Source organism: Eschrichtius robustus, chromosome 2, assembly GCF_028021215.1.
Source record: "Eschrichtius robustus isolate mEscRob2 chromosome 2, mEscRob2.pri, whole genome shotgun sequence".
Classification (NCBI taxonomy): domain Eukaryota; kingdom Metazoa; phylum Chordata; class Mammalia; order Artiodactyla; family Eschrichtiidae; genus Eschrichtius; species Eschrichtius robustus.
The window spans coordinates 94,601,156-94,673,244 of NC_090825.1; the positions used below are offsets into that span (position 1 = coordinate 94,601,156).

The following is a 72,089-nucleotide window of genomic DNA, read 5'->3' on the forward strand; positions in this document are numbered from 1 at the left end:
CTTCCTCCACGCCAACAGCTAGAGCTCACACACCCCCTGCAGATCAGGGCGCTCCTCTCAATGTTCAGTGCCTGGACGGGAACTGTCCTGCACACGGAAACAAGGCCCAGCATCTCGCTTCCTCTTTGTTTAAAAATCTATTCCTTACAAGCTACAATGGTTCCAAGAACAAGGTTGTGGGTAATTACATTTTCCCTCTGCCCCATCCCATGTTGCAGAGTCAATGTGTGTAGGCCACAACAATAGTTCTAGTAGGATAGAACTGGTATGGTAGTTATGTGTGAGGTACTATGTGAGTACCTCGTAAGTATTATTTCATCTACTCCTCAAAATAACCCTACCAGGGAGGCATTATTATCTTCATTTTTGGATGAGAACACTGAGACCCAGGAAGATTATGTGTCTTGTGTAACATCACAATTTATAGAGGACGCAGGTGGGATTCAAACCCCAATGTTCACTGCAGGACTATTTACAATAGCCAAGACATGGAAGCAACCTAAATGCTCATCGACAGAGGAATGGATAAAGAAGATGTGGTACATACATACAATGGAATACTACTCAGCCATAAAAAAGAATGAAATAATGCCATTTGCAGCAACATGGATAGGCCTAGATATTATCATATTAAGTAAGCCGGACAGAGAAAGATAAATATCATATAATATCGGTTATATGTGGAATCTAAAAAAAAACAAAACAAAAAAAGATACAAGTGAACTTATTTCCAAAACAGAAAAAAAAATCATAGACATAGAAAACAAACTTATGGTTTGTTTTCAAACAGGAAAGGGGAATGGGGGGAGGGATAAATTAGGAGGTTGGGATTAACATATACACACTACTATATATAAAATAACCAACAAGGACCTATGGTATAGCACAGGGAACTCTACTCAATATTCTGTAGTAACCAATATGGGAAAAGAATCTGAAAAAGAATGGATATATGTATATATATAACAATCACTTTGCTGTACACCTGAAACTAACACATTGTAAATCAACTATACTTCAATATAAAATTTAAAAAATTTTAAAAAGATATCTGTAAAGATGAAAATGTAAATACTCAAATACCATAGAACTGAGAATAGAGATACACGGTGAACATCAAAGAAAAAAAAACCAGGGTGTCTGACTCCACAACAGTGTGAGGGAGGGGGGAGGTGATGGGAGTAGTCCACCTGGATGCAGGTGGAGAGAATTTAAAAATAATAATAAAACCAATTAGAAGTCAGATGGCTTTTTATTATCACCATAAGCAATTTTCAACAATGCAGTGAAGAAATATTTTTCCTCACTTGGGTGAACCACTCCCACTGTCTTATTAGGCTGGATGCTTCAATATCTGTGCCTAACATTGGTGCAGCCATAGTACAACTCTAAGGAAAGCCCAGCTGGGACACTGAGGATGGCAGAGCAAAGAGACGGAAAGAGCATATGGGTTTTAAAAAAATTACTGTGGTAAAATATACATAAAATTTACCATTTTAACCATACAATTCAGGGGCATTAAGTACATTTGCAATGTCATACAACCACCACCACTACCCTTTTCCAGAACTTTTTCATCATCCCAAACAGAAACTTTGTACCCATGAAACATGACTCCCTATTCTTCCCTCCCCCCAGCCCCTGGTCACCTCTCTTTTTTTTTCTCTATGAATTTGCCTACTCTAGGTAACTCATATAAATGGAACCATACAATATGTGTCATTTTGTGTGTCTTTTTTCACTTAGCATTGTGTTTTCAAGGTTCATCCACGTTATAGCATGTAACAGAATTTTATTTCTTTTTAAGGTGGCACAACATTCCACTGTATATAAGAACTGTTGTTTTTTTTATAATTAATTAATTTATTTATTTTGGCTGTGTTGGGTCTTCGTTTCTGTGCGAGGGCTTTCTCTAGTTGCGGCAAGCGGGGGCCACTCTTCATCGCCGCGGCCTCTCCTGTTGCGGGGCACACGCTCCAGAAGCGCAGGCTCAGTAATTGCGGCTCACGGGCCTAGTTGCTCCGCGGCATGTGGGATCCTCCCAGACCAGGGCTCGAACCCGTGTCCCCTGCATTGGCAGGCAGACTCTCAACCACTGCGCCACGAGGGAAGCCCAAGAACTGGGTTTTTAATGACACCTTTGAGATACCATACCTTAGGGGACCTCTTGTTAGGTTAGATAGTAAGTTTTCCTTATAGTGCAAAAGTCACATGGCATTGGCTTTTCTGTTTCTTACAGCTGAAAGAATCCTGACACACAAGGCACAACTCAGGTTCTTCCGTGAAGCTCCAGGGTGGGCAATGAGACCCGCAGACAATCAAAATGGATGCTCTTCAGCATGTGGCAATATTTTACAGAATTTCCCTGTAAGTCTGAATCTATACACGTGTACATGCGTATACACACACTCACACGACCAGGGCCACACCTTTACCTCCTCTCATCCTCAGTTTAGCTATTCTGATAATCCCTTATTACGACAGTTAATTTCAGCATAGACAGTTACTCAGTACTTAACATTTTTATTCATCATAAAAATATATATATGTAACTCCAAATCGAGTGAGACATTGCGCCTGGTGCTCTGTGGAGGAGTATAGATTGATGCCTCTTTTCAAAACACTTTTCTACAATCTTCACTGGACTTGGAAATAATCAAGCTTATTAGTCAAAGGTAAAAAATAAAAACACTTATTTAAAAATTACCATCCAGCATTAAGTGCTCCAACTTTGGCAGGCAGGCAGGGCGGGTGGTTAATGTTTTATTTGTATATGAAATTGGAGATACAGGCAGCAGTGTGGCAAAAAAAAAAAAATGAATGCTTATCATTAGAACTGAAAAAAAAAGTGAGTAGTACGCTAATATGATAGAAGGGAACTTTAAGTCACCACACAATGAGAAGAATCTCATCTTTGATAAGTACTAGTAGTGGGGGAGGTTTGACTTATTTGCAGGATTATGAAACGTGTTGATTCATGACTATGAAGAGGCGGACTGTAGAAAGCTGTGAGCAGACCCTAGTGTTAGAAAGGGATATGGAGAAGTGGGAATAAAGAGAAAGAAAAACAGGTCAGAATGTTTTTGCTCAAGGGTCCCTAGAAAAAATTTTTAAAATTAAAAAAAAAATCTGAGTAAGCATGTACTGTAATATTTTTCTGTGACTATAGAAGTGTAATGGGAAGCATTAGAAATCAATTACACTGTAAAAATATACAATAGCCTTTCTTTGTGAGCATATATATGAAGCCTCCTGCATCTATTATATTATAAAATCACGTTACACAATTCTACCTTTTTTTTTGCTTGTTCCCTTTTCTGGTTCCTAGTTATTCACATTCTGGGAGAGGACAAAGGCCTTTACAGATTCATCAATCCAATCCTTTCTTTTCACAGATAAAGGAGGGTAAATAGCTTGCCCACGGTCCCATTCATCCTCAGTGAAAGAGACTGGGCTAAAACCACCAGGTCTCCTGATCCCCATCTGCTGCTTTTCTCATTACAACGTGACCTGATTCACACTCCGCCTCGTCCCTGGTCTGTATCTGATGGTTCTCCCTCAACCTCAGCTGGGGCAGAAGGGTTGTGAAAGACAGGACCCGGTCCTCTTGGGGCCTCTGGTTTGCTATGAGTGTGGGGCACTAGAAGAGGATGCCAGAAAACGCATCTCCCACTTCCATCCCAAGTCTGAAAGTGACCTACAACACACACACACACACACACACACACACACACACACACACAGAGTCAGGCTCTGTGATCACCTAGCTGAGAAATATTTCCTTGATAGGACTTTGTGTGAGAGAGGAATGTTTAACAGCTGCCATAGGAGAGGTTATTGATTTTAAAGGAGAACATCTGGCCAAGGATACATACACCTTTCAGAAGCTCCTGGTCACACACAATGACCAACAATGGAGAGCTTCCAGCTCCAGGGGTCATGTCAACACCAGGCACGAAGTCCCTGACCACAATACCATCAAATGGGTCACTAATCAGTGGTGGGAACTGCCTCCAAATATACAAATTCCAGCAGAAAGGAAACACATTTGACTGGATTCTCTTAAAGAGCCCTACCATTCTCACATCTATTTTGGGTTTCATATTTATCAGCACTCAACATTCTAAATGTTCTAGTCTGGCTATCCCTATTTCTGGGTGACAACACCGGGAACGCTTTATTGCAACATTCATGAGAGGTGCCTCGAAAGTGAGGGTGGTCGGATCTCTCGAGGCCATTTTTTTCTGCGGTTCCTTTGAGAACAAAATCAAAGTGTTATTGTATTTTTTAAATGTCTATCATAGAAGGTTTTGATCAAGTTCAATACGAGGAATATGAATTTAAAATATCCCTTGTTGTAATCATGAACTAGGAAAACTATGAGAGGAAACAGAGTTCTTGAAACTTTGACAATTTCAAGTTTATGGAAACATCGAAAAGTACCACAATTCTATAGACTGTCCTGCAGAAATTTATCTTTCTTGGGCTCCATAAGTTTCTGTAAGAGTAAGATTCTCTTTCATCTAAACTTTTCCTAGAAATCTGCTTTCTCAAGTGAAGATAAATCATTTGTTTCACAAAACAAGAGCCTGCTGTGTGTTGTGCGTTCCATCTCAGGCAATAAATTGCCTTTGTACCGTATTTCTGGTCTCTTTCCATATAGCTTGCTGTATCCTATACACAGAATCCTGAAAAATCCTTTCCACTTGTGTAGGAAAGCCACGACTTTCTTCCTCCAGGGCGTTGATGGTTCGCAGAGCAAAGGGAGTCCTTTCTCGGGGCAGTGGGTTGTTCAGGGGCCGCATGGGGATGACGGAATTGTACTTGTGCTGCCGGTTAACAGAGTTCATGAGGGACGTATAGAACTGGAACTTACACCAGGTATCTCTTAAAAAGTTTTCGGTCAATAATAAGATTGTCCAGGCAGACCCATTGACAGCATCATCCAAATTCTGTAAATGCTGCCTGCCACATGGCATCTCAGCAAAGATTATTCCAGGTTTGATGCCGAAGTCATTTTCCAGCAGATTCTGGACTCGGAGGGCTTCGTCTGTGTCTTCTTCAGCATGCAGTATCACAAATTTGAGGAACACCTCTTCTTCTTCTTCCTCTTCTGGCATCTCCTCCACTCCCTTGGCTCCCTCCTGCTCCCCTGTTGGCATCTCCGCTGTATTACTATGAGCAGCAGCATTACTCAGGGAGATTTCTTCAGATTTCTTGGAATCTGACTTGTGATGTCTTTGACTCATATCCACACTGTGGCTTCTACCCCAAGAGAGAGAAAGAGGGCAGGGATCCGTTTTAGACTTTCCGATACCCATTATAAAGATCCAAATCAGAATAGGAAAGCTTTATTTCTCAGCATTTCAGTTCATTCTAAAAGGAGAAATAACAAAGCAGAATACCGTAAACTTAATCAAAACATTAAAAATGGAAAATTTCATTCACCCCGAAAACCTCAAAAAGATTATAATATAAAGTTCTCTAAGAAAGAATTGCCAAACAGATCACTGGGAAATGAAATCACTGGTCTTTTTTGAGCTTCACAAGGGCTACCACAGGTAGTCAAGGGTAAGTTAAACAGAGGGTCCAGTTTAATATAACAGGAGATATGTGGAAATTTTAAATGGTATTATAATCACACTATAAACCTCCAAATTAAAATAAATTACTTTGGTATTTTAGAGAAAAGGTACCATATCAACTCTACCCATATGGAGTTTAAATCCAACTTCTCCATAACCAAATTACTGTGTAAGCTAGAAACACGAAAACCTAAAGAAACAGAATATTCCAACATTAAATACAAAATTTATTTTTGTATCAAACACAAATACAAAACAGAATACAGATATCCTAAAGATGGCTAGCAGGCAGCTCTACTGACTCAGAAGAGAAGATCTGAAATGTCAAACGACTTGTTGCCCAGAATTCACGGGTTCAGAGCTTTTTTGTTTGTCTAGGATCAGGCCGTGTTGTAGTGGGGCTGGTGGAGAAACTATAATAAGGATTGTGAAAAGTAAGGAATATCTCTTCCAGCTAATCTTGGGAATACTTACGAAAACATTTATTCACCTAGGGAGAAATTAACATCTTGGTTTGGAAGTGAAATCTGGAAACAAAGCCTTGTGATTTTCTCCAGTGAAATTAACAAATAATCATTGTAGTCTATACTCCTTCTTTTATTTTAAAAATCCTAAATTCAGAGTGGAAGAATTAGATCAGCTGTGAAAGAAAGGTACTCCATGTGAATCTAATTTAAATAAATCTTCAGATAATGTCGGCAGTGTTGTTAATATAACCCCCAAACAGGCAGTTTCAAGGGGGGGGGGTTCTTTTTTATCAAAAGACAGAAAATTTAGAATAATTATAAATTCCATGTTTTCAAACTATGGGCCCATAGGCTATATTCTAAAGCATTTTTATTTATTGTTCATTGGCAAAGACCAGAGTTCAAGAAGAAATTAGAATTTTATTCATTATGACCTAAGTAACATAGCTACATATGCCAAAATATGTCAGGTTTAGAAGCAACCATTCAGCAAAAATGGTGAAAAACTGTTATGGGAAGAAAAAACAAGGAAAAACAGAGGGAATTTTTTTCTAATGTATATAAGGAGTGAAAGGGTTTGCTACTGCCTGTGAATAGTGAAGGAATTGCTGGCTATTGCCTGTCATTTATTCTGTCTGTACTTCAGGTTCTGATCCACAGTATACTGTGCCAGCCACCAAGTGGTAGTCTAAGGCATGACAACCCTCCAATGCTATTGATATCCCAATTAATAAACCTAAATGAACTCAGACTCTCTTCACTGGTTAGGATTAACTGCTGACTTTTTTATTGTATCATTAAAAAAGTTTTACTATGCAGAATTGCGAAAGAAGGTTCCCCTGAATTAAAAAAAAAACTATCCAGAGAAATCTATTAAAGTGTCAATTAAAATGATCTTCACTTATTCGTTGAGATAGGTTTGTTAAACCAACTTCATTATCTTAATCACCAGCTGCTGCAGATGAGTGCATGTGAAGTAATATAAAAGATTTTCACTAAAAAGTGTTGAAAACTTCTAAGGTAAAATGGTGTGTTGAGTCCAAACACAGAATCTTTTGAGATAAATAAAAATAAACAACAAAAGAATTACATTATGAAGAAAAATTACAATTTTATGTCTCATTTTTCTTAAACACTGGTCAGCAAAAAACAGCAAAATACTCCAGAAATCTATGATGTGCTGTTCCAACTTCCAAGCACTCCTGCCCACCCCCACCCGAAGCAGACCAGCGAGGAGAAAATTAGTGACAATGTCTGAAAACTTCACCATAACCTTCTAATTTGGAGAGGAGAGTCAGGAGCTAGCCAAGGGGAAAAGATGTGGGAAGCTTTGCGCTGGAGATCTGCCTTTCCCACCACCACATGAGTCAGAGATGGGGAAGTGGTCCAGATTCTTCACAGGGGTTCTCAAGGCTGGAAGGAAGGGGGAGAACCTGTGTTCACCCGGAGCCAATTAACTCCATCAACAAAGAGAACAGAAGGAAGGCGGGAAACGCAGAAGGAAATAGGGGAGGGGAGAAGGCTGGCACGGAGAATCCTGCGAAGCCTCTTCCGTGCTCTCCTCCTCCATCAGGGACAGTTAGCATCAGGGTTAAAACACTGAGGTTTCAGCTCCTTCCCCTCAGCTAAGCGGGAGGAGAGTGAAGGTGGCTGCAGGGGAGAGGCACACAGGACCACTGTTCACAGGAATACAAACGTGTGTGTGTGTGTGTGTGTGTGTGTGTGTGTGGACATTTCTTTATTTACTTTTTTAGAAGGGTAAACTTTGAAAATATTTATATGGAAAAGCCGCACTCCCATCCTTGTCTTCCCCATCCATCCTGTTGCCCCCATGGCCTCTTACTGGTGACCGCTTTTATTAGTTTTTCCTATATCCTTCCAATATTTCCTCATGAATACATATATTTTTTCTTTCCTTTTTTTAAAAAAAAGTATTATTGTATATATACACATACACTGCCAAACAGCAGTAGGTAGGTAGGTAGATAGACAGATAGATAGTAGATGGCTTTTTCCCTTAGTAATATAACCTCAGAGCCTTCCATAGCAGCACCCGGAGAACCTCCTCTTATTTACATAATCTTCTACATGTGAATGTACCATAACTGTCCCGTTCTTCAATACGTGATTTGTTTCCAGTCTGCTACTATCATGAACAATGTGGCAATGAATAACTTTGTACAAAGGTCATTTATGTGCAAGGTCATCTGCAGAAAAATTGCCCCAAACAGGATTTCTGTATCAAAGGACAAATGCATTTGTCATAGTGATAGATTTGGCCAAATCGCTCTCTGTAAGAACCTTTTTTGGTTTTGTTTTGCTTTTCACTTGACAGAATGACACCTCCACCTCCATCCTTTGTCCCAGAAAAGATCTAAGACCAAAACTACCAATTACTATTGACCACAGCCCAACTGAGCTAATCACATCCCTTCAGGGCAACAGAAATGTGGAAAGATACAACCCATCAGGATGGAGCCCTTAAACCGAAGTTCTGAAGGGAAGATCAACAGGTCCAGGATAAGAAGGAAAGACAGTCCAGAATGTATTCACTTTATATCTAGGCAAACGAAGGTGCCAAAGGAATCCCCCCACATTCAATAGGAGTAAGATGAAAAGAACAGCATGGCATATATGCACACTGGGCAAGTGTGCACAGATGTTACAGGAAATAAGAAAGAAGATAAAGAAGAATCAGAGCATGCAAGAGACAAATAAAAAATTCCATTCTCATTAAGACTACATGCTCTGGAATCAGACTGCCTGTATGTAAATCCCAGCCCTACTATAAAAAAAACTGCAAGACTTTGTACAAATTACTGTACGTATATCTCTGTGCTTTGATTTCATCATGTGTAAAATGGTGATAATTATAATACCTACCTTTAAGGTTTTTACAAAGATCAAATGGCTTAGAAGAGTGCTCCATAAATGTTAGCAGTTAATATTGTTATTACATACATAACAAAGAAGCCAAAGAAAACTTTACGGTTTTACTTTAGTAGCAATAAGAGAAGGCAGAACTAAGCTGTGTGCCTAACAGGGGGGTGAGTGGATGTGGCAGAGGACACCTGCAGAAGTTCCCTTTGACTGTTTCATTGTTCTCAGTAAAAGAGGAAGCAAAACCCCTTCCTTAGGACTGCCCCAAACCTCAATCTCATTTTGTAGTATAAATGATACAGGATGGAGCCCATTGGGGTGAGATTACCGTGTCCACAAGGTTATTATTCTTCCTCAGCCCTACCCAATGCTGATTAGTGTCTGTGTGTACTCTTGCTCCCAGCAGAAGACTTCCGTGGCTGGAAGACAGTCAGGGCAGCACCCGTTGGGTCCTATCCCAGGACAGCCCCTCTCCATGCAGAAATTTCCCAGGAGGTTCTCAGGGTGGTTACAGCCATCAGCCCTCTCTCCCCTGTCCCAAACTAAAAAGTGAAACATCAGTGTGAATTTCTCTTTCATACAAAGTTTACTTTCCTCACCAAGACCTTTGTGAGAGTCAACTGTATGTGTCAGCTGGGCTAGGCTATGGTGCCTAGTTGTTTGGCCAAAGACCAGTCCAGATGTCGTTCTGAAGGTATTTTTTAGGTGAGACTGACATTTAAAGCAGTAGACTTTAACTGTAAAAATAATGAATCACTATGCTGTATACCTGAAACTAATATAATACTGTATTAATCAACTATATTTCTATTTTAAAAAATAAATAAAGCAGTAGACTTTGAGTAAAGATTACCCTCCATAGTGTGGGTGGAACTTACTCAATAAGTGAAGGCCAGAGCAATACTGAGGTTCCTCAAAGAAGAAGGAATCCTGCCTTGGGACGGCAACATAGAAATTCCACCTGAGTTTCCAGCCTTCAGACTCAAGACTGCAAAGTCATCTCCAGCCTGTTTCTAGCCCTGCAGATTTGGGACTTGCCAGCCTCGCCAGTCACATGAGCCAATTCCTTAAAATGAATCTCCCACCCTCCCTCCTCTCTCTCTATAAAATCTATTGGTCCTGTATCTCTGAAAAACCCAAATGCAACCCTCCTTAAAAGTCTGTTGCCCTAGAATTAAGAGTTACTGTTTCCGTTAGATAGCCCCAACCACCAGAGAGCAGACAGCAGAAGCAAGAAAAACTACAATCCTGCAGCCTGTGGACCAAAAACCACAGTTACAGAAAGATAGAGAAGATGAAAAGGCAGAGGGCTAGGTACCAGATGAAAGAACAAGAAAAAACCCCAGAAAAACAACTAAATGAAGTGGAGATAGGCAACCTTCCAGAAAAAGAATTCAGAATAATGATAGTGAAGATGATTCAGGACCTCGGAATAAGAATGGAGGCAAAGATTGAGAAGATGCAAGAAATGATTAACAAAGACCTAGAAGAATTAAAGAACCAACAAACAGAGATGACCAATACAATAACTGAAATGAAAACTACACTAGAAGGAATCAATAGCAGAATAACTGAGGCAGAAGAACGGATAAGTGACCTGGAAGACAGAATGGTGGAATTCACTGCTGCGGAACAGACTAAAGGAAAAAGAATGAAAAGAAATGAAGACAGCCTAAGAGACCTCTGGGACAACATTAAATGCAACAACATTCGCATTATAGGGGTCCCAGAAGGAGAAGAGAGAGACAAAGGACCAGAGAAAATATTTGAAGAGATTATAGTCGAAAACTTCCCTAACATGGGAAAGGAAATAGCCACCCAAGTCCAGGAAGCGCAGAGAGTCCCATACAGAATAAACCCAAAGGGAAACACGCCGAGACACATAGTAATCAAAGTGGCAAAAATTAAAGACAAAGAAAAATTATTGAAAGCAGCAAGGGAAAAACGACAAATAACATACAAGGGAACTCCCATAAGGTTAACAGCTGATTTCTCAGCAGAAACTCTGCAAGCCAGAAGGGAGTGGCATGATATGCTTAAAGTGATGAAAGGGAAGAACCTACAACCAAGATTACTCTACCCAGCAAGGATCTCATTTAGATTTGATGGAGAAATCAAAAGCTTTACAGACAAGCAAAAGCTAAGAGAATTCAGCACCACCAAACCAGCTCTACAACAAATGCTAAAGGAACTTCTCTAAGTGGGAAACACAGGAGAAGAAAAGGACCTACAAAAACAAACCCAAAACAATTAAGAAAATGGTCATAGGAACATACATATCGATAATTACCTTAAACGTGAATGGATTAAATGCCCCAACCAAAAGACATAGACTGGCTGAATGGATACAAAAACAAGACCCATATATATGCTGTCTACAAGAGACCCACTTTAGACCTAGGGACACATACAGACTGAAAGTGAGGGGATGGAGAAAGATATTCCATGCAAATGGAAATCAAAAGAAAGCGGGAGTAGCTAAACTCATATCAGATAAAACAGACTTTAAAATAAAGAATGTTACAAGAGACAAGGAAGGACACTACATAATGATCCAGGGATCAATCCAAGAAGAAGATATAACAATTATAAATATATATGCACCCAACATAGGAGCACCTCAATACATAAGGCAACTGCTAACAGCTCTAAAAGAGGAAATTGACAGTAACACAATAATAGTGGGGGACTTTAACACCTCACTTACACCAATGGACAGATCATCCAAAATGAAAATAAATAAAGAAACAGAAGCTTTAAATGACACAAAAGACCAGATAGATTTAATTGATATATATAGGACATTCCATCCAAAAACAGCAGATTACACGTTCTTCTCAAGTGCGCACGGAACATTCTCCAGGATAGATCACATCTTGGGTCACAAATCAAGCCTCAGTAAATTTAAGAAAATTGAAATCATATCAAGCATCTTTTCTGACCACAACGCTATTAGATTAGAAATGAATTACAGAGGAAAAAACGTAAAAAAGACAAACACATGGAGGCTAAACAATACGTTACTAAATAACCAAGACATCACTGAAGAAATCAAAGAGGAAATAAAAAAATACCTAGAGACAAATGACCATGAAAACACGACGACCCAAAACCTATGGGATGCAGCAAAAGCAGTTCTAAGAGGGAAGTTTATAGCTATACAAGCCTACCTCAAGAAACAAGAAAAATCTCAAGTAAACAATCTAACCTTACACCTAAAGAAACTAGAGAAAGAAGAACAAACAAAACCCAAAGTTAGCAGAAGGAAAGAAATCATAAAGATCAGAGCAGAAATAAATGAAATAGAAACAAAGAAAACAATAGCAAAGATCAATAAAACTAAAAGTTGGTTCTTTGAGAAGATAAACAAAATTGATAAGCCATTAGCCAGACTCATCAAGAAAAAGAGGGAGAGGACTCAAATCAATAAAATCAGAAATGAAAAAGGAGAAGTTACAACAGACACCGCAGAAATACAAAGCATCCTAAGAGACTACTACAAGCAACTTTATGCCAATAAAATGGACAACCTGGAAGAAATGGACAAATTCTTAGAAAGGTATAACCTTCCAAGACTGAACCAGGAAGAAACAGAAAATATGAACAGACCAATCACAAGTAATGAAATTGAAACTGTGATTAAAAATCTTCCAACAAACAGAAGTCCAGGACCAGATGGCTTCACAGGTGAATTCTATCAAACATTTAGAGAAGAGCTAACACCCATCCTTCTCAAACTCTTCCAAAAAATTGCAGAGGAAGGAACACTCCCAAACTCATTCTATGAGGCCACCATCAGCCGGATACCAAAACCAGACAAAGACACTACAAAAAAGTAAAATTACAGACCAATATCACTGATGAATATAGATGCAAAAATCCTCAACAAAATACTAGCAAACAGAATCCAACAACACATTAAAAGGATCATACACCACGATCAAGTGGGATTTATCCCAGGGATGCAAGGATTCTTCAATATACGCAAATCAATCAACGTGATACACCATATTAACAAATTGAAGAATAAAAACCATATGATCATCTCAATAGATGCAGAAAAAGCTTTTGACAAAATTCAACACCCATTTCTGATAAAAACTCTCCAGAAAGTGGGCATAGAGGGAACCTACCTCAACATAATAAAGGCCATATATGACAAACCCACAGCAAACATCATTCTCAATGGTGAAAAACTGAAAGCATTTCCTCTAAGATCAGGAACGAGACAAGGATGTCCACTCTCACCACTATTATTCAACATAGTTCTGGAAGTCCTAGCCACGGCAATCAGAGAAGAAAAAGAAATAAAAGGAATACAAATTGGAAAAGAAGAAGTAAAACTGTCACTGTTTGCGGATGACATGATACTATACATAGAGAATCCTAAAACTGCCATCAGAAAACTGCTAGAGCTAATCAATGAATATGGTAAAGTTGCAGGATACAAAATTAATGCACAGAAATCTCTTGCATTCCTATACACTAATGATGAAAAATCTGAAAGAGAAATTAAGGAAACACTCCCATTTACCATTGCAACAAAAAGAATAAAATACCTAGGAATAAACCTACCTAGGGAGACAAAAGACCTGTATGCAGAAAACTGTAAGACACTGATGGAAGAAATTAAAAGATGATACCAACAGATGGAGAGATATACCATGTTCTTGGATTGGAAGAATCAACATTGTGAAAATGAGTACACTACCCAAAGCAATCTACAGATTCAATGCAATCCCTATCAAATTATCAATGGCATTTTTTATGGAGCTAGAACAAATCATCTTAAAATTTGTATGGAGACACAAAAGACCCCGAATAGCCAAAGCAGTCTTGAGGCAAAAAAATGGAGCTGGAGGAATCAGACTCCCTGACTTCAGACTATACTACAAAGCTACAGTAATCAAGACAATATGGTACTGGCACAAAAACAGAAACATAGATCAATGGAACAAGATAGAAAGCCCAGAGATTAACCCACGCACCCATGGTCAACTAATCTATGACAAAGGAGGCAAAGATAGACAATGGAGAAAAGACAGTCTCTTCAATAAGTGGTGCTGGGAAAACTGGACAGCTACATGTAAAAGAATGAAATTAGAATACTCCCTAACACCATACACAAAAATAAACTCAAAATGGATTCGAGACCTAAATGTAAGACTGGACACTATAAAACTCTTAGAGGAAAACATAGGAAGAACACTCTTTGACATAAATCACAGCAAGATCTTTTTTGATCCACCTCCTAGAGTAATGGAAATAAAAACAAAAATAAACAAGTGGGACCTAATGAAACTTCAAAGCTTTTGCACAGCAAAGGAAACCATAAACAAGACGAAAAGACAACCCTCAGAATGGGAGAAAATATTTGCAAATGAATCAACGGACAAAGGATTAATCTCCAAAATATATAAACAGCTCATTCAGCTCAATATTAAAGAAACAAACACCCCAATCCAAAAATGGGCAGAAGACCTAAATAGACATTTCTCCAAAGAAGACATCCAGACGGCCACGAAGCACATGAAAAGATGCTCAACATCACTAATTATTAGAGAAACGCAAGTCAGAACTACAATGAGGTATCACCTCACCCCTGTTAGAATGGGCATCATCAGAAAATCTACAAACAACAAATGCTGGAGAGGGTGTGGAGAAAAGGGAACCCTCTTGCACTGTTGGTGGGAATGTAAATTGATACAGCCACTATGGAGAACAATATGGAGGTTCCTTAAAAAACTAAAAATAGAATTACCATATGACCCAGCAATCCCACTACTGGGCATATACCCAGAGAAAACCGTAATTCAAAAAGACACATGCACCCGAATGTTCATTGCAGCACTATTTACAATAGCCAGGTCATGGAAGCAACCTAAATGCCCATCAACAGACGAATGGATAAAGAAGTTGTGGTACATATATACAGTGGAATATTACTCAGCCATAAAAAGGAACGAAATTGAGTCATTTGTTGAGACGTGGATGGATCTAGAGACTGTCATACAGAGTGAAGTAAGTCAGAAAGAGAAAAACAAATATCGTATATTAATGTATGTATGTGGAACCTAGAAAAATGGTACAGATGAGCCAGTTTGCAGGGCAGAAGTTGAGACACAGATGTAGAGAATGGACATATGGACACCACGGGGGGAAAAGTGCGGTGGGGTGGGGATGGTGGTGTGCTGAATTGGGCGATTGGGATTGACATGTATACACTGATGTGTATAAAATCGATGCCTAATAAGAACCTGCAGTATAAAAAAACAAACAAAACAACTAATACTAAACTTTCATTGGGTTATTTGTATGGAAGTATGTTAATATAAATGTTTCAGACATTACATGAAATTTCTAAAAATCTTATATTTGTATGTGTATGGAAATATGTATGGAAATATGTTAATATAAATGTTTCAGACATTACATGAAATTTCTAAAAATCTTATATGTTCTGGTATAATGTTATATGTAATAATCCTAGTTATTACTTAAAATGTATATCTCAGAAATAACTAATTTTCTTGTCAACTGCATTATTATGAACTTTCATCAAATCTTTAACCGTGGTCATTTTTAAGTCTTTTGTCATTTACAGACAGTTCTGGGTGTACTCTGATGATTTTGCAAATATGTTCCTATAAAAGGGTTTCATCTTCAAGAAATTCATGGAAAAGACTCTGACAAGTACAGGTTTCTGGTAACTGACTGTACTGCTGAACTGAATGAATAAGCATTTTCAGAACTCTAATGAAAAACTGATGAACTCATAAAAGTGCTAACAAAAGATCAAGATAAAAAAAAAAATTAATTACATGGGACTGAGTGAACTGATGAGGATAAGTATAATTTGTGTGACTTTCTGTCTGAATTAAAAAAAAAAAATCCTACAAGGACTCAGAGGCAAAGAATATACAAATCAATTTTCACTGCAAAGTAAAGGAGCTGTTACAGTGGAGGATTACTGGACTGAATGTCAATATTATGACATAGTATGAGTGTGTTTCATGTTTGGTAATTGCAATCATTGTTGCTTTTGTTGTGGTCATCCATGTACAATGCTTGGTGTCAGTCTATTTATCTCTTGTAAAAATAAAAAAATTAAAAAAAAAAGAAATGAAAGGCATTTAAAAAAAAAAAAAAAAAAAAGAGTTACTGTTTCCATTTAAAAAAAATTTTGACCACTTGGGAAGAGAGGCTCCCAAAAAGCAGTAAGTAAAACAATGACCAGTAATAATTTGATAATAAAATACATATGCATAAACCATTTTCAACCTGTCCATGTGTTTACCACAGAAAAAGCTTATGCGTTTAAATCACTGCCTCTGAAATGTAACACATTTAACAAACATTTAGGCATCTAGTTCTTGGATCCTTTAGCCCCGGAGAACTTTTTCCTATCTGAATAGCACCATCTTGTGGGAAATACATACAAAATTAATAGTTTCTTTGCTTAATTCAATTAATAAATAGGTTTTGTCATTATTAATAAGGGTTGTTGAAAACTTACTCTGCACCAAGACCTGCTGGGTTTTAGGGATGTGGACCCAGGACAAGCAGATAATTAGGACTCATTGCACTGGTGCTTCATTCAAATAACAGGTGCTACCAGAGCACTCAGGATGGACACGCAGTGGGGAGCACTGCATCAGTAAGACCGAGAGGCGGACGGTTTCCAGGCAGTGGGAGCACCATTTGCAAAAAAAAAACACTGAAGCACCAGAGGGCACAGTGTATTAGGATCATTTTGCTGTTACAATAACCTAGATGAGAAAGCAGAGCCCTGAACTAAGGAAGTTATGGTGGAGATGAAGATATGTAGGAGGTGCCAGGGGTTGGGAGGGTGACGGAGAAGGAAGAATCAAGTATGCTTCCCAAGTCTATGCCTTGTTACATTCGCTGAGTCGTTTGCTGAGACAAGCAGGGTGGGGGTTGGATGTAGTTGACCATTTCATCCAGTTTGGGACACAGGGAGCTTAGGGTGCCTGTGACCTGGAACAGGAGCTGTCCAATGGGTACTTACACATGTAGGTCCGAGGCTGAGGAGAGTATCTCGATGGGAGGTAAAAGCTTGACACTAGCTCAAATCTGTGAGTAACTGAAAACAAGTAGAAAGAAAAGAGAAGGAAGAGAGCTGAAGACAGAATCAATGCCTGAGGGGCACCTGGAGGAGGGGGGGGGCCATAAAGGAGAGGGAGGAGTGGCACCTGGGCAGCAGGAAAATCAGGCAAAGAATCCGGAAGCCAAGGCAAGAGAGTACCTCGAGCAGTGGTCAGCGTCCAAGGCATTGAGCCCCTTGAGGTTCTCCGGAGCAGTTCCAGGGGATGGTGGGAGTCACCAGTATGCTCAAGAGTCTAGAGGATGAGGATGAGGGGGCGGGGGAGGGGGAAAGCTTAGCTAAGAAGGAAAGAAGCCAACAGCTACAAACGAACATAGGGTGGGGAGAGGATTTCATGAAGAGAGGAGAAACTCAGAATGCTTGGAAACGGAGGGAACTGGCTAGTAGAGAGAAAGGATGAAAAATATGGATGGGAGCTTCTTAGAGCCGAGCTGTTCTCCTCTTGGTCATTGGGCAGCTCTCTCTCCTACTCCCCCTTTCCCTGGGAGAGGAGAGAGGCCACCTAACTCCTGAGGGTGCTAGGTCCCGGGCTAATGTCTGTGATGAATACTGCAGATGATGCGGTGACCTACAGGACTTTGGGTTTTAGCTTCTTGGGAGAAGGTGAGTGTGCACTTTGCTTTTTTTTTTATCAGGGATGGCTGCATTATATTGGAAGAGAGCACATTTCTTGCTGTCATCGTCTGGAGGTTTAGGTATGGAAAGAAGGGAAGGTACGGATGTTAAGTAGCCAAAGGGGAGTTCTGTAACAGATCCTGCAGATTTGCTCATGCAAAACTTATTCCAACTTCCTTTTAGTGAGCCTTCCTGTACTTCCTGTACCACAAGTACTAAAAGCTCTATTTCCTAGACTTCCTTGAAGCTAGGGTTCTGGATGTAATTTAAGTTCTGTCAATCAGATGTACTTACTAGTCTGAGTTAAATATGAAGGGAGGCAGAGCATGAGGCAGTGACTTCGCTGGTTAAGACTCTAGCAGGGTTGGTGTGATTCAGAGCTGGCAGCTTGCTGATCTGGCAGGAGGTTTCGTGGTTGTGGCAAAAGCTCCAGCTCCGGACTTCCCTGGTGGCGCAGTGGTTAAGAATCCGCCTGCCAATGCAGGGGACACGGGTTCAAGGCCTGGTCCGGGAAGATCCCACATGCCGCGGAGCAACTGAGCCTGTGCGCCACAACTACTGAGCCTGCACTCTAGAGACCGCGCACCACAACTACTGAGCCCACATGCCACAACTACTGAAGCCCGTGCTCCGCAACAGGAGAAGCCACCGCAATGAGAAGCCCGCGCACCGCAACGAAGAGTAGCCCCCGCTTCCCGCAACTAGAGAAAGCCCGCACACAGCAAGGAAGACCCAACACAGCCAAAAATAAATAAATAAATAAATTTTTAAAAAGCTCCAGCGCCACTAGACCAGTTCGGTAGGTGGTGGTCTGAGGTATTCCTAGAAACTCAATCTGGACTCTAGCTCTTCAACTTACCCAATGATACTGTACATTTTGTAATATCCTCTAATGTACACGTTTCTGCTTAAACTAGCTATAGTAGACTCTGTTCTCTGCAACAAAACTATGATTGATACAACATCCAAATCCAGGCCAGGGAACTACAGCAGGTCAGCAGCAAAACATGGTCTGCCACCTGTTTTTATAAGTAAAGTTTTACTGGAAGACAGCCATGCCCATTCATTTCTGTATTGCCTATGGCAAATTTCATGCTACAGAGGCAGAACTGAATAGTTCCAACAGGAGCCGTGTGGCCTGTATCACCCATTGTATTCATTGTCAGGACCCAACAGAATAGACCTGAGCCAGCCAGACAAGGAACATGTAGACTTTTCTTTCAGGCTTCTTCACACTGGAAATATTTTATTAAAATAAAATCCCAACTAGGGTGATCAATATCTTCAGGAATAGGATGGGTAGAATTTGAATCCACCTGTTCTTTACTGAAATAACACTATCGAGAGTCAGCTGTCATTTATTTATTTTCTTCTTTTGGGGCTTGCACAGAATCCATAAGGATAGCAAAGGCCCAGTATAAAGGAAAGGATTAATTATCAAATATTACCCATTGATACTTACAGTCTAACTAAGCTAGTGCCTGTATTTTTCATTTTAGGTACCAAAGCTTGCATTAGAAATGTTAGGGATCTGTAGGAGTCTAAAACCCTATATCTTCCCTTCATGGCTCTAGTCACACTACAATTAATTACATGTTTGAGTATCTGCTTAGTTTCTCATCTTTCCCATTAGACTGTAAACTCTATCAGAGTAACACCAAATCTGTCTTGCTTGTCACTGTATCTCCAGAGTCTTGCACATAGACAGCATTCAACAATACCTTCTGAATGAATGAATGAATTAGACAATTCCAAATATAAGACCTAACACAGTTTTTCAAGTTGAGAGATAGCTGAACAGATAGCTCTTTATCATCCCTAGCATATAAATTATTGACTCAATCAGAATAGGGACCAGCCTATCCAAATGTATGGATTTTTTAATGAGAAATTACGTTACATTTTTAAAAACGGTGTGAATATAAATATGGTACATTCATTTCAAGATACAGCTCAAGGGTCATATTTGGCTGAATGCATTTCCTTTGATCTCCAGGTTGAGTTAAGTACTCCTCCTCCAGCTGCCCATAATATCCTGCTCATATTTCTTATAATATGTATCGCACAGCACTTTTAACCTGTCTTCCTTGCTGGCCTGGGAGGTAGCTTCCACCTCATTTTCCCAGACTTCTCTACCATGGAAAATGGCGCCATCATTTGCCCAGTTACAACAGCCAGAAACCTCAGGCATCACTGACACTTTCCCCTTCCATTCCTACACTTTCACTTCCAAGCTGTCAGCAAGCCAACCTGCAAAACCCATCTCAAAATGTTCCACTTCCCTCCCCACTGCATTTTCACTCTAGATCAACATCTCTCCCCTAGTCTACTACACTGCTCCTTCCTAATCGGTCTCCTATAGCCACTCTTGGTCAGTCTAATCCATTCTCCACTCAGCAGCCACAACGATCTTTTTTAAGTACATACAACTGATCAAATTACTACCATTTACACCCCTGCAATGGGTTCCTACTGCTCTTAGAATCAAAATTTCTTAATATGGCAAGGATGCCCTGCAGGATCCGGCTCCTTCAGCTCCAAGCTTATCTCGTGCTTCTCTTCCCTCTGCTCCCCCAGTTCCCTACATGTGTGTCTTTTTTTTGTTTCTCAAACTTGCTCAGCTTTCTCCTGTCACAGGATCTATGGAAACATTTTATTGCAATTCTGAAGTATGAGTTACATGACTATATTTCCTTATTAGAGAACTTGTACATAGTATCATAGGCTAGCCAACATTCTATTGGAGGTACACAATCAAAATGTTCAAAAAGTAGGGAATGGCAACAGAAACTATGTCGTATTATTCATATGATTGAACCCTATTAAATCATCAAAATGTTTACAAATGTTACGAATTATTTTAACGACATGAGAAAATGCTTCCATAACAATAAGTGAAAAAAATAGACTATAAAATAAAATATACTGTAAAACTTTGTAAAAACAAACTATAGAGAAAATAGATTGGAATGAAGTATACCAAAAAGTTAACATTGGTTAGCTGTGTATGGTAGATGTGTGAATGTACATGTATCTATATCTATACACCCTTTTCCTACAATGATAATGTAATCTGGAAAAAAAAAGATTTCTTAGTAAATACATTATTCTCTAGATTTTGTTTTTAAATAGAGGTCACATTCACTTAATGCCTCAAATAGTATATACTTTATGTGCCATATCTGCACATTTTGGATGGGTTGAGCTCACCTCCAGGTTTAACTCTGTTTGATCTCCTGTTTTTGTTTTTTTTTATCTATATGCAAATTTTCCAATAGTCTGGATTTGCTAACTCTAAACCCAACAGGGGTCCTCCAATATCTTACTTAATTACACATACTAGAAGGCAGACTATTCATCTCCACAATACCTAAAACAGGTCCTTGAGCAAGTAAATGTTTAATTAATTTTTAAAAAATTGCTTCTATCAGGTAGAAAAACAAAAATACACAAACTGGTCTTCCCCTGAGCACTGTCTTTTTCATCTGTGGAGCCTGTCTCTTTTCTCAGCTGTTAGGAAGGTCCAGGTCGATGAGTGCTGTCTAATCAACATACAGAAGCTTGGGGCGGGAGATTTGACCATGATTTCACTCATGGCTTTCCTCTAACCCTCCTACTCTTTGTTCCATATTCCAAATCCCTTTCTTTTAAAATTTTATTTAATCTTCTATTGTATATGTTTATTCAAGCATCTGAAATCCCAACTCTGAAATGAGAAAAAAATTTTTTTCTGTTCTTTTAAAAGAGAGGAAGGTATTGGGTTGGCCAAAAAGTTCATTCAGGTTTTTCTGTAAACTTTTTGGCCAGCCTAATAGTACCTATTCTACTGGTAACATCACAGAACTAGTTCCTTGGGATTAAAATAAGAAATAAACATTATGTAAATTAAACGGTCTTTTATTTCCCAACAGCTTTTCGTGAAGATGAAAATATTGCTTTTCATTTCCATTCCCACATATTTTAAAAAGAGAACTGAATCTTGCTATGATTCTTGTTATTCTGACACTGGCTCAGTCACTACACAACTTAAAGACGTGTATAATATTCTCTGAACAAGTGCCTTCATTTTTCTTCTTCCCATTAAAACTACCTGTTACTGGTACCACTCAACAAGGTTCTGAATCAGAGACTACTGCTTCCCACTGAAGCAAAGGAATTGAAAAAAAAATATTGCATATTCTTTCCAGTAAACAGAGTATTTCCCTTTCATTTTCTACATTTAGGAATGAGAACTAGCCTTAAAGGGCAAACCTTCTCCAAACCAGGAACAACATTTTATAAAAGGGCAAACCTGTACATCTTATCAAAGTGAGACTCAAGAGAAAGCTGCTTGTGCACTTTCAATATTAGAGAGTCCTAGCAACCAACAAGGATTTAACGGTGCCATAAGCTTCGTGGAATATTAGAGAACAGCGTTCAGTATCTAACAGCCACCAACCCAGAGGATCAGTGACAAGATGTTACCAGGACTAAGGCAGTAACCCCTGAGACAGTATCTGAACAGGGGAGTGAGGAAAGTGAAGGTGTACAGCCTGCCATGGCCTAGCAGAGGCCTGCTGCAGGCAAGGAGAACAGCAGCAAGATCAGAGCCACTCCAGCTGAGGGCGGGGCGGGGTGGGGGCAGGGCGGGGACGGGGACGGGGACGGGGACGGGTGGGAAGCAGAGGATAAGACCAGGGAAGCAGTCAGGGGTGAGATGACACAGGGCTTTGAGCCGTTGTAAGAATTTGGTTTTTATGATTCTGATGAGAAGCCACCAGAAGGTTTTGAAGGGAAGTGAAAGTTCTGATTAGATATTTCTAAAAAACCACTGCTGTTTGGAGAAACACTATAGAGAAGCAAGGGTAGAAGCTGGAAGACCAAATCAGAGTCTTCACAGTTGTCCAGTAAAAGAGAATTGTGGTTTGTGTTAGAGAGGGCACATAATATGTGGTCGAACTTGAGCTATCTTTTCAAGGTAGAGTCAACAGTTTGCTGGATGCTTGGATGTGGGGTCAGAGCTGAAAAGAGGAGTCGATGACGATCCCTAGAGTTTCAGCCTCATTGAATGGCAGTAACGTTTCCTGTGATAAGGAAGGTAAGTGAGGGGCAAACAGAAGAGGACTGTGTGGGTGTGTATCAGTAATTCTGTTTGGACACACTACATTTAAATGCTGATCAGACTTCCCAGTGGAGATGTTGAGCAAATAGCTAGACACATGCGTCTAGAGCTCAGGACAGAAGTAAAACTAGAAAGAAAAATTTGGAAGTCATCAGCTTATAGATGTTATTTATAGTCATGAAATATGGCTTGCGATAGAAATTGCCTTGGGAGAAAGTTATGGCTCAAAAGAGAATATGGCCAAGAACCAAGCACTGTGGCAGTCTAACAGTGGTTGAGAAAAGAAGGAAAAGCCTGGAGACACAGAAAGAGTGACCAGTGAGGTGGAAGGAAATGCAGAAGAAGGTGGTGGTGACCTGGAAGCCAAATGCAGAAAAAATATCAAGGAGGAGGGAGCGAACAACTGTGTCATAGGAGGTGGAAATGTACACAGACACTGGATTTCACAAGTGACATGGGGGTGATGGAGACAAAAAGCCTGAGATGAGAGTGTGGAGGAGGAAACAGGAGGAGCAGAAATAAAGGCTTGGAGGCAAGTCTTTCAAAGACCTTTTTCTCGTTCTCTTTCTTTTCTTTCTTTCTTTTGTCTTTTTAAGTAAAAGGGAGCAAAGAAATGGGTGGGACCTAGGAGGAGACATTTGGTCTAGCGGGGATTATTTAAAGGCAAGTGATTTATCAGCAGGTACTTGTTAAACGAATAAATTTAAAAATACCACAGGGAGCCAATGATTCAACAGATGAGGTGCAAAACATCCAACATACAGCTGGACATCTGAATAACATTTACTTTGTTTCAGGAGAATGTAAGGCATTATTCTATATATGCCCATCTACTTTCTGATTTCAGTGAGACATAAAATGAAATTGCTTATCTCTATAACCAACGCACTATTTAAGATTATTTTTAAAGACTTTTAAAACCAAAGTTTACTGCCATGAAAAACTGGAGAGGTCCTAACTAACAAAATTCTGAAAACAAGCTCACAGCTGCCAGCCCAAATTATTTCTATCCAAATTAGCTTTGGGACAAGATCCCAAATCAGCAAACCAAAACCAAAACTTTCAGCACTGGCTCAAGTGTGCCTGGCGGAGGCTCCCACAGAACCTTTAAGCCCTCTGAGACGCTGGGCTCTTTGCTTAGGGTTCTGAGGTTTCTCTAAAAGATAGGTTTCCTAGTCAACATGAAACTTACAAGACAGGCAGAGAGTTGCGGGGTCCTCCCTTCAGAGCGAGGCAACTCTGCTGGAAGGACGGCCGGCTCGCCCACCCCCGCGCCCGCCCGGGCGCCCGCTACTTGCCGGGGAGGCGGGCGGCGCAGCACCTCCGCCACGGGTCCGTCCTCCTCGCCCGCCGAGCGCTGCGCGACTTCCCGTGGGGGTCGGGAAGGAGAGGCGGCCGGTCCACTGCGCGCCGCAGACCCCGCCCCACGCCCGCGGCCCGGCGCCGCGCAAGGCGGGGCGTGCGGAAGTCAGGGGGCCGCCGAGCCCCCTCCCTTCGGCGACGCGCCGCCACTTAACCCTTGCAGGTCGACCCCGCCGGAGGGAGTCTGGGCTTTACGAGGCTGGAAGTCTCTGGGCGGCGGGAAGGAGAGGGCGAGAGGGCGAGAGGGCGGGAGGGCGGAGGAGGGGAACTCGCGCAGGGTAATTGTCCCTGCGCTGCTTTTTTTTTGTTTTGTTTTTTTTAATGTCCCTTGAGGCCCGACTTGGAGGCCCGGAAGGAAAGGGACTCAGCTGTCTGTTCCTTACAGACGTGAGTGCGGGCGTGGGAGCTGCAGTCGCTGCCTCCGCGCCTACCTAGCGCGCCCAGCGTGGAGCCTGCAGCGGAGCCCGGGGCTCACACCAGAAGCCCCTAGACTCTAAAGGAAGGAAACGGCCAGTCTCACCCAAACAAACCCTCTAAGACCCTTCCCGAGGTACAGCGACTCTCCGGGTCCTCCAAGTTGGTCCCTTGGCTCTTCCTTTCTCTTTGGGGTTCTCTCACTGACTACTGCTGCAGTCAGCCACATCCTGGTTGGGGGTGGTGGCGTATCAGTACCTCCCCACTCTCAACACCAGCCAAAAGCCACCTTGAGAAAGATTCCTTTCTCAGATTCTTTTGAACAGCCGAAATAGACTGGAACTCCGCAGAATATTTAGGGAGAACAGGAAAGCAACCAAGTAATTCTAAGAAGGATAAAATGCCTGATAAAGCCAAATATGTTATCCTACCATATCTATCTCAGGCTCCCAATCCCAGTCATTCCCAAAGAACCCAGTTCAGAAACCACTTACCCCCCACCCAACCCCACCCCCCGCCTTCTTTTCAGGCACTCCCTACTCACTGCCAAAGGAGGAGAACCCCATTACTAAACGTCAGAGAAGACAATGAATAGTACATTGGAATTGAAGGTCCATACCTGGATCTCAGAGGCTTACTACTGGTAGAGCTAAGTTATTTTCTCTTCCTCTCCCCCCTACTTAGCATGAGGATGGTCCATTGAAGGTGGCACTGGCAGACAGTAATTACTTGGTGAAATGCCCTATTAAGCATCATGTCAACACAATTCATTATGCACTGGCAGCTGGTTTCTCCTCCCTCTATTTTTTCAGGCAAACAGTGGCCTTCCTGTTACTAAATCTGGTACTTTTTGTTGCCTTCATTTCCCAATCTCCCTTTGGCAATTGACAAGGTTGATCATTGTCTCCTCCAGATACTCTAGTTCCTTGATATTAACAACCCGTGGGGCCTTCATGCTCATCCTACTTGTTAAAATTTTTCTCTTTCAGTCTCTTCTGCCTGTTCCTCTTCCTCTGGCAACCCTTCATACCACTGCTTTCCAAACTTTTTCATTGAAATATCACTAATGACAAAGGGGATAAACATTTACTTCCCCATTCATCACCCACATCACATGCATAAGTGAACCTAAAGTCACTAATGTCAAGGGCAAATTTACTTGAATTGTCTCATTTTATGTTTTAAATTGCTCCAAATTTTGCATTGTTCTTCATAAATATTCACATGTTGTACTAAAAAAAAATTTCAAATTGGTTACAAGTTAAATTTTCTCCCCAAATTATCAAGTATACATGTCAAGAAAATGCACCAATCACTTATGCCACAAATATTTAGAGTCTTCTAAAGGCACTAGGGATACAGTGTGAACAAGACAAAGATGGCCCCAGTCCTCATGGAGATTTTGCAGTCTAGAGCAGGAGACAGAGGACAGACATTGTGTACAATTTCAGATCCATTCATTGAAAAGAATGAATGAATGGAAGAAAGCAGAGTAAAGTGGGGAGGAGTGCTAATTAAGTCAGGAAAGAGATGGCTTCTCTGACATGTAAAACGTTTTTCCTGTGGCTTCATACCCTTGAAACCCTTGGCATTCAATGCTCGTGTTTTCAGGGTCTTGATCCACTGTCCTCTTTCGCTTACTCTACCATTTCCCTGGATATCTTACATATGTCCATCAGACTCACAGCTCAATCAGTAAGGATATAAATGATTTGAACATGATTAATGAACTTGACCTCATTGACAGATACAGATTATGGCACCCAATACAATTTCAGAACACATATTCTTTTCACATACATATGGAACATTAACAAAATCAGGCCATGTTTTTGGCCATTGAGCAAGTCTCCACAAAGCAAATAAAAACAAATCAAAAGACTGAAATAATATGAACGTGTTCACTAACCACTAATCTGAAAAACAAAAACAAAAATGAGAAAAGCCCCTATATGTCTGGAAGTTAAAAGACATTTCAAAATAAGCCATGGGTCAAAAAATAAATCACAGCAGAAATCATAAAATATTTCAATTTGAATGTTCCTAAAAATACTAAATATCAAAACTTGTGGGATATAGCTAAAATACAATGAGAGGGAAATTTCTAGTCTTAAATGGGCATATCAGAAAACAAAGCCAGGAAGTCAACTGTCTAAACAACCACATCAAGAAATTAGGGAAGAAAAAAACCCCAGGAAATGAAATCCAAATAAAAAGATAGAAATGATAAAAATAAGACCAGAAATTCAAGATTAGAAAAAAAATAACAGAGGATCCACAAGAGCAAAAGATGGTTCTTTGAAAAAGACTAATAAAATGAATAAACAGCTGGTAAAACTAGTCAGCAAAAAAAGAGAGAGAAGACACAAATAACAATACTAGAAATAAAAAGGAAACATCACCACAGATCATGACATTTAAAATATGAAAGATATTAACAACTTCATTCCAATAAGCTATTTAGATGAAATGAACTGGGAGAGACAGTTATCCATGTGTCTCTTACGTTCCTCTATGTCTTACTGAGTACATGCAAGACCCTGACTACTCTTTACCTGAGCCATTTCTTAGGGTAGCACTTACAGTGAGCAACCTTGAGATCTGAGGTACTGTCTCCTTCCAGGGCAGAGAACAACCTTGCTTACTGCTTGCTACAAAAGTGGTGGATTCCTTAAGCTCAGTGTTCCTCAGATGTGACACAGACCCACTGCATGTGTAGCACGGACCTGGGCCTCGTGTCACCCACAGGGGGCTTGTGAGCAAGAGGAACCACTGCAAATATGCTGATAGTAGTGCCGCTTGCTGTGTCATGAGTAACAAAATCCTTTGTCTCTGATCCAGGAGTTTTGTGTCTTTTGCCAGAATCCATGAAACAGTAATAGGCTAACTTATTAGATTGTTAAGTGGGGTAAAATCAAATCCCAGACCTGACAAAATGGATAGGAGGGACTGCTAGTGACAGTGAAGATATCATCAAATTCTCTCCCCCCGAAACAAATATAAACTGGACAAAATTGTCAAAAACAATCATTTGAGGGCTCTGGAAATTGACCAAAGGAAAACAACAAATTGAGAATCATTTATTCACTTTAAAAAACTCTGCTGAATTTTGGGTAGGAGTAGTGGGAATCTGCGGCATTCTAACCAGAAGCTGCTCTTATCTCCCAATCCCCAAAATACTCCTCAGCTTTGCTGGGGCAACAGTGCTACCAGCATGAGGCCAGCAATGAAAGCCAGGAGCCCCACAGCTGGAGGGAGCCAACTTGACTTGGTAGAGTAGAGGGCAAAAAGTCCATACCCAGTGGTGCTGTCAAGAAAAACTGCAAACTTGGGAGGAAATAAATGGAGAAAAGCCCATAGCTGTTAGCCTGAAGTCGTGATCTCACGTGAGGTGTGCAGCAGACCAGTGGACTGGCCAAAAATTTAACAGGGAGATCCTGGAAACGAGAGAGCCACTGAGGGTCAAGATCAGCGCTTCACTTATCTCTGAGCGACTGGGAGGCTACATGTACACAGGGAGACACAAGCTTGCCCCTACAAGCCTGCCCCTGCAGATATCTGCATTTGAACCCTGGTTCTAGCACTAATTGTGTGACCTTTGTCAAGTCAATTTAACTGTTCTGTGCGTCAGTTTCTTAATCTGTAAAATGGGAAAAAGCCGTCTTTTTATATAATTATAATAAATAATTATAATAAATATAATTTATTTACTTGAGAGAAGTAAATAAATTATATTGAATGCGAAACATAGTACAGCAGGCAATAGTATTACAAAAGTATTTACTATTATTACTTCTCAAAATGTGGTTTAAAAACACTTGCCTCAGAATTCTGGAGGGATGTCCAAGATTCAATCCAGGTGTACTGAATCAAAGTCTCAGGTTCAGGGGAAGGAACCTGAGAAAGATCAGTTTTTTACAAGTTGACTAGGTGATTCTTATACCACCAATGTTTGAGAACCATTATTTTTAGGGAAGATTCATAGTTTTCTGTTTGGGGTCTATGTGCACATGCCTTGAAGGTATAAATTATCATATTTACTTCAGTATCCTCAGTGCCTAGCACACAGCAGACATTTAGTCAAACATCTACTAAATAACAGAAAGCTTTATTTAAAGCTAATCAACGTCCAGCTCTGCAATTCCCACAATGTGGAATAAATAACAAATTAGGCTTATAATTCAAACCTTTATATTAATATAAAAGAGCTAAAATTATTCCAATATCATACAGAGCAGTGATTCTTTAATAAAACTTTTTGAGTCATGGACTCCTTTGAGAATGTGATGAAAACTACAAACTCCCTTCAGAAGACTGAAGATATATATTAAACCTTGCAAATAATTTTGAGGGGTTCACCTCAGGTTAAAAACATCTCATATGAAAACTGGCTTGTTGTCTGTCTCCTAGAACAAAACACTAAGTTCTTGTTTATCACTGAATCTCTATTTCTAGAAAAAAGGATAGAGCATACTTGGCACTAAATAAATATTTGCTGAATGAATACATGAGTCACTGATAAAAGGATGCTATCTGGAGGTTATCTGGAACTCCTTGAGTCACCCAAGGGTGATGTAGAGAATGAAAGCACAGACGTTGTATATCTTATTCATGACCAAGATGTAACCTTGAATTTCCAGAGGTGGGTAATGAAAAAACAGGTCACTTGGACCAATGTTTCCACTTAAGATGAAATATGAAGAAACACAATAAGCACCTTGGAGAGGTAAGACAGAATTTACCTCGTCAAATTCAGGAAGAGGTTGAGTTCAGGAAGCTACTTTTGCCCTTGGGGTGGCTGCCATTCTAGAGAAATAAGTTGAGAAGCAGAGTTGTACTGTCATCAACAAGAGTTGGAAAGACAACGGTTGGGTCTGGTATTCACCAAAAGTGGTGAAACACCCCTTGCTCTAGACTGAAGCCCAAGGGCGCTACCCTGGAGTGAGGGTACAAACTGCAGTGCAGTGGGCCCTCTGGAAGGCCATAAAATCTAAAGCCTAAGTTCCAGACTGCTAATGACCTCAGGTACACAGCAGAAAGAAACAAAAACCTCTTAGGGAAGAGAAAATCATCCTAGATCTTATATTATTTCTGTTTCTTTTTTCACATTTCTAATGCAAACAATCAAAGATAATGAGGTAGAAGAATAACCAAGACAACATTATCTAGAAGCAACATGAACTACAGACAGCAGAAACAGAACCAAAGCAGGCTATAGATATTGGGATTCTCAGACACAAAGTGTAATCCATGGAAATAAAATCCTCACTGAAAAATGCAGCAAGGGACTGGATACCATAAAAAGTAACAGAGCAGATAAGAAAAAGAAGCTAACAGAAAAACAGAATGAAAAAATATAAAAATAGAAATTATGAACTCAATGAATGAGTTTCATGGCAAATTAAAAACACCTGAAAAGTGAATTTGTGATTTATAAGCTACATAAGAAGAAACTATCTAGGATGATCAGAGAAAATAAATGTAGAACATATAGAAGAAAAATGAAGAGATATAAGAAATACACCAAGAAGGTCTAACATATGTTTACTCAGGGCCCCAGAAGACAGGAGAGAGAATATTGGGCAGAGGCAATATTTAAAGAGATTATAGTTGAGAATGTCCCAGTACTGACTTGTCAGCTCATCCAAGATACCTAATAAAACCCAAGGGGGAAAATACAATGAAATTCTCACTTAACACAGCATAATTAAACAGTAGGAAATCAAATACAAAGACAAAATCTTGAAAGAAGCCAGAGGAAAAAAGATTAGTTTCAATGGAGCAAAAGACTGATAGCTGATTTCTTCATAGTAACAAAATGGAAGCCAGAAGACAATGAGAAGATATCACCAGGTGAATTCTATGTCCAGCAAAAATCTCCTTCAAAAATGAAGCCAAAATGAAGGCATTAAAAAAACCCCAAAAAACATGAATTCACAACCAGCTGACTGGCACTAAAGGAAATTCTAAATGTATTCTTCAGGTGGAAGGAAAATTATTTCAGATGGAAGCTCAAAGACACAGCAAAGAACAAAGAGCAGGACTTCACTGGTGGCGCAGTGGTTAAGAGTCCGCCTGCCAGTGCAGGGGACACGGGTTCGAGCCCTGGTCCAGGGAGACCCCACATGCCGCAGAGCAACTAAGCCCGTGTGCCACAACTACTGAGACCGTGCTCTAGAGCCAATGAACCACAACTACTGAGCCCATGTGCCACAACTACTGAAGCCTGCGCACCTAGAGTCTGTGCTCTGCAACGAGAAGCCACCGCAATGAGAAGCCCGCGCACCGCAACGAAGAGTAGTCCCCTCTCGCCGCAACTAGAGAAAGGCCCACATGCGGCAACAAAGACCCAACACAGCCAAAAATAAATAAATGAATAAATAAATTTATTTTAAAAAAAAAGAACAGAGCAAAGAAGGTGGCAAATATATGGGTAAATCTAAATGAATATTGGCTATATAAGACAACAGTAATGACTTATAGATACAGAATATATGACAATATATAAATTGAGAGGGCGGTAAATGAACTCATAAAGCAATTGTCAAAAAATTCCAAAGAATTTAAATCATATACAGAATATATTATCTGATCACAATGCAATTATGTTAGAAGTCAATAATAAAAGAGAACTGAAACACTTATTTTTGGAAAGTAAGAATTATAGTTCCAAATAATATCTATGGCTCAAATTAGAATAATGAAATCAGATAATTCTTTGAAATTGATGAGTAACTAAAACAGATATCAAGACTTGTAGAATGGAGTTCGTGGTAGGCGGAATTCTAAGATGGTCCCTGAAATCCCTCCCCATCTCCATATCCATATCTTTGTGTGGGCAGAGCCTATAACTTGCTTCTTACCAAAAGAATATGGCAAAGGTGAAAAGATTTTGAAGATGCAGTTAAGGTCCTTATTCAGTTGACTCTAAATTCATCAAAAGGGAGATTATTTAAGGGGAGGGCCTCTGATCTGATCAGGTGAATCCTGTCAGGCCTTCCCTGAAAGAAGAGACTCAAAGCAACACATTTCCTACTGCTGGCCTTGAAGAAGCAGTCATGATGTGAAATGCTTACGGAAAGGAGACGCCTCCAGTGGCTGAGGGCCTCAGTTCTACAGCTGCAAGGAGCTGAATTTTGTCAACAACCTGATGAGTTTGGAAGAGGACACCCCAAGCTCCAGATAAGAAGGCAGTTCAGGTGACTACTTGACTGCAGCTTGTGAGACCCTGAGCATAGGACTTAGCTAAGCTGTGCCAAGCCTCTTGACCTATAGATACTGTGAGATAATAAAAGTATGCTGTTTTAAACTGGTACGATTATGGTAATTTGTTATGTAGCACAGAAAATTAACATGGAGCTAAAGTACAATAAGAGGTAAATCTATAGCTTTAAATATGCATTAGACTGGAAAGTTAAAAATCTGAACTAAATATCCACTACAAGAACATAGAAAAATAATGACCAACTCAACCTAGAGAAAAAGAAAATCATAAAAAGCTGAAATCAATGAAACAGACAACAAATATACAACAAGAAAAACAACTGAAATAGTGGCTCTTGTATATATACAACGGAATATTACTCTGCCATAAAAAAGAATGAAATCTTGCCATTTGCAACAACTGGGTGGACCTAGAGGGCATTATGCTAAGTGAAGTCAGACAGAGAAAGACAAATACTATATGATTTCACTTATATGTGGAATCTAAAAAACAAAAAAATAAACAACCACAACAAAACAGAAACAGTCATAGATACAGAGAACAAACAGGTTGTTGCCAGAGGGGAGAGGGGTGAGTGAAATAGGTGAGGGAAATTAAGAGGTACAAACTCCCATACAAGATAAGTGAGTCACAGGGATGAAATGGATAGCATGGGGAATATAGTCAATAATAACATAACATCTTCGTATGGTGACAAAGGGTAGCTAGACTTATCATAGTGACCATTTTGTAATGTATAGAAATATCGAATCACTATGTTCCAGGAATTGGCGTAGTGCTGTAGGTCAGTTATATTTCAAAAACCACCAAACAATCTCATAGAAAAAGAGATCAGATTTGTGGTTACCAGAGGTGGGGAGGTGGGGATGTGGGGAGGAGGGGTGAGGGGGAACTGGATGAAGGTAGTCAAAGGGTACAAACTTCCAGTTGTAAGATAAATAAGCACTAAGGATATAAATTACATGATTAATATAATTAACATTGCTGTATATTATATATGAAAGTTAAGACAGTTGTAAGAACTCCTAAAAGTTCTCATCACAAGGAAAAATTTTTTTTTCTTTCACCAAAATTATTGTGGTAATCACTGCATGATGTATGTAAGTCAAGTCATTCTGCTGTACACCTTAAACTTATACAGTGCTGTATGTCAATTATATTTCAGTAAAACTGGAAGGAAAAAAATATTGGCTCTTTGAAAAAAACAATAAAAGTGATAAGCCTCTGGTAACACTGGTCAAGTAAAAAAGAAAGAAGATACAAATATCTTATATAATACACAGTGGTATAAATTTGTATACTACAAATAGCAGTAATAGGAATGAAAAGGACATCAGTACAGATTTGGCATATGATAAAAAGTGGGCAGGGATAACACGGTGCTAATAAATTTGAAAATGTAGATGAAATGGACAGATTCTTGGGAATATTCCATTTACCAATATTACATAAGAAATACTCTTATTAATAAAAAAATTGAATCAGTATCCCACAAAGACCAAACCAGACTCCAACCAAACACACTTCACCTCAGATTTGTAATAAAACATTTAAAGAAGAGTAATGTAAATTTTATAGAAGCTCTTCCAGAAACTAAGAAAAGAAAGCCACTCTCCAGCTCACTGTATAAGGATATATAATCTTGATATTAAGCAAAAATATTAAAACAAACCAAATCCAGTTATTAAAAACAAACAAATCACATCATGGCTACACTGGTTTTACTTCAGAAAAATGTTGGTTTAATAATAGGAAAGCAATTCTTTGACCACATAAAAAGAATAAAGAGAATAAAGGTGGCAAAACAATCATTTTTCTCAATAAATACAGAAAAAAATTGTTTTATAAAATTCAACATCATTTATGATGATTAAAAAAAAACCCTTAGCAAACTTAGAAGGGAAATTTCTAAATTTAGTAAAACTACTGTAAACTGTCTACAGGATACCTTGAAAGCATTCCTAGAGAACAGGAACAAAACAAGAATGCCTATTATGACCACTTCTATTCAGCACCGTACTGGAGGTCCGTACTGGAGGTCCCCGCATATGTAATTAGACAAGAAAAAGAAGGAAAAGAAAAGGTGTGAGGAATAGAAAGAAGAATCTGTCCTGACTTGCAGATGATACAATTATATACACAGAAAATCCAAATGAATATACAAATTACTGGAATTGACAAGAGAATTTAGCAAAATTGCTGAATAGAAGAATCAATTTAAAAGTTGTATTTCCACGTACTAGCAAAAAATAAAAAATTTAAAGATTATAATAGCATCAAAAATATAAAGAAAACAATATTAATTTAACATGGGACTTCCTTGGTGGCACAGTGGTTAAGAATCTGCCTGCCAATGCAGGGGACACAGGTTCAAGCCCTGGTCCGGGAAGATCCCACATGCCGTGGAGAAACTAAGCCCGTGTGCCACAACTACTGAGCCTGCGCTCTAGAGCCTCCGAGCCACAACTACTGAGCTCACGAGCCACAGCTACTGAAGCCCGCGCACCTAGAGCCTGTGCTCTGCAACAGGAGAAGCCACTGCAATGAGAGGCCCGCGCACCACAACGAAGAGTAGCCCCCACTCGCCACAACTAGAGAAAGCCCGCGCGCAGCAATGAAGACCCAACACAGCCATAAATAAATAAATAAATAAATTTTAAAAAAGATTAATTTAACAAAAATACACAGAATACTTCTATGAAGAAAATTACAAAACTTTATCAAAAGGTTTAAGGAAGACCACAGCAATGGAAAGATAGGTTCATTCAATGGAAAATGCACTATTACAAAGAAGAAATTGTTCACACACCAAATACAATTCCAATCAAAACCCTAACAGATTTATTTTGTTTTGTTGAAACTTGTGCTAACTCTAAACTTTGTATAAAAATACAAAGGACAGATGACAGCCAAAATCTTGAAGAACAAGGTATAAACACTTGTTTTACCAATATTAAGAATTTTAAAAGCTTTAGTAATTAAGATAATACGTTACGGGTGTATGAACAAACTGATCAATGGAATAAAACAGATAGCCCAGAAACAGACTCAGGTAAATATGGGCATTTAATAGGTGAAAGACTTGGCATGGCAAATCAACAGAGAAAGATGAGTTTTTAAGGGGAGGGGGGGAAACCTGGACACCTACCTTATCCCATATACAAAACTCAATTCAAGTAGAAGACAAAATCATACATATTTTAGAACATAGTATAGGAGAAGATATTCATGACCTCAGGATAGAGAAGTATTTCTTTAACAATACATAAAACACCAACAATAAGGGGAAGGACTGATATTTCACTAGGAGCAGAAAGATAAACACAAACTGTGAGAAGATATTTGAAATACTTATAACCAAAGGATTAACCCACTGAATATATAAAGGAACCCTTTTAACCAAAGCATCCAATTATTTTTTAAATGGGCAAAAAATGTGAACAAGGACTTCACAAAAGAGGAAATCCAAGTGGTAGATAAACCTGTGAGGAAAAAAATAACCTCATAGAAAAGCAAAGTAAGCAGCAATGAGGTATAATAGCATTTTCTTTAAAAATATACACATATATCTACAAAAATAACTGAAACACATCAAAATGCATAATGGAATTACGGGTGGATTTTATTCTGTGAACCATTATTTCTCAAATTCTTAAGTGTTGCTTTTACGACATTGCAAACCCAGGAGATTTTCTGAAGTTTTAAAGTCTGACAACACGAATTTGGAACTTTCCATTGTTACTGGTGAAAGCACTGATTGATACAATTGCTTTAGAAAAGTTAGATATCACCTGGTAAAGATGAAGATATACGTACTCTATCAGCAAACAATTCCAGTCCTAGATGTACTCTCAAGGGATGAGACATATGTGCAACAGGACATAATATACAAAAATGTTCATAGTGGCTTCGTTTATAACAGCAAAAAACCTGGAACAATCCAAATGCCATCATAGTAGAAAAGACACATAACTTCGGAATATTTATATGATGGACTACTATGCAGTAATGAAAACTACAGCCATATGCATCAACACGGATGACAGCAAAACAAAGTCACAAAAGAATATGTGTACTACCTAATTCATTAAATAGAATATTCCATTAAACTTTATTTATTCAGGTTTACTTTTGCTTGATTTTTTTAGACATCTTTCAGGAACGTAAACATCAGTACTATTCAAAGTATGGTCCAATGACCATACTGAACTGTCAGTGGCTGATGAAGAGAGAAGCACATAAAGTGAGAGTAAGCATGCATAGAAAGTAAGCATTTGGAAAGGCTGAGAGCAATTTGATATTACCAAAACATTCAAGCACATGATTTTGTATTTACAAAATTATGAGTTTGTGATTACTTGGAAATTTTTTTTAAAGTAGTTTGAGAAGAACTAGTATACATAACTGGTAAAAAGAAAAAGAAAAATTATTTTCATTACAAGCAGAACATTGGTTATCTCTAGGGAAGAAATTCAGGGATGTGATCAGGAAAGGATACATAGAGCCTTTTATGGTGCTGACAATATTGCATTTCTTAACCTGAGCATTGGTTATTATGAGTATGTGCTTTATAATTTTATTTCTCTTTAAATTGTACATGTTTAATACCCTCTTCTGTATTATCACAAATTTCACAATTTTTAAAAGTTTAAAAATTTGTTATAAACAATACCAATTCTTTAAAAATATATACATTTATCTATGGAAAAACGGAAATACATCAAAGCAGATGGTGGATTATTGGCAGATTTTACTCTTCGAACCATTATTTCTCAAATTCTTGCGTTGTCTTCTCTTTGTAAGGTAGTAGCAGTCACTAGTAATTACCAGCACTAAAAACAGATTATGCCAGGCCTAATATATGTTGATTTCAGCAAGGAATGTAATCATTCTAATGATGCTATCTTATGGATAAAATGGAGAAATGCAGACAAAAATAGCACATTTGGTGGTTTAGGGATAACGTCCCTATATTTTCCTCCAGAATTTGGAAACAACTGAGATGGAGAAGTTATTCAGGAGATCAAACATCACCTATACTAGTAACAAAGTTAAAGAAAATGTTTTTTGATCTGTACCGAGGAGTCCACACCCCTGGATTAGGGATTAATTCACTCAATTGCTGGCCTAGCTAGACAACTATGCACCACTCCCCACACCTGGAGAGGACAAAGTGAAATTCCTTGGGGAACAAGTCTTTTGATCTATATGTTTTCTTCCTCCTCTAGCATCCTATAAAGGTCTTAGAACCTTCAAGTCCATTCTGCTTCATGACTTGCTTAGCATTAGTTTCTTACATAGCTATCCTGTCTCCCCCGACAATTATGTTCCTGGAGGTCAGATTATCTTACTCATTTTTGAAACTTCTAGCAGACTATTATGCACATGATAGACTTTCCTATTTGTTACATACTATTTAAGAGCCCATATGAGTTGAGGCTACAGTAAGAACTTTAAGAACTAAAGAAAGATCAAGTGATTAAATTGGACCAATGACAAAAATATAGCTATTATTTATTAAGGGCTTGTATATGACAGGCACTGACCCTAAGTGTTTTATGAACAACTCATTATAGTAGATATTACCTTAGTAATAAATGAAGAAACAGAAATGCCAAGTTAACAAACTCATTTGCACGACCATGATCTGAACTTGACTATGACTCCAAAGCCAAAGCACTGAACTGCTATTTTTTTAACTTAAAAAATTTATTTATTTATTTATATTTGGCTGTGATAGGTCTTCATTGCAGTGTCCGGGCTTCTCACTGCGGTGTCTTGTTGCGGAGCACGCGCTCTAGGCGCCTGAGCTCAGTAGTTGTGGCTCACGGGCTTAGCTGCTCTGTGGCATGTGGGAGGCGGATTCTTAACCACTGTGCCACCAGGGAAGCCCCTGAACTGCTACTGAGGTATACTGAAATCAAGATTGCTAAGTCTTTGGAGATCTATCCTTAAGTGGTGTTTGTAGGTAATTACTGCATAGTGGTTGAGAAAGAGGGGTCTGGAGCCAGACTGCCATGGTTCATATTCCAGATTTTGCTAATTACTAACTGTGATATAGGCAGGTTTCTTAACCTCTCTAGGCCTCCCTTTCCTCATCTGTAAAATGGGAATAATATCCTTACTTCATAGGATTATTGCAAAGATGAAACGTGTCAATACAAGCAAAAGACTTATCACAGCAGCTGGCACAAGCAAAGCATTCAATAAATGTTAACCCATTGGGTTGGCCAAAAATTTCGTTTGGTTAATGAATACGTTGTTCAATTTAGTTCCTGGTGAAAATGAAAAGTGTCTTTTTACTTAAAACCAAACGAACTTTTTGGCCAGCCCAATATATTATTGTTATTTCTCTGCTACTTTTGTACTTGTGCCTAGGAACCAGAACGTCCCCCATAACATTATAAAGGGGGAACAAAGTTGAGAAAACTTGGCATTATACAACCAAAGGTTAATTTACCTAAAAACTAAGAGCTTTTAAGGGAATTGAAGGCTTAACTTCCTTTCACCGAAACTTTCAGTAAGAAAAGGAAAAGTAAGGTTAAAAGTGAGGTGTTTACAGGTTGTATTTCTCTTCTTTAACTTTCTTTCTTGGTCAGTCCCTGAGATGTTCCAATGAAATATCAAATAAATTATCACTTTCTTGCTACAAAACTGTACTCCAAGCTGCAAGTTGATAAGGAGCTTCAAAAAGGTTTAAATCTTGACAGAAATAAGTGAAGTCAGTTTGTTGAAAGATTTTTTTATTCTACAAGAATTGATTGGTGCAATCCTGCAGAACCAACATTTTTAATTTAGAGAAATTTTTCTTTTCAAAAGTAAATGAAAACTCCCTTTGAATAATTTATATATCAATTTGTTTAATTCTTGAAAACAGTAGTCATAGGGTCTGCTTTGTCCTATTTAACCATAAATGTTATACATTTACAAACTGAAGCAAAAATGGATAGTACAGAGATTTAAATGAAATCTTTCAAAGAATAAAACTGCTTTTCAGTCCACTGTGTGTTCAAAGATGATTATCATCAAGCCAGGATGAAAGCTGTGAACCCCAAACCATTTGTTTCTTTAATAAAAAATGAATATTTAGAGTATTAGCAAAGTAATATCTTAAAATGTATCTTCACACAGTTGGAATTTTAGTATAAACTTGTATATCAAGTCCCTTTCCATTATTTATTCCACTTTAAAAATATATACAGCTAATGATGTTTAAATATGTATTCTGAGCCGTAAGTCCAAACGTAAATATTTGGGAAATTCAAACTGTTGCAACAAGTTATGAAAGGATTAAAGAAAAAAGATGAGCTACAAATTATATAGGGGAAGGAAGAAAAATGTTCTTACTTAATATTCATGTCTAGGTAGATATGTATTTTCTAATTTTTATATACATATCTAGTTGAGTATAGGCAAGCCATCAAACTTTAACCAGTTACAAACAGACTAGACTAAGTCAGTACTATTTTCTACAACAGGTAACACTGGTGATTTAAAAAATTTTAATATATCTCAATAGTTTCACCGCAAGTTTATCTGTGGTAATAGTCTTTAAATATCATGAAGTTTTGATAGGCACAGATTAAATAACTGCATTATCTATACCAAACTCGGCACACTGATGATACCCAGCTCTGCTGAATTATGGTGAAACTATCTGAATACAACAGAGCACACAGGCAACCAGAAAAGGACATTTAACATACTCCCATGTTTATCACTTTAACATTAGTGTTTAAAATTTGCAAATCTAGAGGGACACTTAAAAAGCTACAGGACAACTCCAATACAAGAACCCCAATAGATAAATCTGCAGAATCTTAAACTTCAGTTCTTAATCCACTGGTAAATATTGCTGAAGGAGTAGCTATTTGGTCTTCAAAAATTTTAGAATTAAAAGTCTGAAAACATGTTCATCCCTTGCTACACTGTAGCACTTGAAATCAGCAAGCAGGACAACCTGAATTCATTTTGCTCTTACATGCAGCAGTGTGTATGCATCTTAAGACAGCTTAGAATTAAGAGTTAACTTCTAGTCAGTAGTGGTAAGTGACTAGAATTGCTATCCAATCAGTATTCTGTGGTACCACGTATCAAAGTCCTAACAATATGACAGTCACGTTCAGCACTCATCACTTTTAGGTGGGGGATAGAAGCATGGCAAAAAGCAGTTGCAATTTTTTTTTTTTTTAACAGCATAAAAGCTTTAAACACATACAATTTTGCATCATCTTGTATTCTATTCTAGAATACTTGGACTCTTATTTCAATCAGCTCAATCTATGCAAGTTATAAAACACAAACACAGTCTAAACCCTATAGTCTACAGAAAATGCACTAATACTCGTTAAATGCAGTACAATCAATGAAGATTATCAAATAAGAAACACACACACACGGCATTCTAAATTTTTAAATCATCTTAGGGCTGCTAACCAGAGATTGTACAAATTACATGTGCAAGACAAAAAAACAAAAAAAAAAAAGAAAGAAAGAAAAAAACCAAAGTAACTAACTTCTCAGTGCATCACACCCACTAGGATAAAATGTATGGCACTTTTATAATACTATATTACTACTCTCAATTTAAGCTGGGAGTGACTCAGACATTAAAGCCACATATGAGTAAGAACTAGCCAATTCAAATGTTTAAAATGAAACAGATCACCTTCTTTCTTTGTAAAAGCACTGAAAATGTAATATGTGCAGATAACTCACTGAAAGTCTTCTCATTTCATTTGCCCCCCATTGTAGTGTCTTAAATTATTCTGTAATTATTCTACCTGTTAACAACAGTCTGACATTTAAGGCCTGTGTAAACTCTATTATGTTATTGAAACATACTATTTCCTGTGTGGTAAAAATGTCTTTATGAAAAAAAATAACATATCTGGTTATAGATCATAGAATAAACCCAAACAATAAAAATGACATTTTCCAAGCTACTGAGAAATAAATTAAACCATGATGTATCAATTTAAAATTATATCAATATTAACTAACTAACATTTCTATGGTAGATTTTTTTCCTCATAAAATTAAACAGTGCAGAATAGGGCTTGGGCTACAGCTAATCACATTTGGTTTTCTTAAAAACAAAACTTTATTTCCTATAAACAACTGAAAGGTAATTTTCTTCCTCCACAACCCATGTAGACATTAAATTGAAGGTTTTAAAAATCTCCACTACTTACAAGAAAAGTATTTTTAAATGGCTAAAAGGAACCAAAATACCAAATCGAAATACTTTAGTGTGCGAAGAGCAGACAGAAACAACCAAGAAAAGAGTAGATCATTGTGTTGAATATTTATGAATAGCCCAAAATAGTCCCAAAGTTTTTCTACCTTTACAAATAAAAAAAGGTGTCCTTTCCACAGCTTGGGGATATGCATCGTACATCCCTCCACAACAAGCGTATGAGTAAGATTCTAAAAATGTTGCCAATATTAAGTTCTTCGGTACCTAAAATTAATTAGAGGACAGCAATATTACAGCGGCAATGGTGGATCAATTCTCAAAACGTAGTTACGATCCAACACGAGTTGTCGTGGTTCTTTTATCCGAGAAAAAGCTTTTCAGAAGAAATACCTGCCCTATGCTCACCACCAGAAGAATGAGGGCTTCTCCTACTGACCAATAGGCCACTCTTGTATTTAGATCCTCAGCTCGGCTTCGGCCTTGAGCCTCTCTCAAACGGAAATGAGTCTGATAGTCAATGACAGATTTCAGAGCTTCGTGAATTGAAACACAGGCAGATTCCATCTAAAGAGAAAGATTTTCAGTTAGTATGTTTTAATACTTTCTGTACAATCCATCTAGCATATTCATCTTTTCTTTTAATTTGATCTCAATTCCTCACCTGACTAACATTCTACTAAACTGGCACTCATTCATTCACTCATTCGTGTGAATGGTCCTGGCAAAGCAACGCTTCCACACATTCTCACTAGGATGACTGGTAAGGCTAGAGATCCCATGAAGCAGCTGCTTGCCCCAAACTGGAACATCCCAACTGTGGCATCTGTTAAGGTGGGAGACGGAACATGAAGCTAACAGTAGGAGAAATACTAAGCAGTTAAGGTTGGTAGCTACCGAATTTCAAGGCCAGGTTTCTTAAAGAGGAAGAATTAGGAAGGGAATGGCAGGTCAGTAAATTTGACCAATTGTAAGAATATGAATCAAAGTCCAAATATATACAAAAACAAATGAAATATGGCATAAAAGTAGATTGTTAGTCAAAGTTATTTCAACTATCTTAAAAGCAGTTGAAACTGAAAAGTGATAGGTCAGAGAAGTAATTTTTTTTTCCACGTTTACCATTTTGCTAAATAAGTCTTCTTCCTCATTCCAGTCAACAAAACCAATATATATGTGCTCAACAGGACATAAGTTTCATTTTCACTGTGTAATGAGTTTGTAGGCCTTCATCTGATGACACCATACCTTTTTCTAAATTACACTAACTGCTTTGCGGTAGGTTAAGAGTGTAATTTTTTTTGTTGTATACGAGTTTAATGTTTTTCTACTGCTAAAAACTTAATCCTGGTGATGAAATATATGCTTTATTATATTATACTTATTTTACATCACAAACCATGTATTAGGTATTTTTTTCAATATTTGTTTGTTGTAATTTTAATAATAGACATTAGAAAATAATTTAAACACTTAATAAAGTTCTACCAAAGTAAGTATGAAAGGAATAGTTATAAAAATATTTCATTAAAAGTTCCTTTAAAAAGTACGAGAGACGAAGACTGGCGCCCCTCACTGCCACCCGCACCGGGCCTGCAGCAGCTCTTCTGTCCTGTGCTGTGGACTCCACACAAGAAACAGTGTTTTCTTTGCTGCTTTAACAGTGGAATTAGATGTTAAGTATGTTGACATCGGTGCCCACTATCCTGGTGAGGTAAGGAACAAAAAGATCTTGGAATGAGGAGACCTACAAGATGGCAGAGGAGTAAGACGCGGAGATCACCTTCCTCCCCACAAATACCTCAAAAATACATCTACATGTGGAACAACTCCTACAGAACACCTACTGAATGCCTGCAGAAGACCTCAGACTTCCCAAAAGACAAGAAACTCCCCACGTACCTGGGTAGGGCAAAAGAAAAAAGAAAAAACAGAGACAAAAGAATAGGGATGGGGCCTATACCTCTGGGAGGGAGCTGTGAAGGAGGAAAAGTTTCCACACACTAGGAAGCCCCTTCACTGGTGGGGACAGCATGGGGGGAAGCTTCGGAGCCACGGAGGAGAGCGCAGCAACAGGGGTGCAGAGGGCAAAGCGGAGAGATTCCCACACAGAGGATCAGTGCCGGCCAGCACTCACCAGCCTGAGAGGCTTGTCTGCTCACCCGCCAGGGCGGGTGGGGGCTGGGAGCTGAGACTCAGGCTTCGGAGGTCAGACCCCAGGGAGAGGACTGGGGTTGGCTGCGTGAACACAGCCTGAAGGGGGCTAGTGCGCCACAGCTAGCTGGGAGGGAGTCCAGGAAAAGTCTGGAGCTGCCAGAGAGGCAAGAGACCATTGTTGCGGGGTGTACAAGGAGATGGGATTCAGAGCGCCGCCTAAACGAGCTTCAGAGACGGGTGTGAGCCACAGCTATCAGCTTGGACCCCAGAGATGGGCATGAGACGCTAAGGGTGCTGCTGCAGCCACCAAGAAGTCTGTGTGCAAGCAAAGGTCACTATCCACACCACCCCTCTTGGGAGGCTGTGCAGCCTGCCACTGCCAGGGTCCCGTGATCCAGGGACAACTTCCCCGGGAGAACACATGGCGCGCCTCAGGCTGGTGTAACGTCACGCTGGCCTCTGCCGGGCTTGTCCTGCAAACCAATTATGACTACCATACCCCTCCCTCTCCCCAGCCTGAATGAGCAAGACAGCCCTAATCAGCTGCTGCTTTAACCCCGTCCTGTCTGGGCGGGAACAGACACCGAGGGCAACCTACACACAGAGGCGGGGCCAAAACCAAAGCTAAACCCCAGGAGCTGTTCGAACAAAGAAGAGAAAGGGAAATTTCTCTGTGCAGCCTCAGGAGCAGCGTATTAAATCACCACAATCAACTTGATGTACCCTGCATCTGTGGAATATCTGAATAGACAATGAATGCTCTCAAAATTGAGGCGGTGGACCTTGGGAGCAACTGTAGACTTGGGGTTTGCTTTCTGTGTCTGATTTGTTTTTGGTTTTATCTTTATATTAGCTTTAGTGCTTGTTATCACTGCTGGATCTGTTTATAGGTTTGGTTGCTCTCTTCCTTTTATTTATTTTTATTAATTTTTTAAATTTAATTTTATTTTTATACCTTTTTTTCTCTTTTTCTGAGGGTGTATGTGTATGCTTCTTTGTGTGACTTCGTCTATTTAGGTTTGCTTTTACCATTTGGTTTGAGGTTCTATCTGTTAGGTTTTTCCCTCTTCCTTTTCTTCCGAGCTGTGTGGCTGCCAGGGTCTTGGTGCTCTGGCCGGGTGTCAGGCCTGAGCCTCCGAGGTGGGAGAGCCGAGTCCAGGACACTGGACCACCAGAGACCTCCTAGCCCCACGTAATACCAATCGGCGAGAGCTCTCCCAGAGATGTCCGCCTCAACACTAAGACCCAGGTCCACCCAACGGCCAGCAAGCTCCAGTGCTGGACACCCCATGCCAAACAACTAGCAAGACAGGAACACAACACCACCCATTAGCAGAGAAGCTGCCTAAAGTCATACTAAGTTCACAGACACGCCAAAACATACCACTGGACACAGCCCTGCCCACCAAAAGATCCAGCCCCACCCACCAGAGCACACGCACCACTCCCCTCCACCAGGAAGTCTACAAAAGCCACTGAACCAACCTCACCCGCTGTGGGCAGACACCAAAAATAACGGGAACTACGGACCTGCAGCCTGCGAAAAGGAGACCCCAAACACAGTAAGTTAAACAAAATGAGAAGACAGAGAAATATGCAGCAGATGAAGGAGCAAGGTAAAAACCCACCAGACCAAACAAATGAAGAGGAAATAGGCAGCCTACCTGAAAAAGAATTCAGAGTAATGATAGTAAAGATGATCCAAAATCTTGGCAATAGAATGGAGAAAATATAAGAAACGTTTAATGAGGACCTAGAAGAACTGAACAGCAAGCAAACAATGATGAGGAACACAATAAATGAAATTAAAAATATTCTAGAAGGAATCAATAGCAGAATAACTGAGGCAGAAGGACGGATAAGTGACCTGGAAGATAAAGTAGTGGAAGTTAACTGCCGCAGAGCAGAATAAAGAAAAAAGAATGAAAAGAATTGAGGACAGTCTCAGAGACCTCTGGGATAACATTAAACGCACCAACATTGGAATTATAGGGGTCCCAGAAGAAGAAGAGAAAAAGAAAGGGTCTGAGAAAATATTTGAAGGGATTATAGTCGAAAACTTTCCTAACATTGGAAAGGAAATAGTCAAACAAGTCCAGGAAGCGCAGAGAGTCCCATACAGGGTAAATACAAGGAGAAACACGCCAAAACATATATTAATCCAACTAACGAAAATTAAATACAAAGAAAAATTATTAAAAGCAGCAAGGGAAAAGCAACAAATAACATACAAGGGAATCCCCATAAGGTTAACAGCTGATCTTTCAGCACAAACTCTGCAAGCCAGAAGGGAGTGGCAGGACATATTTAAAGTGATGAAAAGGAAAAACCTACAACCAAGATTACTCTACCCAGCAAGGATCTCATTCAGATTTGACAGAGAAATTAAAACCTTTACAGACAAGCAAAAGCTAAGAGAATTCAGCACCACCAAACCAGCTTTACAACAAATGCTAAAGGAACTTCTCTAGGCAGGAAACACAACAGAAGGAAAAGACCTACAAAAACAAACCCAAAACAATCAAGAAAATGACGATAGGAACATACGTATCGATAATTACCTTAAATATAAATGGATTAAATGCCCCAACCAAAAGACACAGACTGGCTGAATGGACACAAAAACAAAACCCATATATATGCTGTCTACAAGAGACTCACTTCAGACCTAGGAACACATACAGACTGAAAGTGAGGGGATGGAAAAAGATATTCCATGCAAATGGAAATCAAAAGAAAGTTGGACTAGCAATTCTCATATCAGACAAAATAGACTTTAAAATAAAGACTATTACAAGAGACAAAAATGGACACTACGTAACAATCAAGGGATCAATCCAAGAAGATATAACAACTGTAAATATTTATGCACCCAACACAGGAGCACCTCAATACATAAGGCAAATGCTAACAACCATAAAAGGGGAAATTGACAGTAACTACAAATCGACAGTAACTACAAATTACTGTAACTACTACAATAATAGTAGGGGACTTTACACCCCATTTTCACCAATGGACAGATCATCCAAAATGAAAATAAGGAAACACAGCTTTAAATGAAACATTAGACCAGATGGACATAACTGACATTTATAGGACATTCCATCCAAAAACGACAGAATATACTTTCTTCTAAGTGCTCATGGAACATTCTCCAGGATAGATCATATTTTGGGTGACAAATCAGGGCTTGGTAAATTTAAGAAAACTGAAATCGTATCAAGTATCTTTTCCGACCACATGCTATGACACTACATATCAATTACAGGACAAAAACTGTAAAAAGTACAAACACATGGAGGCTAAACAATACACTACTAAATAACCAAGAGATCACTGAAGAAATCAAAGGGGAAATCAAAAAATACCTAGAAACAAATGACAATGAAAACACGATGACCCAAAACCTATGGGATACAGCAAAAGCAGTTCTAAGAGGGAAGTTTATAGCTATACAAGCCTACCTCAAGAAACAAGAAACATCTCCAATAAACAACCTAACCTTACACCTAAAGCAGTTAGAGAAAGAAGAACAGAAAACCCCCAGAGTTAGCAGAAGGAAAGAAATCATAAAGATCATAAAGATCAGATCAGATCAGAAATAAATGAAAAAGAAATGAAGGAAATAGCAAAGATCAATAAAAGTAAAAGCTGGTTCTTTGAGAAGATAAACAAAATTGATAAACCATTAGCCAGACTCATCAAGAAAAAAAGGGAGAAGGCTCAAATCAACAGAATGAGAAATGAAAAAAGAAGTAACAACTGACTCTGCAGAAACACAAAGGATCATGAGAGACTACTACAAGCAAGTATATGCCAATAAAATGGACAACCTGGAAGAAATGGACAAATTCTTAGAAAAATACAACCTTCCAAGACTGAACCAGGAAGAAACAGAAAATATGAACAGACCAATCACAAGCACTGAAATTGAAACTGTGATTAAAAATCTTCCAACAAACAAAAGCCCAGGACCAGATGGCTTCACAGGTGAATTCTATCAAACATTTAGAGAAGAGCTAACACCTATCCTTCTAAAACTCTTCCAAAATATAGCAGAGGGAGGAACACTCCCAAACTCATTCTATGAGGCCACCATCACCCTGATACCAAAACCAGACAAAGATGTCACAGAAAAAGAAAACTACAGACCAATATCACTGACGAACATAGATGCAAAAATCCTCAACAAAATAGTAGCAAACAGAATCCAACAGCACATTAAAAGGATCATACAAAATGATCAAGTGGGATTTATCCCAGAAACACAAGGATTCTTCAGTATACGCAAATCAATCAATGTGATACACCATATTAACAAACTGAAGAATAAAAACCATATGATCATCTCAATAGATGCACAAAAAGTTTTTGACAAAATTCAACACCCATTTATGATACAAACTCTCCAGAAAGTGGGCATAGAGGGAACCTACCTCAACATAATAAAGGCCATATATGAGAAACCCACAGCCAACATCGTTCTCAACGGTAAAAAACTGAAACCATTTCCTCTAAGATCAGGAACAAGAAAAGGTTGCCCAATCTCACCACTATTATTCAACATAGTTTCGGAAGTTTTAGCCACAGCAATCAAAGAAGAAAAAGAAATTAAAGGAATCCAAATCAGAAAAGAAGAAGTGAAACTGTCACTGTTTGCAGATGACATGACACTATACATAGAGAATCCTAAAGATGCTACCAGAAAACTACTAGAGCTAATCAATGAATTTGGTAAAGTAGCAAGATACAAAATTAACGCACAGAAATCTCTTGCATTCCTATACACTAATGACGAAAAATCTGAAAGAGAAATTAAGGAAACACTCCCATTTACCACTGCAACAAAAATAAAATACCTAGGAATAAACCTACCTAGGGAGACAAAAGACCTGTATGCAGAAAACTATAAGACACTGATGAAAGAAATTAAAGGCGATAAAAACAGGTGGAGAGATATACCATGTTCTTGGACTGGAAGAATCGATACTGTGAAAATGACTATATTACCTAAAGCAATCTACAGATTCAATGCAATCCCTATCAAACTACCAATGGCATTTTTCATAGAACTAGAACAAAAAATTTCACCATTTGTATGGAAACACAAAAGACCCCGGATAGCCAAAGCAATCTTGATAAAGAAAAATGGAGCTGGAGGAATCAGGTTCCCTGACTTCAGACTACACTATAAAGCTACAGTAATCAAGACAGTATGCTAGTGGCACAAAAACAGAAATATAGATCAACGGAACAGGATAGAAAGCCCAGATATAAACCCATGCACATATGGTTACCCTATCTTTGATAAAGGAGGCAAGGATATACAATGGAGAAAAGACAGCCTGTTCAATAAGCGGTGCTGGGAAAACTGGACAGCTACATGTAAAAGAATGAAATTAGAACACTTCCTAACACCAAACACAAAAATAAACTCAAAATGGATTAAAAACCTAAACGTAAGGCCAGACACTATAAAACTCTTAGAGGAAAACATAGCAGAACACTCTATGACATAAATCACAGCAACATCCTTTTTGACCCATCATCTAGAGAAATGGAAATTAAACCAAAAATAAACAAAAGGGACCTAATGAAACTTAAAAGCTTTTGCACAGTAAAGGAAACCATAAACAAGATGAAAACACAACCCTCAGAATGGGAGAAAATATTTGCCAACGAAGCAACTGACAAAGGATTAATCTCCAAAATTTACAAGCAGCTCATGCAGCTCAATATCAAAAAACAAACAACCCAATCCAAAAATGAGCAGAAGACCTAAACAGACATTTCTCCAAAGAAGATATACAGATGGTCAACAAACACATGAAAGGATGCTCAACATCACTAACCATTAGAGAAATGCAAATCAAAACTACAATGAGGTATCGCCTCACACTGGTCAGCATGGGCATCATCAGAAAATCTACAGACGATAAATGCTGGAGAGGGTGTGGAGAAAAGGGAACCCTCTTATACTGCTGGTGGGAATGTAAACTGATACAGCCACTATGGAGAACAGTATGGAGGTTCCTTAAAAAGCTAAAAATAGAACTACCATATGACCCAGCAACCCCACTACTGGGCATATACCCTGGGAAAACCATAACTCAAAAAGACACACATGTACTCCAATGTTCACTGCAGCACTATTTACAATAGCCAGGTCATGGAAACAACCTAAATGTCCACTGACTGATAAATGGATAAAGAAGATGTGGTACATATATATAATGGAATATTACTCGGCCATAAAAAGGAACGAAATTGGACCATCTGTAGATATGGATGGCCCTGGAGTCTGTCATACAGAGTGAGTCAGTCAGAAAGAGAAAAATAAATATCGTATATTAATCGATATATTCCACGCATGTATGTGGAATCTAGAAAAATGGTACAGATGAACCTATTTCTAGGGCAGGAATAGAGATGCAGACGTAGAGAACAGACATGTGGACACAGCTGGGGGGGGTTGGGGGGGATGAACTGGGAGATTAGGTTCGACATAAATACACTACCATGTGTAAAACAGATAGCTAGTGGGAACCTGTGGTATAGCACAGGGAGCTCAGCTTGGTGCTCTGTGATGACCTAGAAGGGATGAGGGGTATGGGAGGGAGGTCCAAGAGGAGGGGATATATATACATATATTTACACACACATACAGCTGATTCACTTCGTTGTACAGCACAAATTAACACAACAATTAAAAAAAAAAGAATAAAATGTGATACAAATAAAGGAGATTAAGCGGTCCTAAAAGCATCTATCTACGTAGGTTTTTATCTATCTATCTATCTATCTTGGCTGCACCAGGTCTCAGTTGTGGCACGTGTGATCCTCGTTGCGACATGTGGGATCTTTTTTAGTTGTGGCATGCGGACTTCTTAGCTGTGATATGGCGTGCGGGCTTCTAAGTTGCGGCATGAGGGCTCCTCAGTTGCAGCATGCAAACTCTTAGTTGTGGCATGCATGCGGGATCTAGTTCCCTGACCAGGGATTGAACCCGGGCCCTCTGCATTGGGAGCATGAAGTCTTACCCACTGGACCACCAGGGAAGTCCCTGCTTAGGTTTTTAAAGCAAACTGTCTTACTTTACAAATTAAAATTTATTAAGGTTAAGTTATAAACAATGGCCCCAAAGAAAAATCTTTTTACAAAGTGCTGTTCACACATGATGCGAAAATAAAGAGAACATTTCTAAAAATAAGAACATTTGAACACATCTTATTAATGCTTACAATAGGTTTATGAATTAAGGCTCTTACACATTCTTAAAAACTGCCTCTATCACTACATGATTTTGGCGAAGAGACTACCTGGAACCTGGAAACAATGAAATCCAATTTAAGGTTTTAACAAGAAGGTGATAAATAATTCCTTTGAATACCGAACTATCTTTTAGACATACTCTAAGCTCAAAATGTATCTGAACTAGAAATAAAACAGTCCTTCTCATCACCTGAGCAGTATTTGTTCACTGACTCTAAATTTCTTTTGCTATCTTTCCCTCATTAAGCTATTCTTCAAAATAAAACTCAATTTAGCTACCTTAACTATTTTTGTTAGATGACTATTAATCTTTACTACTTTACCTTCAGTTACAGCAAAAGTTACTGTAACAGCAGTTTGAGTAACACTAAATACTGGTATAAAAGTATATATATATTAAGGCATCATTTTTGCTTCCAGTTATACCAACCTGCTAAGTTATGGTAGCAACATTCCTCCATGAATTACAGAAAATGCTTCATAATGCTGGAGTACTGTTTAGACTTTTAAGCTTCCTTTGCCATTGATGTTTCTACCTAAGTGATCCCCCTATTTTAATGTCTATTTTCTTTTCATAAAATCCTTTAACACTGGTCTTCACTAAAAAAGTCTGAAGTTCTCTGTGAAATGCCTAATCTACTGGAAGAGTTAAGATAGTTCTTAAAGGTTGCGTTAAAGTCACAAAATCTGTGTTCCATCAATGAGTTAATGGATATTAAATTATGCTTTTTTTCCCTTTAAACATATCCATGTTGTGTTACTGACTTTTTATTACCTGGGTAAGAGCACTGACTCGGTTCTCACTAGGAAACAAAGGTGGGTCTTCTCCAACTTGAAAATCAAAATACACGGTTTTATGTGTGAAAGTAGAAAATTCATTGCTGAAGCAAAATTTGTATGTCCCATTTTTGGAGGCTGTGAAGGTAAAACTATCATACTGTTTCTTCATCTCTTTGTATAACACATTACCATCAGGATCTTCTAATCGACAATCTACATCATAGTGACCACCAGTAATCACCTACAAAAGAGAAAAAAACAAAAAATGAAGAGATCACTGCAACTAACAAGTTTGAGAAATCAACCAGGTTTCCTGTTAAAATGGCTATAAGGTTTTTTTACCATCACAGGCAATTTTACATTTCTTGATTTCTACCAGTGGATGGAACTTGGGAGGCAGATTTCAGTTCAACTAAAGTTTTACAGAAACTGAACAAATTTCCTCATGACAGGAGAGAGGGAACTAACCAACAAGCGAGACAACTGTTCTAGTTACTATAGGCCTCTTACATCACTTAATTCTCCCAACAACCCTACAAGACAGTATTTTTCCCTCAATTTGACAAACTGAGAAACTGAGTTAAAATAAGTAACTTACCCAAGATTTTTCACCTAGTAAGAGGTTGAATGCCAGATTCATATTCTTGACCCTTAAGCTTACTGCCATGTAATATTTTCCTTCCCAAAATTTTTTCATCTAGTTTCCTATTAGCATCATCCAAGCACTCTCAGATAGTACAGTGAAGCACTTAAGTAGGTCAGTCCTTAGCCTAACACCCCATGCATACTTCTTTTATAGAACTTAAACTCATTTTACTGCCAAATTACAAACAGACTATGTTTAAGTTCTTTTATAGGTCAGTTATATGGAATTTGATACATACTTTGTTTTGAATTACATTTTGAACAGAACAGACTTGTGGCCTGTTCCAAGAGTATATCATTATTTACAAACTTGTTTCCAAGAGAAACATAAATGATTAAACTACATTGTTTTAACCCCTGTGATTAAAGCAAAACCGAAACAGAACAACACGAAAGCAAATAAATGTTTTGTTCATCTGCACAGTCTGTGTTTAAGGGAAAGCATATGAAAGGAAGCCAGGGGTAGGTGAAAAGCTTCTGAAGAGGATTTTGGAGCTATTTTCAAAGGCTTATGCTTAATCAGTTACAATTGGAGCCATTTGAGTTATACAAATGAGAAGAGGGAGACATTTTTCCTGAGGTTACTTGGCAAGCATAAGAGAGGAAGAAGGAAAAGGATTAAAGAGGAGAAAAAACTCCTTATATGAGAAAACACTGACTGGGAAAAAGAGGGAGAGGAGACAGGAGAAGAAACATAGGGTGCCTGTATCCACCTGAGGTAATGAGGAAGAGACACTGGGTTTGGGGGTTTCCAACCACCATGAGATATATTTTCAAGCTTGAACCCTCTGGGTTAGCATAATATTGACATTCTACATTTGTGGAACACAGAGATCAAACTTTGGACTTCAGAGAAGATTGATTATTTATATGACCTTTTGTCACTAAAGAGATACATGATAAATAACTGAACTATGTTAAAAGATCATTTTGATAATTAAATGAAATATAACTAGGCACTTAGGAAACCGTAAAATACGCAAATATTAACATACAGATATAACGTTTGACATAAAAACAGTGTCTTATCAATTGGGCATTTACCCCTCCCCACCAAAAGTCGACAACCTTTCTTCTAGGTGAAATAATGACTTCACTTTATATACCCAATTATTCATACTTAACCATAGTACTTTGAATAATCAAAACATACATACAAACAAAAATACAGAACCAGAACTGATCATCATGCCACTTTTCTTCTATCAAACTTTAAAACAAATAATCTTACTTCAGATAAAAATAGCCCTTACAACCTATCTGGTCACGTAAGAAAGAAACTGGGGATCATCTCAAATTATGTGTCTACCTGTCCAGTTAGTCACAGAAACCTCTCGATACTATTGCCTCTCTCAGATTCACCCCATCTCTTCCATTCCCAATCCACAATCCAGATGGAACTAGTGGCTCAACTTCCTAAAAGGTCTTCCCATAATCCAATCTCTCCTGCCTCTAATGCAGGGTCTCTTAACCTCAGGTATTAGATGGTCTGGGGCTGGGTAAGTCTTCCTCTCAGGGGGCTGTGTTGCCCTGCGCACTGTCGCATATTTACCAGCATCTCCAGTCTCTAACTGCTAGATGACAGCAACGCCTCCCTCCCCACATGTCTCAAAACCTTCTGATAATTCCTGTGGCCTACAGAAAAATCCAAACCTGTTAACAACAGCATACCACACCCCTGTACCCCCTCAAGGAAGTCTCAGCACCTTTTACACCCTTTCTCACTCTATGTTCCAAAAATACCAGAATGCCAGAAATTTTCTGAACAAGTCTCTGCTCTACATCTGCACTAATAGTGACAAATTACACGGGGTTTGTTTGCTGAAGAAGAATCACAGGACCCAAAATGACTATGCTTATAAATCTACAGTTTATGAGAGGGAGAGAATACAATATAAAACATCACAGCCAAAAGCTGTCTCACAGCAAGAGGACAGAAGAGATCAGGTATGGGCTCCTTTGTTCTCTCTCTGTGAGGGATGTGGCCAGAAATACACCCTCTCAGATCAGGAACCACCCAAGTGTGCAAGGAACACCTTGGAATCAGTGAGCCCAAAGTAGAGTCTTGACTGGGTTTTTTTATATTTTGCTTTTCACATAAGCATATTTCTGCCGTGTAACTATTCTCAGTAGCAGACTCTCCGGGGGTCTCACTGAGACCAGGTACAAATCATCAATCTCACTGTCATCAATGAACAATGCTGACAAACTGGCACAAACCTCCCCCCTAAAGCCCTCAGACCCACAGTTACAAAGCAACTCTATGATTCAGTATTTTCAGTGCCGACTCAGGTTAATTTTCAGGCTTGCTGGAATTAAGTCTCACAAACATAACATATCTGCTGAGGAAGTCCCTCCCCCCTCTGCCACCCTGTAGAGTAACTTCTATTTATCCCTCTAGACTCAGCTCATACATCAGACCCTCAGCTAAATTTCCCCTGATGATCCTTCGTCTTCAGCCAGCACTATACCTAGTGTGTACTTTCATTATTGCATTTAACATTACATGACTATGTGTCTATGTAAGGTCCCTGAGGTCAAGTTCAGCCTTATTTGTCTTTGGGAGGTAGTAAAATAAAGTGGTTAAGAGCTTAACCTGGGAGGGAGGGAGACACAAGAGGGAAGAGATATGGGGATATATGTATACGTATAGGTGATTCACTTTGTTATAAAGCAGAAAGTAACACACCATTGTAAAGCAATTATACTCCAATAAAGATGTTAAAAAGAAAAAAAACTTAACCTGGAACTGCATACTGATTCCGCTGTTACATTTTGTAACCTTGGGTCTCAACTTACCGAAGACTCAGTTTCTCCATCAGTAAAAAAATAATAAAAACTCTCTAATAAACCCATCTCATATCGAGTTGTCCTGAGAATTAAGTAATACACCTGAAATGCTTGCTATATTGTCTGCCACATAATAAACGCTAATTTTTTAGCCCGCAAGAGTAGTAGAGTAGTACTCTCACCAACAAGCACAGCATCTGCACGTAGAAGTCAAGAAATGTTTGTTAAATTCAAACAAATAAAATTTTCACTGACACTTTATATTACAATTCTTGCTATCATCTTTTCTGTCCCCTGGTCCTAACCCATGAAGTTAAGCAAGCCTAAGAGTCATCCTTGGCCTCCCTCCCTCACTCGCTGTAGCCAAATCATCACCAAGTTCTGCTGCTTTTACCTAAAAAGTATTTCTCATCCTTTCACTTTTCTCCTTCCCCAGTGCTACCACCCTAGTCTCAGCCTGGACCACTACAATAGCCTCCTAATCAGTCTTCTACATCTACTTGGCAACACTCCATAATACCTTCTCTACCTGCACAAGTTAATATCCGTACAGCTACCAAGAATACTTAGAACTTGTCACTGCACTGCTTACAACCCTATGATGGCTTCTCATACTCTTAAAAAAAACTAAAATCCTTTACCCGGCCAGCTGGGCACTACATGGTCTGGCCCCTGCTGACCTCCCTTCTTCTGGCTCCTTATTCCCAGCTATAGTGGACCTCTCTGTGTTCTTCAAATTCCCAGTCACTGTTACCACAGTGACCTTGCCAAGGCCATTCCCTCTTCCCCCTCACCAAAGCATTTACAACTCATCTTTTCCAGTTCAGCATCAAATCACTTCCTAAAGGAAGCCTTCACAGATTCCAATGACCAGACCGTATATCACCTATTCTCTACTCTTAAAGCACAATTGTGATGAATGAACAGGTACTAATTAAGAACCGTAGGATAGGTAGGGAATCAAGAATGATGGCAGCGACCCTATATGTTCACTTCTCTATCACCAGCACCTAGTACTCAATAGCTGTTCAAACATGTTAAGTCTACCAACAAAAAAAGAAACAGTAAAGACTGTTCTAACCAATTTAAGAAACTACGTTCTGTTAAATAGGCACTTTTATATAATCCCCCAAATGAAAAGGGGCCTCTCATTTATCACAGCAATTCCTTCTACAAATCCTTTGGCAGATGGTCATCTGGTCTGGAATAGAGCTCTTGCAACGACAGGGACCACATTAACCAATAATCCTAATATCGATGGAAAAACTGAAAAGCAATGGAGTTAGATACCGGCAGCACTTGAAATCTGATTAAAGTGGAGGTGCGGATTAGAGAGTGGCGGACTGACGTTAGGCACTATGGAACAGGAATACTTTTTTTTTTTTTAAAGGAAACTCTTAAAGAAAAAAGTTCAAAATGAAGGACATTAGAGAAAAGACGGAAAAATCACAGCCACAGGAAGCACTTCTGGAATTTATATATCTTAACATCTGGTCTTAAATGTCTAATGCGCAAGGTTTCGGACAGGAAAGCCAAATGGCCTGCATCAGCTACCTAGATGTGATTCCTGAATCAGCCAAAGAATGAGAAAACAGCCTCGACCCTGGAACCGCGAGCTGGGGCCCGCGACCGCCTGAGCCCGTAGTACCTGGAACTCGAGAGTGCACTTGGTGCCCTGCGTGATGTCCTCGTAGAAACACTGCTTGGCATTGTCGGGCAGCTCGAACGTGATCTCAGAGGCGCCGCAGGGCCCCGGCACCAACAACAGCAGCAACGCGAGCAGCCTACAGCCCCAACGGCCCGCGGCGGCAGCCCAGCGCTGCGCGGACCCCAGCCGGGGCATCCCGAAGCGGCGGCGGCGGCCTCAACCGAGCTGCGGGGGGACGCGGGGTCAGGTCTGCACGGACTCACGGCGCGCGGCAGGCCTCACCCCAAACGGCACCGCGAAGACGCACCGCAGAGTTGCTCCGAGCCCTGAGAGATTCGAGATGCGCAGCGAGTCGCTGCTCACGGGGTAGGGACCAGGGCCTAGACGCCAGAACGAGCTGGGGAGCGGAGATAAAGACGGCAGAAAACAAGCGGAAAAGACTTGAGGTAGCCGGAAACGGGGACAAGAGACGGGGGAAAGAGGCGGGGCCTGAGGCACCTGCTCCAGCGACCCGGATGTGCTCTCCCCCGGCCGCGGGGAGAGACGTTGGAGTGTGTACGTGGAAGCTCGCAAGGCGTCAGCTAGGCCGCCGACAGCGCCTGGGCCGAGAGGCGTGGCCAGTATGGTGAACGTGGCGGGGCGGGGCCAGGAGAAGGGGTGTGGCCTGTGGTAGGAGCTGCCAGTCCGTGAGTGTTTCTGCGAGAGCTGAACGCAGGGGTACTTAGAGGGAGTGAGGAAGAGCCCATATTGCCCTAGAGGGCTAATCACCGGTGGTAGAGCGCTTTGCAATTTGCAGAGAGTTTTCTTGTAAATAATAAGTTTGGGGGGAAGCAGCTTTGCTAGGAGCGCGAATTCTGTGACCACCAGACTATAGGAGTTCTAATCCCTGCTCTGCTGGTTACTGGCTGTGTGACCTTAGACCAGCTGCTTAACCTCTCTGCTTCAATCTTTGAATCTGAAAAATGAGAAAAATAATAGTACCTAGCCCAGAGGGTTACTACAAGGCTTCACTATTTGAAAAAAGCCCTAGAAGAGTGGTTGTCATAATACAGGAAGCATCATACAGTAAGCATGTACGTAGGATCCAGGCAGGGAAGTCAGAGGGTGGTGGGAAGGCCGGGTGGGGAGGTGGAGGTGTTTGATGAGGGGGGCGATGAGGGGGGCGATGAAGGACCTTTAATGGCTTCAGGTGCGCAAAGCCTCTTCAGGGGGAAAGGAGCCCCCAGGAGATTAGATTTGGGGGAGATTGCACCTTCCTGAGACCAAGTGAAACAGAGCAGGACCCTATGGGGCCTTCCCAGGACAGACAACCCCATGCCCTAACCGCCCCAACGGTGCCATGTCCTCAGCCTGCCTTTTGTCTGTAGAAAAACTTGAGTCAAAGAATAAATTTAATCAAGAAGTGAAACACTGCAGAAGCAAAAGAAAACCGTCAAGCAAGACAAAACAGCAATAGTCATTAAACAATGTCAAGGACATTTAGTTCCTTCTCAAGGGCTATAGATAATATTCTGAGCCATATCCTTTGAGCAGCTGTCTTGTAGAGAATGAAATCCCCACCAGGTGGAAGAAATTAACTACATGATGACCAGACTGTAGCCATGACATAAGCTACCACAATTCCGAGAACCGGCCTCAAAGAAATGGGAACAAACTGACCCTGGAACTGAAGACTAACTGTACTTAAAACAATCGAGGTGACGCTGGTCAGACCACTGCATGACTAATTGCAGGACAACTGTCAGAGGTGACTGTGCTGTTTCTGCATGTAACCCCCTCCCTCCACCTGTACACACCTGAAACTCCCCTTTAAAAGGTCTTGCCCACTGATTGATTGTCAGTGGAGAGTTGGCCTTCGGAGGTTGCCGGCCTCTGAAATAAAGCAAACTTTCCTTTCCAACCAATCTTGCCTCTCGATTATTGGCTTTCGAGCGGCGAGCAGCTGAACCCCACTTTCGGTAACGCTAGGCCAGAAAAAGAAGTAGTTTTTTGGTGTGTCTGTGAGTGGAAAGAAGACTGAATTTCAAAGTAGAAAGCTTGGGTTCTATTTTCTAACTCTTGGCAAGAAACATTGCACTTTTAAATCTCCATTTCTTCATGCATCAAGTGGCAATACAAACAAAGAATGAATGAATGAATAAGATTAAGACCATAATGCGATACAGTACACACCACCAGAGAGGCAGATAGACAAATTTTTAAAAATACAACAATACCAGCTGTCGGCGAGCAAATAGGACAACAAGATCCCTCATACATCGCTGGTGGAAATGTAAATTGGCCCAACGGCTTTGGAAAACAATGTGGCATTATCTAATAAAGTGGAAGATACATATATGGCCTAGAAATTCCACTTTGCATATACTTTAAAGTATGTACTTTACAGCAGTGGTTCTCAAAGTGTGCTGCAAAGACTTCTGGGAGCCTTTGAAACCCCTTCAGAGGATCTGAGATTATCTATGGGAGGTTGGATTTCCATCATATATCTCAACCAAAACAACATACAACATACCGAATGTAAAAGCAGATGAGCACCCAGCTTCTTGTACGAATCTAGATATTAAAGAGATTCACACAAATGTAAAGCAATGTGACCCTTATCACTAAATTTTCATTTGGGCAATATTTCTCTTTTTCATGTTAAAATGTGTTATCTATGTTAACATATGTAGTAGGTGAAATTGTGTACCCCCAAAAAACATATGTCCAAATCCTAACTTCCAGACCCTGTGAATTCGATCTTACTTGGAAATAGGGTTTTTGAAATATAATTAAGTTAAGCATCTCAAGATGCAATCATCTTGGATTTAGAGTGGACCCTAAATCCAGTGACTGGTGTCCTTATAAGAGAAAGGAGAGGGAGAACGGAGACACACAAACACAGACACACAGGGAGAATGCCAAGTGAAGACAAAAAGATTGGAGTGATGCATCTACAAGCCAAGGAATGCCAAGGATTGCCCACAGCCACCAGCAGATAGGAGAAAGGCATGGAACAGATTCTCCCTCAGAGCCCTCCAGAAGGAACTGCCCTGGCAATACTTTAATTTCAGACTTCCGGCCTCCTCAACTGTGAGAGAATACTTTTCTGTTGTTTTAAAACACCACATTAGTGACAGTTTGTTATGGCAGTCTCAGGAAATGAATATAACACGTAATGGGTTTATTACTGTTATTTTATTTGCTTATTTTTAATTGAAGTATACTTGCCGTACAAATTATGTCAGTTTCAGGTGTGCAACATAATGCTCTGACAATCAAGTACATTGCAAAATGATCACCACACATCCAGTAACCATTTGTCACCATACAAAATTGTTACAGTATTATTGACTATACTCCCTATGCTGTATATTACATCCCAATGACTCATTTATTTTATAACTGGAAGTTTGTGTCTCTTAATCCCCTTCACCTATTTCATCCAACAACCACCTACCTCCCCTCTGGCAACCACCAGTTTGTACTTTGTATCTATGTCTGTTTCTGTTTTGTTTGTTCCTTTGTTTTGTTTTTAGATTCCACATATAAGTGAGATCATATAGTACTCGTGCTTCTCTGACTTATTTCATTTGGATGACTACCCTCTGGGTCCATCCATATTGTTGCAAATGGCACAATTTCATTCTTTTTATGGCTAATATTCCATTGTGTATATATTACTGTTATTTTAGATAAATTATTCAATAAATATTTTGTGGCTCAGATCTCTACAATTTAAATTTTTCATTAAACAATTTTTATTAATTTATTTTATTTTATCTGATTTTTAAGATTCTGGAATCAAACATTTGAGAACCACTTATGCACAGGTATACCACTATACATATGCAAGAATACTTAAAGCCAAAGTCTAATAATAGTCCCAAACTGGAAACAGCACAAATATCCATAAATTTGAGTGCGGTCTGAAATGCAACATTACATAGCAATGAAAATGAATAGATTATAGCTACCCAAGACAACATGGGGAATCTTATAAACACAATGAAAAAGAAACTGGGCAAAAAAAGAAATTATATAGAACATAAAGGCTGACATCAGGCAAAACTAAATGATACCGTTTCCCCTAATACACAGTGAAACCATCCAAAGAAGCAAGGGAATGATTATCTCAGAAGTCAGGATAGTGGGGAAGGACAGGGTGATAGGTGAGAAGCAAACTGGGTGGAGAGTGGGGCAGCTTCTTTGGTGTTGGCAATGATCATTTTCATAGCCTAGGGGGTGGTTACATATACTTTCACTTTATAATTACTTGTTAAACTTATTTATTTGTATATGCTTTTCTGCATGTGTGTTATATTTCACAAGAAAAGAAGGAAGACTTAATATGCTGGATGCATCAGTTAGCCATTAGTGTGGGAAAAAACACCTCAGAAAGTGTGGCTTAAACAATATGTATTTATTACTGCTCGAGAGACTATAGGTCAGCTGATGGGTCTGCTCTCAGGTGGGCTCAAGCATCGTCTCTGGTCAGCTGGGGGTTGGGTAGGCAGCTGTGCTTATCTTGGTTGGGTTTGCTCATATTTGGGTGGGACAGCTGGTTATAGGCTGGTCTAGAATGGCCTTGGCTAAGACAACCGGGCTCCCCTCTGTGTAGTAGTCTCTCATACTCCAGCAGGCTAGCCCTGGGCAGTGCACGTGGCAGTTACAGAGTTCCGAGAGAATGTGCAAGGCTTCTAGAGGCCTAGGCTCAGAAATGGGCCCTGTCACTTTTGCTTCATTCTATTAACCAAAGCCAATCGCAAGGCCAACCCAGATTCAAGGGACAGGGAGGAGCTGTAAAGACATTGTGTCAGTCAGGGCTCCATTAAAAGAAGCAGGACCACTAGAAGAACAAACAACAGTAACAAATATATAAATGAGTGTGTGTGTGTATGTGTGTATATATATATATATATGTATATATATTTGATATTGAATAGAAATATATTTAATATTTCTATAAATGTAAATATATGTGTATAGACATAAGATAAGTTGACTATAAGAATTTGACTTTATTAATTGTGGGAGCGGGTTAAACAGTCTATGGGAGGCTGTGGCTTCTTCGTCTGGTTCTGGAGCCTGAAGTCTGTAGATAAAGAAGTCAAAAAGGAAAGATGGATATGAAGTGGAAAAAGAAACTGGGCCTGTGAGGACGGGCCACAACCCACATCACTTTCTCACTCCCTCCAAGCGTCAGATTTCAGTGATGCGGGATCTGCAGGAAAAGCTGGTGTTCTTCTTTATGCACCTGGCTCAGAATCAGAGAAGATTCAGGTGTAAAAAGGGATATCGTGGCTGCTTCATCCCTTCTGTCTTTCAGAATGTCTCTTGTGGTTCACTAACCTCCAACTATGTAGGGAATGGAATTCTAGGAAAGACTAGTTGTACTTTAGCTAATTTAATACACTACAAATCCACCATAGACACTTTGCAAAAGTGTTGGGGGAGGTAGGTGTGAGAGAAGAATTTTGTTGATTTTTGCAATCAATCTACTCCACTGGATAAAGACAGAAAACGAAGAAATCTATATTCTTGTCCTTGGAAGGTTCATAACCTAGAAAGTAGAAATTTAATTGTGTTCCAGATTTTTAGTTTATCTTTTCACTTCTCAGGATTAATCTAAGAATCAGAAAGAGTATATATGTGGAAAAGCTTCATAAAATACACAAGTTAATATCATCTTTATGTCAGGTATACCTCCTTACTAGGGACTACAAAATATTATAAAAAAAAAAATTAACCATGATTTGTTTAGCTTACGGCGGTAACACAGCAATGCAAACTTTGACTCAATCATAGTCTTTGAGCCCACATAACGTAGGAAGTATAATGTAGTATAAGCTTGGGGAAATGACCTACCCTTTCTGATACCTAATTTCTTCATCCATAAAAAGGAGGTAATTATACCTATTTTGTAGGTGGCTGAGAGGACTGAATGAGATGAGATAATATCCATAACAGTGCATGAAATGCAGTAGAGATTCTCTATATAATTCTCCTTCAAAACGTTACTATTAAAAAAAACCTTTATTTTTCTTATTACTCCTATAGATGGGGGGGGGGCTCCTCTTATTTCTGTATGTTAAAGTATTAGATCAGATTAAGTAATTAGATTATAAATAACATAAATTTAAAATCAAAGTTTCAAATGACAAGGTTTAGGCAGAGGTAAGGGACATTGCTGTGACCTCCTTGGCGTCAGCGTCAGATACAGATCGGGGAAGCTCTAGGATTAAGCATTTGGCCTCGCAGAGATGAAGATGGCGGTTTAGGCAGCCCCTGACATAAGGGAGCAGGCACCAAAAATGTCAGGATCTTCACGATTCTCCCTACAGCCTGCATTCCTCTTTATCTGACTCTGAAATATTCCTGAAAACATGTTGGATAGAAAATTAAGCACTAGAGTCAGCCTCTAATTCTAGTATTTTTAGAGGTAGTCTATATTCTAGTATTTTATTTTATTATTATTTTTTAAAATTTATTTTATTTATTTTTGGCTGTGTGGGGTCTTTGTTGCTATGCGCGGGCTTTCTCTAGTTGCGGTGAGCGGGGGCTACTCTTTGTTTCGGTGTGCGAGCTTCTCATTGCGGTGGCTTCTCTTGTTGCGGAGCACGGGCTCTAGGCGCACAGGCTTCAGTAGTTGTGGCACACAGGCTCAGTAGTTGTGATGCGCAGGCTCAGTAATTGCGGCGCATGGGCTTAGTTGCTCTGCGGCATGTGGGATCTTCCCGGACCAGGGCTCAAACCCGTGTCCCCTGCATTGGCAAGTGGATTCTTAACCACTGCACCACCAGGGAAGCCCCTATTCTAGTATTTTAAATGGGAAAAATAATCATGCATTCCATATTCATACAAAAAATCCAACTAATTTTCCTAAATATCACTAACTACACTCTTTAACTTATATAACATTCCATTCATTATATCTACATGAGATAAGCATTTAAAATACTGATCATCCTATCACTTACATGTGGAATCTGAAATATGACACAAATGTACTTATCTACAAAACAGAAACAGACTCACAGACATAGAGAACAGACCTGTGGTTGCCAAGGGGGAAGGGGGTGGGGAAGGGATGGAGTGGGAGTTTGGGATTAGCAGATGCAAACTGTTATACATAGAATGTATAAACAACAAGGTCCTACTATATAGCACAGGGAATTATATTCAATATTCTGTGATAAACCATAATGGAAAAGAATTTTTTAAAGAAAGTATACTTGTGTATAACTGAATTACTTTGTTGTACAGCAGAAATTAACACAACATTGTAAATCAACTGTACTTCAATAGAAAAAAATTTTAAAAATAAAATACTAATCATCCCATTATTCAACACTTGATGGGCTTATCAATGGTATGTTTGTATGCAGCTCTCAAAGATAGTATACAGTATCAGATTTAAGTTGTGTCTTCCTTCTACATTGCAACGAACATGCACTGTAATGTGAACGAACAAGGACGAACTATGTTAAAAATACATACTAAATCTTGGAAACTAAAATTTTTATAAAATGAGGCAATTTAAAAAATAGTTCCTTTGCAATTGCCCAAGTGAGCTTCAGTGATGGGAGGGAAGGGGGACTGTGATCTTGGTAGAGGTTTGGTGATGGGTGAAAGTTGAGAGAGAGTGAGCTAGTGAAGGAGTGAAGTAATGCAGTACATGCCACAGGTGTGTCCAGGTCTAAATTCAAGATATAGTTAGACAGTCTTCTCAACTTGGCAACTGAGGCTCAATGCCAAGGATTCTCAATTGAAAATCCTCACCTGAATCAAAAGGACAAAACCTAAATGGGCAATAAAACAGCTACTCAAAATGGATAACATTCCCTTATCTTGCAGTTATGCAGCTCCCAATAATAAGATGGTGCGTGGGAATGCATTTCTGAATGTAATACTTCTGTTCATGCTATAATCACAGTTAATTATAACACCAATCATTTCCTGTGCGTGAGCTAAAATATCTTTTAAACATCTGGCACAGAGTATTCAGAGTTGCTCTTCTTCCCCTTTCTCTTTTTCTGACTAACAGTGAGCCTTAAGTTGAACAAGTTTCCTTTAAGTTCTTCAACATTGTCCCTATGTAACTATAGCCATATAAATATAAGGTTAGAATTATATAAATGCATATACTTAGCAATAAATACATTTGATTAGCAGCATCTGTGATTTTTTTGCTTTCAGTTGATCACTTCCCCAAAATGTTGATAGTTAGCAACTAATTGGCAGGGTTGATTTCCTGGAAGACATTTTTACTTAATGTCTCAGTGCATTTGGGTACACTGCTACAGACTGGGTAGCTTATAAACAACAGAACTTTGTTTGTCATAGTTCTGGAGGCTGGGAAGTCCAAGATCAAGGTGCCAGCATGGTTGCCCTCTAGTGAAGCTCTCCCTGGCTCATAGCCAGCGTCTTCTCACTGTGTCCTCACAAGATGGAAGGACCTAGGGAGATCTGTGGAGTCTCTTTTGTAAGAGCACTAATCCCATTCATGAGGGCTCCAGCCTAATGACCTAATCACTCCCCCACCTCCTAGTACCATCACTTCTGGAGGTTAGGATTTCAACATATGAATTTTGGGGGGTACACAAACATTCAAATCATAGCCCTTAATAATGTGAAGATGATATCTACAATGTACAACCCATGTAAACAGGGACAGCAAGGATCCATCCTATCTGGAAAAGGTCTGAGCTCGGGCTACAGTGCACTCTGCATCCTCTGCTCCAGATGTGTACCTAACATACATATTTTGGCTGGCAGATGCATGTAGATTTATTACAGTGGGTTTTGATTTAGAGTGAATTTGGAGTAAAATTGTTTGCAATCTTCAGATGGTGAGAATTCAGCAAGTGAGGGATGCCTGTATTTTTGCCCAAGCCCCATAGATTGCTCCCTAGTAAAGACTTAGCCGGTATCTCTGATATTTAAGAGAAAGTCAAATGGGCACATTAATTCATTATTCTTCACAGTTCCTTAATCTATTTGAAGAGATAGACACAGAGATAAGCAGGAGGGGTACTTATTCAGACTCTTGTGAATACCCAAATCTGTGAGTACTATTAAGGCATATAATTTTTCCACAGGAGGCAATAAATTTGAAATTTAAAAATTGATGTCACCTCTTCAGAATCTTGCTGAGATTAACTGCCTACTTGATAGCGAATAAAGAACAAAACCACAAGGAAATCAATCCTGTTGGCCAATCGTGTAAATCATATTTGTGTCTCAAGGAAAGAACAGATTCAGAAGCCACTGAGTCTCTCACCAATGGCTGAATGGAAAACACGGAATCTTTGGAAGCCAGGAATCCACTCCACTATATTGTCAGCTCACCAGAATGCTGTAGTCAGACCATGTTTTTCCCTCTCCAAAGTAATTTCTCAACATTGTAGAGTTAGGATTTCAGGTTATGAGCATGTTATGGGGCAATATTTTAAATATGCATTTGAAAAATGTTTTTGTACTTAAAAAAAATTGAAGTTGAAGACAGTAACAAATACACCACCTTCCTTGGGAACATCAGTTCTGCATTCTCCAAAATGCAGGAAGCAATGGAGGAAGAGGCTCCACTTGTAAACGGGCAAGCGGCCCTCTAACACAGTGTGAAGTTTTCAGATTCACCTCTCACCCTCAACGCCCCACCAACACCATACTGACCGCTAGGGGGTGCTGCTCCCTTTCTAATACTTCTGCTCGGGTACAACCATTCAATTGTTTCTTTTTCATCTGGAATTTACAGCTGAAATATTTAAGCAAACACTTTGCTCAAGGGACCAGGATAACAAAAGAAAGATGAGGATGAAAAGTGGTCAGTGAATGTATTACAAAACTTCTGGAAAGTCATGTTAACTGGTTTGGACTTTTTCCCAGGGCAATGCAGAACCATTGAAAAATTTTAAGCATGAAAGAAGCTAATTAAAGTTGTATTGTCAAAAGAGCATTCTGGCTGCCATATAAAGACTGGATTAGAGAGGTGAAAATATTGAAACAAGGAGACCAATTGAAAGACTATTATAGTACCCAAGATAAAAGACGGTGGTGACCAGAAATAAAATAGTGTGTCTGGTGATGGCTGACTGGCACCTGTTGGGATGGGTGTAGGATGGAAGAGGATATGAGTCAGTACAGTAGGAGATGAAGAGATACTGGACAGGAACAACTGAGTAGAATTCAGAAGACGCTGTGGGAAAAAATGAAAGAGCAATTTGACTGACTGACCTGATGGATTTTCTCTGAGATTGAGGAAAGCGTTCCCTAACTGAAGCCAAGCTACTCAGCTATTCAGAGACATCCTGGTGATGCAAAAGAAACTGGAGCAGCCTGGCAGTAGAAAGCAGAGAGCAATCATTTCTGGGAAGACAAAAATGTGGCATTCTATAAATGAGCACCTCTGTTTTCTAGGCACTGTGCTAGGTGTTTGAAATACACAGAAGTCAAGCATCCTTATTTTTATTATAATTTCGTCCTTAAAAAATTCACATTGCAAGACAGAGAATTGCCTTCCCTTTGCTCCATTATTTGGCACATAATAGGTGGTAAATAAATATTGGCTGAAGGGATGGGTGGATAGAGAATACAAATGATAATTGTTTGGATACACAGCACTATTCAGAACCGAGCTCTTTCCTTTTCTATTGTGGCAATCTTATTTTAGCCATTTGAAAATATTAGGATTATATATGTGTCATTTTCCAACAACTATATTGACTAGGTTACCCTTAATCAGATAATAATCATCGTTTTCATTTGTAGGGATATCGCAGTTGGAAACAGAATTGCATTGACAAATGCAGAGGAACAGTTCCAGATAGGTGGTCAGGGCAGGAAGCAATTGGAGAGAACCTTAGTTCATTTGCATTGAGCTTAACTGGCAAGGCTTACAACACATAGTGTCTTACATATCATATTATATAAGTGGGTAGCAAGAACTAATAATAAAACAATGTCTTTTAGCTTAACATTGGCACCTGGAAAATTCAGCCGTGGTCTTGCTGAATGAGACAGACGATGCGTGTAATTAAGAAGAGCCTAGTTAGAATTTCCTTTGAAAAGGTCATCCTCTAGACCCTATAAACTACAGATTACTCAGGATTATACTGCTATATAAGACACATTAAACAGAAAAAAGAATACTAGTCTGTTTCTGAGCAATAGCCTTGTTCTATTGTTGTCACATCCATTCACCTAGAAATCTGAGAATCATCCTTGATTTCTCTGTTTTCCGCAGTATTGCTTTGACTTAATATTTTGATAGTGAGAAGGAACTATAATAACTCCCATCTGGAGCTTCTTGCCCTAATTTTCCTTTATGGATCAGAAGCCAACCTGGAAATGTTATCAATTGTTGCTATACCAACCTTATAGTCAGGAGCTGAGAAAATAACTACAGAATGTACCTTGGACCCAGTTGGGCTTAGGGTGAAGCACACTTGGATCAGAATCCCACTTATTACTTGCCCCTTATAAACCCCTGCTCTAACTGATGAGTCACTGTGATGTTTAGAATTAGTGTTAGCTAGTTAGTATCCAATCATCCTTAAAATTAGAATTATTTCTCCAAGTGCATGATTTCCAAGGTAAATGGCCAAAATCCCTAAAAGGAAGGCAAGCTGTATGATCATGGAAAGGGCTTTTCTCAAGGACATTCAACTTCTTATTCAAAACATTCTAGGGCTGGGTAGACTCAGGTCTGAAAGTAGATGAAGACTGTGATTCTCTGGAGTGGAAGTTCAGGTCAGGTTTCTCCCAGACTTCACCCTACTTGGAGTCTGTGACTGTGTAAATCAAGTAGGACCTTGGTAGGTTGCTTACCAATTTTATTCATGTGGACCCCATGAATTAACCAGAACCAGAAATCTCTGCATAGTATACCCTATTCTAGGTCTAATTCACAAACCCACTCTGGGGACTTCCCTGGTGGTCCAGTGGCTAAGACTCCACGCTCCCAATGTAGGGGGCCCGGGGTTCGATTCCTGGTCAGGGAACTAGACACCCCCCCACCACGACATGCTGCAACTAAAAGATCCTGCATGCCGAAACTAAGACCCGGTGCAGCCAAATAAATAAATAAATAAGTAAATAAGTAAGTAAATAAATATATATAAAACCCCAATAAGGCTTAGGAAAAAACCCACTCTGCTGCGTGTTTCAATGAGCAGAACCATATTTTTTATGACACGCTGTCTTTAGAGACCCTTCCGACCTCACTGAGCTCAGGGAGCCCATTTTTTGTAGCTTTTCCTACCAGTCTTCCCAGCTTACTAAAGACAGCCAGTAAAGCACATTTTAATGGCAGTGGTGTTTTCCTCACCGATCTAATGATCATGGCAAGATGGAGAGTCTTCAGGGCTGAAGTGATGGTGAGAGGGTGGGTGGAAGGGATGCTTATAATATTGAATCCAACATGGATGTCCTCTGAAGTCTTTGAATTCATGCCTCCACCTCATGCAAAGGAATTTGTCCTCTTCGATATAATTTAACGCCATCAGTCATTCGTTGCAGGCTTGTATTCGTTAACCCAGTCAACACACTTTTAGGATCACAGTTGAATTCCTGAGCCAGCTCAAAGAATGGCAACACTTGCATCGAAATATAAGCTATCTGAAAATATTCCCTCCTCAACCAAGCATCTTCAAAATCCATTTTCATTAATATTCTAAAAAATTTTATGACGTGAATTAGTCAATTCCTGCAATCCCTTATACTGGAATCTTCATTCTCCCCGCTCTGGTACTATGTTTCACTCTGAGTCTGAATTCCGGTTATCAGCCAAGCCACCGTGAGACTCAGGGGGCTTGATTGTTAGCTTTCTTCTGCAAGGGAGTTGAGCTTCCCTAGCACAGGCAAAGAGAGAAGAGTATCTCAGAAGATTTGGCGGGGGGGGGGGGTTAGACTCTCCAAGTCCTAAGTGTGTCCTAATAATTGCTCTTCTCATTGTCAGGATACTAGTTTTTCCTGATCCTTGTCCTAATCGTTTTATTTAATCCTGATCATTTTACTTGAAAGACATAGTGAGGTTGTGAATTCAACTAATATTGTAATAAGGCAGCCCTAGAATTTATCTTTAGGTTTGATTTTCAGTGACTTCAGGCTCCATCAATCACTGGAAAGATTTGGAGTTTCATACTGTGCTTTGAGGAAAACTTTTTAAGATTTGAGAGTGCCTTTGAGAACAATTCTCTTGCCTCGTACCCCAGAGATTTGCCCCAGGTGAACACAAACCGGAGATTACCTGTCCCACCACTGGGTACCTTGGGCTGTTGGCCTTCCAGCCTGGAATCTGAACTTTTGTCACTGCTTCAGTTCGATTTTTTCAGTTCGTATATGCATGAAGTATACTATAATAATCATTTGGGTTGGTGGGGGGCTTGTGGTTTTAAAAAGTTAAACAAAGTGCTAAGTTATTGGGCATTTTGATATTTATGCTGACTATATGTGAGCTCTTGGACTTGTCTCCAAAGGTCCTGACAAAATGATGACAGGCCATCTCTTCAGAGAATATAGCTCATCAGATTGTGTGATAACACGTGCTCAGAATTTCATCTAATTATTGCCCATCTTCAATCCACTTCAGAATATGACACACGTAAGTTAAAAAGAACTCTGATAATTAATGACTCATATTTTTGTTACCTCTAGCTTTACACTGTGATGATAGCTTATTAAATTTCTGTGACTTGTGACATATGGAATCTGATCCCCATCAAGAAAAGGCACAGAGGGGTTATGTAATGCATGCCAGATAGTCACCTCCAGAATATAAATATGATTAGACAACCCCACACTGACCTTTCTGAAGAGATAAAAGAAAACGTTTGTTGGCCATGCCCAGATGGCATCACTGGCTATCTGCCCAATATATAAATTTCTTACCATACAGCTGACTAGGCAAGAAGAAAAAAAATATCCACCAGTAATTTGACAAACATTATATATAATACTGAGTGTTCATAGTTCATATTTTAGGTATTCACTTAATTCAGATGGCAAACGGGGTAATCTTTAATTTTGAGACTTGTGATTTTATTTGTGATAAAAATGAACCCATTCCTTTTCCCTCACTCACTGGTTACATGTGATGAAGTAGTTAATCTTGAGGGTGGGTGAAATTACTGAGCTTTCCTAATGCTAAACCATAATAAATTTTTATTTTATTTTGCTTTCAATTTTATTTTATTTTTTAAACATCTTTATTGGAGTATAATTGCTTTACAATGGTGTGTCATAATAAGTTGTTTTTTTTTTTAAAGAAATTCACGTTCTTTTATTTATTTATTTATTTATTTATGACTGTGTTGAGTCTTCGTTTCTGTGCGAGGGCTTTCTCTAGTTGCGGCAAGTGGGGACCACTCTTCATCGCGGTGCGCGGGCCTCTCACCATCGCGGCCTCTCTTGTTGCGGAGCACAGGCTCCAGACGCGCAGGCTCAGTCATTGTGGCTCACGGGCCCAGTTGCTCCGTGGCATGTGGGATCTTCCCAGACCAGGGCTCGAACCCGTGTCCCCTGCACCGGCAGGCAGACTCTCAACCACTGTGCCACCAGGGAAGCCCTCATGATAAGTTTTTAAACGGCTTTTAAAACAGGGCAGGGATGCAGTTTCTGAGTTAGGCTCCACCATATGTATGTATATATTTGGCCTGAAAATTCGCTTCAGAGACAGGACAAGGAAAACAAAATGACAAGATAGTGTGTCAAAGGTGAAGATGACAGAGAAAAGGCTAGGGTCTAGATAGTAATCTCACATGAGCTTTCTTACTACACAGGAATAAGAGATAATATATTATTTTTATATCACTGTGATCTATGTTGTCTATATGTGCTACTATATAATACTGTGTTTTCCCTAAGCCCACACATACTGATGCTTTTTATATTTATACTTTTATAAATAAAGTATAATTTATACTTTTATAAATAAATAAAAGTATAATTTATACTTTTATAAATAAGTATAAAGCCCAGTTTATACTTATTTATAAAAAGAAGCCATGTTTCTAAGGACTAAATGCAAGAATAAATACAATAGTAGGTAGACTAGCTCAGGGGGCAGAAATCAAAATTTCCTGAGGAATTGTGATTACAATGTGAGGTCCTGCCACAAAATGTGACAAGGAGCTGCAAAGAGCAGAGAATTGTAAATCTTTGGGGAAGGTGGTATGGAGAATTAAGTTTGGGTATGAGATGCAAACCAAAGCATATGTATGGGGGGCAACCGTGAAGTGACGTGGCAGATTAAACTCATGTGCCACTCCTAAGTGTGGTCCCCTCCACCCTCAAAATGGTAGCCTAAGGAATGCTTCGCAGTGCAAAAGATTCTCTAGGGCTCCTCCTTTGTGACTACCCATAGCATATTCTTTTGAATTTATTGGCATGGAAAAATTTTAAAGAGGAAGATGATTTTTAAGAAATAACCAAATATCATTGGAATGTGGACAATTTAACTGGATAGTGCTATTTTTTAGAAGAAGAAGGGCAAAGAGAAAGGAGATAATAAAATAATAAAGATTATTTTCTTGCATATCTGATAAATTAATTTTAAAATAATTACATTTACAACGTATATATGCATGCTCCTATGTGTACCGCACATCTACCCAAACATTTATATTTATATTGATATAACATTACCAAGTTGTTCTGAAAACAGGAAATGTAATTGATTTCAATTTGGACTATAGGTTTTATGTGATTGATTCACATAGAATATGTTCACAGCGCCCCTGTCAACTCTGGGGATGGATAAAAATTATAGAGAAACAAAATACAGGGAGAAAGCATGAAACTTCGTGTAAAAACCATAACTAACGGTAGTTTTAACTGCATCAAGA

At 39.3% G+C, this 72,089-nt stretch overlaps 2 protein-coding genes across 4 annotated transcripts; both read right to left on the minus strand.

Moving 5' to 3' along the window:
• Positions 1–3,825: 3,825 nt before the first annotated feature.
• TICAM2 (TIR domain containing adaptor molecule 2) lies at positions 3,826–24,186 on the minus strand. 3 transcript variants are annotated; one of them, XM_068535750.1, is made up of 2 exons: positions 23,966–24,186; positions 3,826–5,265 (listed from the first exon to the last, which is right to left on the minus strand). In XM_068535750.1, the coding sequence occupies exon 2, from the start codon at positions 5,247–5,249 to the stop codon at positions 4,614–4,616; it is 636 nt and encodes a 211-aa protein (XP_068391851.1). In that variant the 5' UTR covers positions 5,250–5,265; positions 23,966–24,186; the 3' UTR covers positions 3,826–4,613. The 3 variants fall into 3 exon arrangements, with proteins under 3 accessions (XP_068391851.1, XP_068391848.1, XP_068391850.1); XM_068535747.1 differs by having other exon boundaries at positions 3,826–5,376; XM_068535749.1 differs by lacking the exon at positions 23,966–24,186 and adding an exon at positions 17,967–18,028 and having other exon boundaries at positions 3,826–5,376.
• Positions 24,187–35,375: 11,189 nt separating this feature from the next.
• Positions 35,376–56,845, minus strand: TMED7 (transmembrane p24 trafficking protein 7). Its single transcript, XM_068535751.1, has 3 exons — positions 56,266–56,845; positions 51,178–51,423; positions 35,376–41,537 (listed from the first exon to the last, which is right to left on the minus strand). The coding sequence occupies exons 1-3, from the start codon at positions 56,458–56,460 to the stop codon at positions 41,301–41,303; spliced, it is 678 nt and encodes a 225-aa protein (XP_068391852.1). The 5' UTR covers positions 56,461–56,845; the 3' UTR covers positions 35,376–41,300.
• Between the last annotated feature and the right edge of the window lie 15,244 nt (positions 56,846–72,089).

What these genes read in the sequence shown, in the direction of transcription:
- TICAM2 (XM_068535747.1), bottom strand. Translation starts at nt 5,321, where the DNA reads ATGGGTATCGGAAAGTCTAAAACGGATCCCTGCCCTCTTTCTCTCTCT.
- TMED7 (XM_068535751.1), bottom strand. Translation starts at nt 56,460, where the DNA reads ATGCCCCGGCTGGGGTCCGCGCAGCGCTGGGCTGCCGCCGCGGGCCGT. An exon ending in AGTGCACTCTCGAGTTCCAG is followed by an intron (nt 51,424 to 56,265) that starts GTACTACGGGCT and finishes TCTCTTTTGTAG; the next exon opens with GTGATTACTGGTGGTCACTA. An exon ending in GAGTCAGTGCTCTTACCCAG is followed by an intron (nt 41,538 to 51,177) that starts GTAATAAAAAGT and finishes CTTTCTCTTTAG; the next exon opens with ATGGAATCTGCCTGTGTTTC.